Below are 72,089 nucleotides of genomic sequence, written 5' to 3'. Positions count from 1 at the left end.
ATAAGAATTGAATTGATGTACGCTCAATTTTGTGTCGCGAAAAACCTTGTCATTTTATCATTTGATTTTATTAAAGACATAAGTATCACCATTTGTACTTTTCTTTCACTCATCATAAAGATCGAATAATAACAATATGGAAGAATAAAAAAATATATTTTTTTAACTTTAAACAAGAAAAAAAATCTGAAAATAAACTCGGAAACAGACGTGTACGCTCAATTTTGTGAGTAACTGTATATGCAACAAACTCATTGAGAAGAAGACTTGTAACAAATTTAAGAGAAAAACAAAACAAAATTGAACTTAAGATTATATAATAACAAAGCAAAACAAAACTCTACAACTACTTGGGAATGCATTTCACACCAAACCGTTTCCTTAGTTCTGTATAGTCGTTTCCGCGCCCTCTTTTTCCAATTCCTTTCTATATAGCCAGTAAGCTGTAAATCTGTTGTAAAAAGTCTCAAAACTATCGTAACTCAACTGTAAATAGGAAGGCGCTTTTATTCAATCCCACCTCACCTCACGTTTCGCCGTGCGCACATTGTGGAATTATTCCTAAAAAATACAAAACAAACCTTGGACAAATCGCTAAAACGCTTTCAAAAAGCTGTCTATCTGTCTGTCTGTCTCTGTCTGAGTCCCTTCTATGTGCATAAGGATGATATAGGATATAGGAATTACTGAAAATTATTGCGCTACAGCTATTTGCGATCATTAACTAGTAGTAATTTATACACACAAAACGCAGACTCATAAACACTCTTGGCACTATGGGAAATAGTGCTCTAATTTATATATAAAAAAAATCAAACAAACAACAACCCACATTGATATTTAAACTGCTAGGGCTGATTAGTTAGAAGTGGCTGGGAAAACCGAGGCAAAAAAGCGCTGGTGACAAAAAAGTACTATATATTTCTACTCTGATTAGAACATAGAACCAAAACCAAACCAAATTTACTCAAAGCACAAACATGGATTCCTAAGCGCTCCGCGCTCGCACCGTTGGCTTGTCGCGAAAATTTGCTCACTCTACGGAACTATCCCACTATTGAACTCAAATTAAAACCCAGGAACCGGAAATGTCAATTCACATCCCCCAAATATCACACCTTTGACCACCGGCAGCCGCGCACATCGCACCTCATTTCACAAGTCGCATTTTGTGCCGCTGTGAATAAATTCGGGAGCTTTTAAGTCTCTGATGCGCTTTTGTTTTGCACTGCGACATGCATGATGATGATGATGCGGATGATGCTGTAGAAATAGATGATACTAATTGCTCGGTCAAAACTCATAATCATTAAGATCGAACGCATATTACTGACACGGACGGAAGGATATTGATGACAAAGGATATTCTTTTTTGTTTTAGTTCGGTAACGAAGGAAAATACTTATACCATAATGGAATGCAAAATGGGAAAACAATGTGACGGATGTAATAAAGCAGAATAATTAAAACAGATGGTGGAATCATTTCAGCTGGATGACATCCCAAAAGTAAAGGTCAAACTTTGTCTCGCACGCGTCCACTAGCATATAGAGGTGAATTTATTAGCAACTAGCGACTGAACCCACTGCATCAGCAAAACAAATAAACTGGATTTGCTGATAACTGAAAGAAGAACGTCAAAGTCCTGATTTTTCGAGCACGTTTCTCGATAAAATCGTATAGACCGAAGCCCCCTAGGACTGTCCGTCATATTAATTTTTCGATAATGCGTGCAACGTGAAGTACTACAGTCTACTATTAAATATAGATCTAAGTTAGTCATGAAGATTTGAATAAACACTATCGTTCTCTTCTTTGCAGTTGCTCTAACGGACTGGTCGTCATTTTACTTTGATCCATTCCTCCCAAGAGGTTATGGGCTCGGGCTCAGGCAAGTTACCGTAGCAACCGGTCAACAGAGTGAATTTCGCAGTGCCACGCCACGATGGAAAAATTTGGTATCTCGTGACTGAACGGAAGTAACTACAGCAGCTGCAAGTTCAATGTTGAGCATTTGCTGGTTTGAGAAGATTTCTGGGAGTACGTGACTGGCAAATGGCCAGTGCAAACATATACGAATGCAGCACTACTGTAGTAGCAGCGTGGAAAAATGTGATCAGAAAGCCAAAGCTACAATTTCTTGCAGAGTTAAAAGAAAAAATGGTGCTTCCGCTTTGAAAGAACAAAATCGTGGGTTGCTGGGTTTTCACTCCTCCCTAATCCGCGATGCAGAAGAATTGGCGTAAATCAGCTTGGTCATTGGTTTCGTGAATCCATTCGCAGGTTGGTTTGCTTCGTGTGCCGAATACTAACATGCTTCGTTCTTGGATTATTGCGTATTTTGCACCTTAGTAGACTCCTGAGCTGAAATTATTTTCTCAGTCACGATCCCTCACCTCACCCACAGGCGTGCATGCTTTGATCGTTTTTTCTTGATTTGTTTTGATTATTTTCCACTTACGCGCTTGTCAGATTGTATTCAATCGTTCTGTTCCACTGTTTTCCTATCGGCTTCATTGCGGAATAAATAGTCTGGGGAAAAGTTTATTGTACCAGAGTACATTCATCGACAGGTGGGTATTTTCAAATATCAGTTGTGGATTAATGAATCAAACGATTTCCTCAATTGCACAGATTGCAAGAGTATGGAGAAAAACCAAAAACGGCGTCACTTGGAAGCTACGGAAAATCCGGAAACAGAAAATCTGTCGCGTCTTTCCAACCCCGATGACGAGATGGAATATCCCGAAGATGGCCAAGGAGGAGAAGAACGCTTGATCTCTAGTGAACCCTACACGATTGCTTTTGTTGACAATATTTCTGAATTCACATCATCAATATTATTGTCAATAATTCCCCTTCGCGTCAATATATTGATGCGTGTGGGGTTTGCTTCTGATTGTGATGATGACCCGGTCGTGATTGTAGATTATGAGTTGAATTTAACCGGTGAAAATCGTGGCTACGCTCAATCTATTCTGCCTAGTGGCTTGTATGGTTGTTGGCTGCTGGTATCGGTTCGTGAGTTTAAGGGTCAGAGTTCAGGAAAAGATGCAGGTAAATGGGAAGTTTCAGGAGACTGTGAAAAACTGTTGGTTGTTGTCCCAACAGTTTCTCAAATGTGAGATCGTCTTCGTCTGCTATGGAAATCGTGTTGCCCAGCCGTCATGGTGCACACAAATGCAATCATGTTTCGGTTTGCTTCACATCAAAAATAACTTTATGGCCTCGTTGGCACATCGTATTTACTGACAGCAGGTTTGTTGCTATGTCCGGGATCTTCAGAACATCATGAACATCATTGAAATCGTCCCGCTTCTGCAGAACTACGGTATCTCTCGTCACGGCCTTAATATAATCATTGTTTGCCGTTCCAATGTCGTGTTCTATCGCCATCTCTTCAACAAACCTCTGGCTTTGTTGTGCCATGTGGCACGTCGCTCCCGAGTCAATAATACCACGCCTTGTCAATATACCCATCGCAAAAATGCTGCAGAGTCCTTTCGGCTTTTGCTACATCTTTTCGGGACATCTAGCCAAGCTTACCACATCTGGCAGCGAAATCGCCAAGCTTACCACATTTGAAGCACGCCTTCTCAGCCTTCTCTACTTTCGTCTTCTTATAGACTTCTCTGACGTTTGTGAAATGCACAAGTATTAGTTCAGAATTTGGGGTAAATTATAAGTAAAGGGTGATACGGTCAAAATTTGGTCAAGGGAAAACGCGTGTAAATCGGTGAAATCGTTTATTTAAAAAATCAAATTAAATTTCTTTTTCAAGTTCAATTAGTATAAAATTCAGGAAAAATATTCAGTTAGGCTTCCGCTTTTCCAAATCCGAATTGCCGGGCCTTACGCTTGACCCCTGCCATCAGATTTTGTACAGCCACCTTGTCCACCTTCTTCGCCGCAGAAAGCCAGTTTGCCTTGAACTGCTGCTCGCCCTTAGCAGTTTTTTTGGTCTTCTTTAGGTTCCGCTTGACAATAGCCCAGTATTTCTCAATTGGGCGGAGCTCTGGCGTGTTGGGAGGGTTCTTGTCCTTGGGAACCACCTGCACGTTGTTGGCGGCGTACCACTCCATGGCCTTTTTACCGTAATGGCAAGATGCCAAATCCGGCCAAAACAGTACGGAACAACCGTGTTTATTCAGGAAAGGCAGCAGACGTTTATTCAAACACTCTTTCACGTAAATTTCTTGGTTGACAGTCCCGGAAGCTATGAAAATGCTGCTTTTCAAGCCACAGGTACAGATGGCTTGCCAAACCAGATATTTCTTTGCGAACTTTGACAGTTTCATGTGCTTGAAAACATCTGCTACCTTTCCCCTTCCTTTTGCCGTATAAAACTCCTGTCCCGGAAGCTGCTTGTAGTCGGCTTTGACTTAGGTTTCGTCGTCCATTACCACGCAGTCAAACTTCGTCAGCATCGTCGTGTACAGCCTCCGGGATCGCGCTTTGGCCGTCGTATTTTGTTTATCATCGCGATTTGGAGTCACTACCTTCTTGTAAGTCGATAGTCCGGCTCGTTTTTTGGCTCGATGCACGGTTGTAGACGATACACCCAGCTTATTTGCGGCATCTCGGAGAGAGAGGTTAGGGTTTCGCTTGAAACTACCGGCAACTCTCTTTGTCGTCTCAGTGGCTTCCGGTTTTCGATTTCCCCCCGATCCAGACTTCCTGGCTGTCGACAAACGTTCCCCAAACACTTTAATTACATTTGTAACGGTTGATTTGGCAACTTTTAGCGATTTTGCCAACTTTGCGTGCGAGTAGCTCGGATTTTCGCGATGCGCGAGCAAAATTTTGATACGCTGCTCTTCTTGCTTGGACGGCATTTTGACAACTGAAGAGTGAATTCCAAAATCAAAATAGGAGCAACATTCTACACACACACACACCTTCAAAATGAGGGGTGTTCAGGTTTTTTAAATGCAAAATTGAAAGAAATACGTCAAGTTGATATTGACCAAATTTTGACCGTATCACCCTTTATTAGTGCAAGAATACATAAGAATTTACCCAAAGTTCTGCACTAATACTTGTGCAATACACAAACGTTAGAGAAGTCTACATAGAGATCTCCAAGCGCAATGTCACGAACAATAAAATCCAACACCATATAAAAAAAGAAGAAGAAGAAGAAGAACCAAAAAGGTATCGCGATATCACAACTGCTTAAAAAGATAGCGCGCGGTCTCACACACACTTTTGTGCATCTGGAGAGCGCTATTGGACCTTAGCTTTACATGGGCTCGTCCCACGCTAGTACCAACAATCAATACGAAACTAACGATTTTAAATTGGCTCACCACTTTAGTAGCCTATTGGTCCCAAGCAAACAATTAACGTACCCTATTCTAGTTGAAATTCTATTACTACACTATGTTTGTTTTGATTCGCTATGAAAGTTTGACAGATAACATCAGGGGTGTGTGGATTCATGCAGAACATGCAGGGGTGAGTGAAATAGCTTGGGACTGCTTGGGACCGTTGTTCTGGTACTGAGTGAGCCAAAAAATAAATAATCAACGTACATGATACCGCAGAAAAATATTAAACTAGCACCATACGAGTTTTACCAATGCCGGCAAGAGCCCGGAGACGACAGCAACGAAGCCGAAAGTCTGATGAAATTCATCAACCGGGCGCGTACGTTGGTGAAAGAGTGTAACTTTGGTGGTTTGGAAGATGAGATGCTCCGGGATAAAATTATTACCGGCATTCAAAATGTGCACCTGAAGAAAAAAATCATCGAAACGGAAGACTTAACTTCAGCGAAAGTTATCGAGCTATGTCGAACGGAGGAAGCCACTCGAGCCAAAATGGAGCGCAACCGGTGGCTTGAAACTCAGCAACGTCAACAAAATTGTTGGAGGAAATCGAAGCAACAAGCAGTGCGGCTTTTGCGGTCGAGCGTACCACAAGAATTTGTTGGTATGTCCAGCCAGGGGAGCAACATGCCATTTTTGTGGTCTGAAAAACCACTTCGGGGTGGCGTACAAAAAGAAGAAGCAGCAAAATAGACCATTGGGTTTGCCCAGTTCTTCGAGGAAACCAACTAACAAAGTCAACACCGTTGAGCCGGATAGAGAAAATGCAACTGGTGAGCAGCGTGATGATGACCAGGAATCTATAGAGTTCTCTACCACCGTTAGTATTAGCATAGAGGTAACTCTAAGACTAGAAGGTCCCGAAATAACGTGCTCAACTTTTTCGCTCAGCTCTGGTACTCTCTTCGGTCCCAATGTAATCGATTCACCCCTCGAAACATAGGAAAATCCACTAACTTCTCTTTTATCTGTCAAACTTTCATAGCGAATCAAAACAAACATTGTGTAGTAGTAGAATTTCGGCTAGAATGGGGTACGTTAATCATTTGCTTGGGACCAATAGGCTAGTCAAGTAGTGAGCAAATTTAAAATCGTTAGTTTCGTATTGATTGTTGGTATTAGTGAGCAGTTTCACTAATACATGCAAAATGCTGGTTGAACTGGTTGAAAATAGAAAACAAACCGCTGTCATGTCGAATACTTTGACAGCTGATTTCGTGGTGGAAAATAATAAACAAATCGATTTTACACGGCTTCACTAGCAAGGTTGTATTAGTGAGATCTTGCGGCGAGAAGTCAATTAACATGTGTCAATACCTGTACAGTCTACGTAAGGAGAAAGACGGTTTGCTGAAGGCGACGATAAAGTTATTGGATGTAAAAAAGCACCAACGTAGGGTATCGTGCATCCTAGATTCCGGAGCTTCCTGCAACGTAATCGGAAGAACCAATGCGAAAGCAATTCTCGGAACTACTCAGCTGTCGCTGGACAGCCACAGCGCAGTCTTGAAGGTGTTTGGAGGAGGCCAGTTCCGATCTTTGGGCCGCACTGAGATAGATTGTGTTCACAACGGAACCCGATACAAAGCCGTTTTCCATTTAGTGGATTTCGAACAAATTCCATTGTTGTCAGTCAACACTTGTCTTCGACTAAAATTGATTCAGTTATGTTTTTCCGTCACTGAGGACCAGAAATCGGTAGCAAAACAAATCCTGGGTCAGTATTCTGAAGTTTTCTCTGGACTTGGAAAATTGGAGGGATGCGTCCATCTGGATGTGGACAGGAGCGTTAAACCATTAGTACTGCATCCGCGTATAGTCGCTGTAACGCTGAGAGATGAGCTTCGTCAAGAGTTGACAAGTTTGGAACACCAAGGAGTGATCATTGAAGAAAAACGACACACCGACTGGATAGGTAACCTAGTACTCGTTAAAAGAAACAACAAACTGAGAGTTTTCATTGACTCGATAATGTTGAACAAGGCACTGGAAAGATCACACTACCAGATGCCTACACTAGATGAGCTACTGCCAGAGCTTGCCAACGCTAAGGTTTTTACGACTGTGGATGCCAAGTCTGGTTTTTGGCAGGTGGAGCTTGATGAAGAAAGCTCGAAGCTTACTACGTGTTGGACTCCCTTCGGTAGGTACCGATGGCTCCGAATGCCAATGGGCATTTCCCCGGCACCGGAGGTGTTCCAACTGAAAGCACGCGAAGCGATACAGGGATTGAAAAATGAACGAGCATTGATGGATGACTTCATGATTTTTGGATGTGGTAATACTGTTGCCGATGCATTGATCGACCATAATAAAAATCTGCGAGCATTTCTTGAAAGAATGAAAGAAAAAAACATGAAATTGAATCCGGACAAAATCAAGCTGTGTCAGGATAGCGTCAAGTACTTTGGGCACATACTTACAGTGAGAGGCGTGAAACCAGATCCAGAAAAAGTGAGCAGCATCTTGGATATGCCGAAACCAGAAGATGTTCCTGCCGTTCAAAGGTTTTTGGGTATGGTAACATACTTATCACACTATCTTCCAAGCCTGTCCACAGTAGCGGAACCGTTGCGCAGATTGACAAATCACGACCAGCCTTGGAATTGGTGCCATGAACAGGATAAAGCCTTTGATCAACTGAAATAGATGATAACCTCAACACCGGTACTGCGATACTTCGATGCATCCAAGAGCACGATTATCCAATGCGACAGTAGCAGCGTAGGACTAGGCGCTGTTCTTCTACAAGAAGGACAGCCAGTCGTCTACGCGTCAAAGACCCTCAGTGCTACTGAACGTCGCTATGCACAAATCGAAAAAGAAACGTTGGCCATTCTATTTGCCTGTCGGAAGTTTGAAATGTACATCCTTGGACGACCAGTAACTGTTCAAACGGATCATCAACCGTTGATCAAGATTTTCCAGAAGCCTTTGATTGAGGCGCCATTGAGAATTCAACGCATGTTGCTAGGATTACAACGCTATCAAATCACTCTGAACTTCACACCAGGTAAACAAGTAAAGGGTGATACGGTCAAAATTTGGTCAAGGGAAAACGCGTGTAAATCGGTGAAATCGTTTATTTAAAAAATCAAATTAAATTTCTTTTTCAAGTTCAATTAGTATAAAATTCAAGAAAAATATTCAGTTAGGCTTCCGCTTTTCCAAATCCGAATTGCCGGGCCTTACGCTTGACCCCTGCCATCAGATTTTGTACAGCCACCTTGTCCACCTTCTTCGCCGCAGAAAGCCAGTTTGCCTTGAACTGCTGCTCGCCCTTAGCAGTTTTTTTTTGTCTTCTTTAGGTTCCGCTTGACAATCGCCCAGTATTTCTCAATTGGGCGGAGCTTTGGCGTGTTGGGAGGGTTCTTGTCCTTGGGAACCACCTGCACGTTGTTGGCGGCGTACCACTCCATGGCCTTTTTACCGTAATGGCAAGATGCCAAATCCGGCCAAAACAGTACGGAACAACCGTGTTTCTTCAGGAAAGGCAGCAGACGTTTATTCAAACACTCTTTCACGTAAATTTCTTGGTTGACAGTCCCGGAAGCTATGAAAATGCTGCTTTTCAAGCCACAGGTACAGATGGCTTGCCAAACCAGATATTTCTTTGCGAACTTTGACAGTTTCATGTGCTTGAAAACATCTGCTACCTTTCCTCTTCCTTTTGCCGTATAAAACTCCTGTCCCGGAAGCTGCTTGTAGTCGGCTTTGACGTAGGTTTCGTCGTCCATTACCACGCAGTCAAACTTCGTCAGCATCGTCGTGTACAGCCTCCGGGATCGCGCTTTGGCCGTCGTATTTTGTTTATCATCGCGATTTGGAGTCACTACCTTCTTGTAAGTCGATAGTCCGGCTCGTTTTTTGGCTCGATGCACGGTTGTAGACGATACACCCAGCTTATTTGCGGCATCTCGGAGAGAGAGGTTAGGGTTTCGCTTGAAACTACCGGCAACTCTCTTTGTCGTCTCAGTGGCTTCCGGTTTTCGATTTCCCCCCGATCCAGACTTCCTGGCTGTCGACAAACGTTCCCCAAACACTTTAATTAGATTTGTAACGGTTGATTTGGCAACTTTTAGCGATTTTGCCAACTTTGCGTGCGAGTAGCTCGGATTTTCGCGATGCGCGAGCAAAATTTTGATACGCTGCTCTTCTTGCTTGGACGGTATTTTGACAACTGAAGAGTGAATTCCAAAATCAAAATAGGAGCAACATTTTACACACACACACCTTCAAAATGAGGGGTGTTCAGGTTTTTTAAATGCAAAATTGAAAGAAATACGTCAAGTTGATATTGACCAAATTTTGACCGTATCACCCTTTAGTAATCGCTGATCTGTTATCTAGAGCAGCAAAGATTGACAACGATTCTACTAGTCGTGAAATCTACGACATTTTCATGGCCGATATTGAAACTATTTGTGCATTGCTCGAGTTGACGAAATTTGAGCCAGATCGCGAGAGGACCCGGATATCCAATCTGTCATCCGTTGCATTATTGATGGCTGGCCAGGGAAATATGATGATATGTCTCCAGCCATCCAAATCTACTGGAAGTACAAGCACAAACTCAGCACTCACAATGGTCCCGTTCTACGAAATGATCGAATTCTAATCCCACGGTGTTTGAGAGGACAGATTCTGGAGAGACTTCATCAATCGCATTCCGGAATCGAAGCAACAACCAAGCTAGCCCGTGACACGGTGTTTTGGCCAGGACTCTCCGACCAGATAAAGCAGCGATGTTTGTGCAAAGTTCTCTTCAAATCAGTGAGTTTAACCAATGCAAAGTCATCAGATTCCGACGTACCCGTATCAGAAAGTTTCCATGGACATATGTGGATGCGAGATTGGAAATCGCAAAACAGTGTACCTTGTTAGAGTTGATCACTTTTCCGAATCTCTATAGAGATTTGTGACGTTTAACGCACGCACACTAGCGGGGGCAACGCCGTGTAAAGTTGTTTATTATTTTCCTCTGGCTAACCTAAAAAATGTATGAAAGTAGATCAGTCAAAAAGAGTTTAACATCGATTTGTTATGTATTTTCCTCGGATATTCACTAATACGCTCTCACATTTCGCACCAATACAACCGGACGTGAAAATCTCTATTAACCATGTGCTTCTTTGACATTCTCGACGTCCAACAATGCCATGGCAGATGTATTGGAAACGGACTTGTTCCGCTTGATGATGTTAGTAACCCGTGCGAGTTGGTGGATGGTAGAGTGGCCTTTCCTAAACCCGAATTGCTCTTTGAGAAAGATGTTATTATCATTTGAAAACGCCAGCAGACGGCTGAGTATCAACTTTTCGAATAGCTTCGAGATGGAGGACATAGCTTTTGGCACTGGTAGGATCTTTGCCAGGCTTGTGTATTGGAATCACTTTAGCTAACTTCCAGCATGCAGGGAAGTAGCCAAGCTCCAAACATTTGTTGAATATAACGGTAAGATGGTTGAAGAAGTCAATACTCAAGTTTTTCAACTCGAGGTTGACTACACCATCCATACCCGCAGCCTTCATGTTTTTAGTACTTCTAATAGCTGCTATCACCTCATCAGCCGATATTCTACTACGGGGGTGTCAGCGACTCTAGACATTGCCTCCAGTACGGCAGGACCATGGGGGATCACCATGGTTTGGCCAAGATTATGTGAAATCACAAAATGTTGGCCAAGAGCATTGGCCTTTTCAACTGGGGTTATGCGTAGGGATGGGTTCAAGTTCTGGTCAACAGAGAAAAGTGGAGGGATCGGTCTCGACTTATTTTTCAAAATTTTGGTCATCTTCCAAAATGGTCTTCCCTGGCACGGGATATCGCCTCTTCGATGGTTTGCAGACACTGATTGACTTCTTCGAACGACTCCGGTAGGACGTCGTAGTCGATTGCTGTGTCCACACAGCGCTGATACTGCTGCCAGTTTACACGATGGTAATTTCACCGGGAAACTTAAAACCTATTGGCCGAGGAACCTACTTCGGTCACCGCCGGATAGTGGTCCGAACTCAGTTTCTGATAGGCGATATGGAATGAGCTCCGGATCGACTCAACCGGGTGGGAGTGTCCGGATACAGGATGTCTTAATAGGCTTCCTGTAGATCGTTGTATAAGATTGTGCCGTTCTGGTTTCGCCGACTATTGCCCCAGGCTTGATGCTTGGTGTTCAGGTCGCCAGCGATGATGAAATTTTGCCGCCGTCGTGTTAGCTTGATGATGTCTCTTCGGAGGTCTGCGGCCGAGCCGTCCCTAATGTTGGTTTGCTTGGGGCAGTAGACCACGATGATGGTGATTGGACCAAGCGATGTGCTCACCTCAACTCCGATGGCTTCGGTAATTTTCAGCTGAAAGCTTGGTAGTAGCCGGCAGCTTGTGCGGTCAAGCCTTACGAGCCCAAATTCGGAAAGGAAGACGTTCAGCTTGGGCTTCAAGTGAGTCTTGGTAATGACGGCTGTGTCGATGTGCCGTTCGTTGAGAAAGTCAACAAACTCGTTGTTTTTGCTCTTCAAGGAGCAAGCATTCCAATTTACGATCTTGATGGCTTCACGGTCCATACTTAGTGACAAGGGTCAGGGCAGCATGTAGCACTTCAGATCGAGCCTTGCAGGTGCGCATGATGATGATGACCTCGGCCACGAGCGTCACAAGTTCCTCCGAGGTGAACGGAGAATCGTTGACAGGTTCACCTGAGACAGCACCAGCATGTGATAAGCCAGGGGCGGTGGATGAACCTGGAATTGGCTGGGCTGCAACAGCAGCGAGACGATGCTGAACTGTCCGACTGTTGGGAACCATTTGGATACTCGCAGGATTGGCTTGTTGGTTGTTGAGTGGAAGCGGGGCTAGGTTCGGAACATGTCGACGGGGCTGGAGAGCTGGGTACTGGACTTCCGTGAGTACAGGAGGCGACCGAGCTGATTGTGGCCTTCCGACGGATATTAATGAACTCCACTCGCTTGGGACATCCGCGATTGGAGGCTTGGTGGTTTCCACCGCAGTTGACACACGTTGGCTCGATGTCATCATCTTGCTCACAGGACGCAGTCGAGTGAGTTCCAGCACACTTGCCGCAGATAGTCTTCATATGGCAGTTTTTGGTGCCATGGCCGTAGGAGAGGCAGTTCATACAGTGCGTTACATCACGATGTTGGGATTTGTAATGCTCCCAACTGATGATGACCTGAAACAGGTCCCGGATTTTGGATCTCAGAGCCGCTAGACTGGTGGATCCCTTCGTGAAGTGCACCAGGAACAACTGGTCACGGAAGCTGGTATTGTTGTTGGAACGCCGGTTCATCTGGTACACGGCCTCATGTTTGAGCCCAAGCCGCTTCTGCTCGGATTTCACCGCAGCCGCCTCGAACGACGGTAATCCACGCAAAACCACCTTCAGTGGCTTGCTCGATGGTATATCATGCGTGAAGAAGTCCACGTTGTTGTCCTTTAGGAAACATCCTATTTGATTGTAATCCTCCAGGCTGGAGCACATGATTTTGGTACCGATGCTGCAAAGCTTGAAGCGAGGCAGCAGCTTGTGTTTTGCCAGTTCGGTACCCAGCTTGGCAACATCCTTCACCGGTGTAAAAAGCAGGGGAATCCTCTCTCTTCTTGCAATGGGAATGGCGTCACCATCGCCATTTTCTTCCGGGAGTACTGCATACTGGTTGGCTTGCAGTACCCGTTTTCCGGCGTCATCCTGCGACGCGCTGGGCTTGATTAGCACCTTCTTTGAAGGGGCCGCTGCTGTCTCATTGGCACGTTTACGCACCATTTGTTTCGTGTTTGCAAGTTCAAGTAAACTTGCCAGAACGCGAGAAGGTGGCAACACTTCCACGACAGCACACACTCAAAAAATTCTACCCGTCATCATCATGTGTCTCACACTTAATTTTGCGCTTATTGTGAATCACATATATTTCATGTGTGAATCTTATGCTATGAACCATGCCTAAACACTATGGATTTGAATTGTGACACACTTGGATTATGTGTGCCTCATATGGTGATATCATTAGCTTTGCACATCATAGTTCAATATTCTACAATATTCTACTTTATCGATTTCTACTTTGCCGACCCTAAAAATGAATCGACAAATATATAAACAAAACTGCCAGAGGCCAAGAGCTTACACATATCTTTTGAATGGGTCTGATTTGGGATTCGATCATGGACTGTTGGGGGTGTGCTGCTGCCGAAATCTTCGTTCGATCCCACTGTGCCACGGTTGTTCTAATATATATGAGGCGGGTTGATAGGATAAAGTCACAACTCTTGTTTTGGATGTTTACCTTTCTGAGCAAGCAACTAACATCGCATTGAAATGCAAAACACTTTAAATCCATCTGTTTTGAACAGTAGTGTGATTCAATGTGCAATACACATGAATAGTTAGTGAAAGATTTTCAACATTTCAAAGTTTGAAACACTATAAATTAACGTGTATAACATTTTGAACCAAGGTGAAATACACTTAAAGTAAATGTGATTGTGCATTCAAAAAATCAAGTGTTTAAACTCTTCGATTAAACGTGTGGAATTTTTTGAGTGCAAAACGAAACAAAATCGAAACGAGAACTCGAGCGAAAATACGGACTGAACAGCTCAACAGTCGAGCAAAGAATCCATGAGCAGAGGCACGGCAGCAGTGCTGTTTTATAACTTTTCAGGTTCAAGCAAAACGATGTGTAACCAAGTGGTACTCGATTATGACGACTGGGTTTGGGGAAACCGTTTATTTCATGAAAACAGTGATAAAATTATGTTTTCTACATTTTTCAAACGTTGAAAAAAAAACTGGAAAGTATTTTATTTTCGGCAGATTCGTAGAGTTATTTCCTATTAATTGATGAATTTGGATTTTAATTTCATTTAAAAATGACATAGTTACAAGCGTTCAAAACCTAACACTATTTCGCCACACTTTTTTTTCAATTTGCACCCCTTAGTCCACAAAGACGTAGTTCTACGTCAAATATCAAAATCTTCTCCTCGATTCCATCTAAAAAAGATGCAGAACAGATTTTGTTCAACTGTCGTGAGATGCACGTGCGATCAGTAGATCGATAGAAGATTGATGAAGATTTGCGATGCGAGTAGATGGTTTTAGATGCTTAGCTGTGTAGTGATTATTTTCGGTCACACACATTTCCGACAAATCCCCAATGTTGGCAACGTTGCTTCAAGACGATGAGAGAGAGAGCCGATTCTGTGTGGTAAACTCTCTTCTCAGAGGATTGCTGCATTCTGTGCTCCTCGAAACAAAAATCAGTTCCGATTAAGCAGCCGCCAGTTGAGCATCGCGGAATAGTCTTCCTTGTCGTACGGACGTCGCGAGACTTGTTTGACTTGTTTTTCTTCTTTCCTTTTTGGTGTTGTTGCAGTTACATTTATTTCTGTTGTTTCAATTCAAACAACAAACGCTTTGACCTCTCTCCATCGCCAGCGAACGAAACGGGTTAGCTCAGCGACAGACCGGGCGGGGTGCAATTTGTGGATGATTATCTTCACTCGTGAGAAAGGATTTTTTATTTTTAGTTATAGTCTAGTGGTAATCGATACACTATCGATCAAAGCCTGTGCCTTGCGCGGATCGGGTTGTGTTACGTGCCAACATAATTTGCAACTTTAAAGAAGTGAAGACTGTCGAAGCGAGGGATCAAAGTAGGCGCGCGGGTGGCAGTGTTGTTTCAGATTCAAACTGGAAAACTAGATTGATGATTGCGGTGGCGGCGAAAGTCGACGGAAGAAAGTGTCGCACTGCGCCAACTGTGTAGTTGACAGCAGTGAGCTTTATTTTTTTTTTCGTGAATGATTTGAATAATTGACGCGCGTGTACGGAGGAGGAGTATGTGTGAAATATTTAGTGAGAGCTGCGGATGTTTTCGATTTTTAGCAGCAGGAATTTTTCCGGTGGTTTCTTCGAGGTGGAAGCAATCTGTTTGAAATAAATTTTATGCGAGGTATTTTCCCCAAACGGCGACGAAGCAGTGTTTCCAAAGATAGTTTCTCTGGTGGGGACGAGGCATAGAGAGCAGAGACGGGCAGCAAAACTACTCACGACGACAAGAGGAAAGCAGGCATCCGGTCACGAAAGTTGAAGAACCTAACCAAAATAACCTCCGTACGAGCAAAGTGGAGGAAAACTACGCACGTATGCGTACGCCCACAAACCTAATATCAAAAGTTCGGCCGAGACCGAATAGAGAAGAAGAGAGCAGCTCAAAATTTGTTTACAAATACGTACGCCCATCATCAGGAACCGAACAAGTCTGGAAGAAAACGCAAGTGAAGAATAATAACCTTTTTCTTCGTTTGTTTGGAATAAAACATTGTAAGTTACGCGCGAAGCGAGAACGTTAAACTTCCGGATCCAAGTCGACGTGACACAAAGTGCGTGACAGCACCACACCGGGTTGCTTTGATTTGACCGTCAAATATGGCCGCCGTCAGCTCCGAAAAGTCAGTGGCATCGAGTATGGACAGTGTCTAGTGGCGGAAAATTTCTGCGGAGGAAAAAAAAAGTGAAAACCAGACGCAACGAATCTTGGCAGGGCATTTGGCGCTCGAGAACCAAACAAATCTAGGTGAGTTTACAACTTTGCTCTCGTATATTTGCCTTATGACGGTTATTCTAAATGTTGTACACACTACCTACATCAGACCGGCAATGGCTGGCAAAAGCGCAAAGCAAACACAGCGGAGTTAATTATTATTTCATCGCTTGCTCCATTTAGTGTATACAAACAGGCCCATTTATTTTCGGATGCTTTCCACGCTTTCATCGCTGCTCTTCTCGGTGTTCTTGGAGATTATTACAGCGGAATTACCGCGCGAAAACAGTATGCCGGTGATGAGAGATCATATCGCAGTGCCATCTTGTCGGTCGTTGCCTGACCGACAAGGGTACCCAACCCAAGTAACCATCAAGCCCGTTAATATGCCCTTTTTGCAATATAAGGCTGATATGCGGCTTTAAATTTAAGTTACTTGGGCGGGATGTATTGTACTTAATACAGGAATAATATAAGGATATAATGGCGAAATAGCGAGTCACATTAATGCTAATTATTAGTTATTAGTAAATAATTAGTATGGCAGCCTGTGGCTAGTAGGTATCCTAATGAAAGACGAGTAGATTGAGTCAGTCTTCGTGAGAGCGAGCTAGAGTGTGGAGAGGAATGGTATTTTGGAATACAAGAAATAAATAGGGAAATATCGGATTAGAGGACATAGGAGGGTTTCAAAGCTAGCACTGCAAATGTCAACCCAAGTTGGTGCCGGTATGCTGATTTCTTCAAGTCTGGCCTTCATGATGGCCCAAAACTTCTCGAACGGGTGAAGTTCCGGCGAGTTCGGTGGGTTGACGTCTTTTGATACAAAAACAACATTGCTAGATAGAGCTGGAATTAGGGCGTAACAGTTTTTATAAACAATGACTTCTCTCGATGATTTTTTCTAGAAAGTCATGGCTCTCTCTGGCAAATTGACATCACCATCGAGTAGGCAAAGACTTCCCCTAAGACAAGACCAACAATTGAAATGGCCTTAACTCCATTTTGTAAACAAACCTTGTAAGACCATTTTCTCGCGAACCGAAGTCCGCAAAGGAAAACCAAATAATGAACAGGAAGGGGAAATTCTCCTCTACCGGATTGTGGTTTAGGTTTGCGAATTAAGGTTTCGGTTCGCGAGAAAATGGCTTTACAAGGTTTGTTTACAAAATGGAGTTAAGGCCATTTCAATTGTTGGTCTTGAAGTGGAAGATATGAGAAGTCATTGCTTACAAAGGCTGTTACGTCCTAATTCCAGCTCTATCTAGATTGTTGTCTCTGTAACTTGTAACACCGGCCACGGTAGTGGCAGGATGCAAAATCCGGTCAAAACAGCGTCTTGCCTCCGTGAGACCGCAGGAAGGGTAGGAGGCACTCGTCCCGAGTGATGGTACCCGTCGTGATGTACGGCTGGTTCATCTTGCCGCACCCACACATGACCTGCCAAACCAAGAACTTTTTGACGAATTTGTCCACCTTCTTCTTCTTTACCTCCTCAGGAACGGCCAATCGTGATGCGGCAATGTAAAACTCCTGCCCCGGAAACTGCTTTGTGTCCGCCTTGATGTAAGTCTCGTCGTCCATCACGACGCAATTCGGTTTCGTCAGCCACTCCCGGTACAGCTTCCTGCCACGGGTTTTGGCCACCGTGTTTCGTTTGTCGTTCCGTTTCGGTGGTTTCCGGACCTTGTAGACGTGGATGCCGGCACGTTTCATCGTTTTTGGACAAACCATCGCCTACTTTGCCGCATCGTGGATCGAAAGATTCGGCTGACGCTTGAACAGACTTAATACAGGTTTTCTGCCGCAGCCTGCCCGCCGCTTGGTCGTCTGGGACTCCTTGAATGACTTCCACACCCGGGAAATCGTCGAATGATGGATTACCAGGTGCTTCCCGATCCATCTGTTGGACGCAGTCGGATTTTCCATGACAGCGCACAAGATTTTTTTTGGCGAATCTGCTCTTGCTCCGATGCTACCTCGATAACCCCTTGACAGATTGTGATAAAATTCTGCCAGCGTAAACAATACACTCTTAGCTAGTTTCAGTCAAAATGCCATCAATTTTTCTCACACGCTAAAAAGTTACAAGCCGATCAATTTTTCGAGTACAGTCTTTAGTACTGGAAACCACACATTATGTCTGAGATATAAAAAATAATAGCAATGTCCCAAACTCTGTCATTGTATATATTGTTGTGAATTTTAGAGCCTTGAAAACTTGCATATATATAATGATGGTTACCGCGACAAACCGACATGACACTTAATTCTGACTTATGCCCGAAAATCGAAAACGGTCGATTTAAATGTACAGTGATCCGAACTGTCAAAACCATAGAATTTTTGTTCTAGATAAAAATAACTTGTCCAGAATAGATAAGACACGAACCAATTCATAACTTTTGCATTAGTGTGCTTTGGTCCGACATTTTATTGTTTTTGGTATGGTCATTCATGTTGGTTTGTCGGTGGTTACTATAGTCGCTATATTCATAGTCTGGCGGATAGAATCTCGGGAACCAGTTGAGCTGTCAAATAGCGGAACCAATCGAGCAAATCACGACTAACAACAGAAAAGAGCACATCAGCTATTGCGAACAAAATGTCGGAAACCATTTTCTCGTGACTCAAGGCTCGCCTACGCAAACTAATACCATCTTTGGGTTTTGGAAAGTTTTCCCTATCCGATGATGCCGGTAATTTGCGTTCGATTGGCGTGGAAAGAATAATCAACGTTTGTTTATAAATGTTGATAGTACCTTTTCAATTGTTGGTCTAAAATATATTGAATTGATTCCACTTTTTGAAATTCTATCCGCCAGACTATGAATATAGCGCCTGTAGGTGGTTACCGCTAGTTAAGTATAACATCTTAACCAGATAAACAAACAAAAACGAACTGGTTGCAATTACAGATATAAATTCCCTCAACACTTCTCTGTTCCTTCACAGCGATATAAATGTGAAAAAGCGTAGGCGTTCACCTCAAATGTTCACAAGCATTCTCAGCTATCAAAAATTCGTGAATAATCAACAAAGCATTCTAATACACTAGCAACTCCGCAATCTGATGCTATCGTAATTTTCGGCAACGTCAGGAATACTCACGGCACGGGCCTCTAGCATTTAGCCATAAAACTTACTACTAAAGGTCCAAACGCAATGTGGGCGGAAGCGAAACGGAAAGTTTGACAGTTGTCACAAGATGCCTAACCGAAGTCGGTTTGGTTCTAACTTTTTTTTCAATTCGACAAGTAGGCTTACTCAGATCGGAATATTCCGCTGCCGTTCCGCTTCCGCTGTGATTGCGCTTTAGCCTTAATTGAACGCATTTTCCGTTCCATTTTTTGTTTGTTTATCAAATGTTAAATTCAGTCCTCTACATCCATATGGACAGAATATGGAAAATCTTTCCATTTTTTTGATATTAAACCCAAATAACCATAGTGATATAAAGCCTATATATTGAAATATATTGCAAAATGGGCCCTTATCGGGTTATTGACGGGTTTGGTGGTTACTTGGGAATGTACGTCCATAGAGGATATTTTCCTTATTTGAGATCTCACAAACCCTATGACGAGGCTCGGTAGCTCAGTGGTTACCGTTTCTGCTTACTGAGCAGAAGGTCGGGAGTTCAATCCCAGGCCCGTCCCCTTCCTTGCAATTTTTCACTTTGCCTTATTCTATATCCACTAGATTTTAATGAAAAACAAATTCTTCTTTAACACCGATCGCATCACTTACCACAATGTGGGTTCTGATCTAAAAATAGAAATTGGATGAGTGCGCGCGCGTGTGTGTGTGTGTGTGTGTGTTTGTGTATTATAATCGCTCTACCAAAACGATCCCTGCGTGTGCGGTGCAACCTTTCCCCACATCCAACATCCCAGTGATTTCTCGTGGAAGCGCAGAGGATTTCTCGGTTTCCTTCACAGCGAGTACCACGTCAACACATTCCTTCCCATTCCCTAGTTGACCTGCATTCGGACACAGCCGGCGCTGGTATTGCTAAATATTAGATCTCCAGTTCTTACACATTGAGGATGAATGTTAGTTCCAAACATCATCTGTTGGTTCTCTGTGTAATTGCAGCTGATCTGGTAATAACAGAGCAGCAACCGTGGGCGGTCAAACTGATTGATTGATTATTTGAGATCTCACAAACCTTGCTGTTAAATTTTTCTGAAATGTCTGGCCCATAGTCTTGAAGAGACCAGGATCTTGACATTTGTTCTCAATTGAAGTCCTAAGGAAAATACCAAGATAATTCTGAGTAGAATTTCTAGGATATTCAACAGGATTCAATGGAAATTTTATTGAAAAATAATAGGAATTACCAAGGGTAATTCCTAAGGAATTTTGAGAAAATTAAGAAAAGAATTCGGAGGAGAACTTCAAGGTAATTCAAATGAAACATTCATGGGAATTCCGAGGATAATTTCAAGAAATTAAAAAAAAAAACCAAAATCGAACGCGTTACGAAAAGTGGTCAGGTTTTGACCACTTATAACTCTGTCAATAGCAGATGGATTTTAATTCAAAACAAACCAATTGATAGGACATTTTTCTACAAATCTGTAGAGGTCCTATTGAAAATTATGACCGATTGCCGATTGAAAATTATCAGTGGTTTCCCAAGCATAAATTTCAAAATCTAATTCCATTCGGTCTTGCCGAACGGTGTTTACACAATCACCGCGTGTGGTGAGTGGTGGTGTCCGGTCGTCATCAGCAGCAGCCGCAGCAGCAGTGGTGTTGGCGCGTGGCGTTGTACAATTTTCTCCAGTACGTAACGAAGGGCTCCCCGCAAGCAGCTAGCTATCAAGGCTGCCCTCAAGAGCCCTCGATTCATTGACGAAGGAGGAAGAAGCTGCACCGCTACTGATCGGATTCAGTTGCTCGTCGTGAGCTGCTGTGGGTGATCTATGCCAAGCGCGTCACCCTCGTTCCAAACAACATACAGCTCGCCAGCCTCATCCGTGTTGAACACCCTCAGCATTACTCAACCATCACGACAAAAAGATTCTTTTCAGGACCACCATAAATTATTGTTGCTTAAGAGTTAATTTTAATTTTACGTTCGCTCGCCTTGCTGCCAGCCACATCACCCCCAAAGCTCTTACAAACGTTTGTGGTCAAATGCGTAACAGTATTGAAGTGGTACATATAAATTCTCGCAATGACCGAATACCACATGACCTTGTCAATTAACCAGAAAAACTTCGAATTAAGGTATAAGATTTTCTCCAGGACGCTAGAAAAAAGCAAAATAAAAATCTCGACTTCAAATGATTATCTATTGAATAAACCGAAAATTCCGTGGGTTTTGTGCACGAAAATGCGTAATTCTGTCATCAAAAAACGAGGCGTTTCCGTTATGGCAAAAAGTGGTTTCCCCCACACAGTTGCCGTTTATGGACATCCGATATTCCTTTTTCATAATTATAGAAACCTTTAAAATTTTGATATAACTTTGATAATTCGTTAAGAACATTTTACAGTTTTTTTTTCAAAATTATCTCAAGAACTTTTTTAGAATCATTCCCCTTCACTTAAAGATGCCTTTAAATAAGGCTTAGAAAAAATAATATTGCATACTTGAAATTCTTTGCAGACATGCAACATTTTATACGATAGATGAGGAGATGCAAGTATAGAGTTGACAGTTAAAGTGCGCCTTGCCGCTTCATCGAAGTCGCTGCTTTGAAATTTCCCAGTATTTTTCGATTGGTCGAAATTCCGGGCAATTCGGAGGATTCATTAGCTTGGGGAAAAAATCGATCTTGTTGGCAGCATACCACTCCAGAACCCCCTTGGTGTAGTGGCAGCTGGCCAAATCGGGCCAAAATGTGACTTTGTGACGTGCTTTTTCAGGCATTCTTCGATGTAAACTTGGGATGTCATCGTCGAGGATGTGACTAATGGTTCAGTTTTCAGGCCACAACTACAAATCGCTTGCCAACTCATAGCTTTCTTCGCAAACTTTTCGTCAAACACGAACTTGAATCTTTCCGGCACTTCCAGTCGCGATGTAAAACTTTTGACCGGGAAGCCGCTTAAAATCGAGTTTGACGTATGTTTCGTCATCGATCAAAGTGCAGCCAATGTGTTTCGTCTAAACACGGTCGTATAAGAGCCTTGCACGCTTTTTGGCCACGGAATTCTGCTTCATGTGCTGGTTCGGATGTATACTGGCTTTGTACGACTTGTATCCTTCCCTGGCAAGGATGTTGCGCACCGTTTGAAAGTTGGCGCTGCACCTTCTGGCCACATCTCGAAAGACCGGGGTCGGCATTAACGCACCTCAACACCACGATCACTAGTTCAAGTTTTTTCGTAGGTCCGCTAATTCCTTTCCACACTCAGGGTTTCCTTGTAGGGTTTGAGTACTCGTTGCGCGCCTCTTATTCTTGTTCCTGTTGGGTCGCTTTCTAGAACCATTTTCACTGGGTCGTCGTGCGGCATTCTTACGACGTGCCCAGCCCACCGTAATCGCCCAATTTTTGCAATGTGGACGATGGATGGTTCTCCCAGCAGCTGGTGCAATTCGTGGTTCATTCGCCTCCTCCACGTTCCGTCATCCATCTGCACTCCACCGTAGATGGTACGCAACACCTTCCGTTCGAAAACACCTCCACGTCATCCACGAGCATAGTCCAGGTCTCGTGGCCGTAGAGGACCACCGGTCTAATCAGCGTCTTGTAGACGGTCAACTTCGTGCGGCGGCGAGTTTTATTCGACCGGAGCGTCCTCCGGAGTCCAAAGTAGGCACGATTCCCTGCCATAATGCGTCTTTGAATTTCTCTGCTGGTATCATTTTCGGCGGTCACCAGTGAGCCCAAATACACGAACTCATCGACCACCTCGATTTCGTCACCGTCAATCGGAACTCGGGGTGGGAGGCTAACATTGTCTTCCCTAGAACCTCTTTCTTTCATGTATTTTGTCTTTGATACGTTGATGGAAAGTCCAATCCGTGGTTGGAGGCGAACCAGCCTAAGGCTGAAAGCCTCCTAAATAAAGCTAAATAATAATAATAAGTCCAATCCGCTTAGCTTCAGCCTTCAGTCTGATGTACGTTTCCGCCATCGTCTCAAAGTTCCGTGCCATAATGTCAATGTCATCGGCGAGGCCAAGGAGCTGGATGGACTTCCTGAATATCGCGCCACTCGTGTCTATCCCAGCTCTTCTGAATTTCGCCTGGTATTACCCCACGAACTCTCTTGCAAATGGTGACAGGCGGCGGTATAGAATTTGGGAGAGTACCTTGTAGGCGGCGCTTAGCAACTTGTCGCCCTTTTTGTAGATTGAGCATACGACACCTTCGATCCACTCCTCCGGTAATATCTCCTCCTCCCAAATCTTGGCAATTACCCAGTGCAGCGCTCTAGCCAGTGCTTCACCACCGTATTTTAATAGCTCACTTGGTAGTTGATCTATACCAGTTGCTTTGTTGTTCTTCAGCCGACCGATCTCCTCCTCAACTTCTTGAAGATCAGGGGCCGGTAGCCTGTCGTCTTCTGCGCGTGCTCCAAGGTCTGTTGCCGTGCCACCTTCGTTTTCTGCTGCTTCACCGTTGAGGTGCTCGTCTTAGTACCAACAATCAATACGAAACTATCGATTTTAAATTGGCTCACTACTTGACTAGCCTATTGGTCCCAAGCAAATCGATTAAGTACCCCATTCTAGTACTACACTATGTTTTTTTTTATTCGCTATGAAAGTTTGACAGATAACATTTAGGGGTTAGTGGATTTTCCTATGTTTCGAGGGGTGAATCGATTAGCTTAGGACCGAAGATTGTACCAAAGCTGAGCCAAAGAGCTCGTTTCTTCGGGACATTCTGGTCTTAGAGTTACCTCTATGTTAGTACTGCTTCCACCTCTCAATCACCTCACACTCGTTCGTGAGAAGGTTACCGTCCAAGTCCTTGCACATATCGGCTTGCGGCACGTAGCCTTTGCGCGAACCTAGTACCTAGTGCCGCTGCAGAAGTACTACCTATGGCGGAACGGATGTCCCTCCAGCCATCTTCAAGAGAAGCTACGCAAAGCAGCTCTTCAGTTATGTACCGTCGAGAGTTTTGAGCGCATGCATACTGCAACTAGGTAGTGGTCCGAATCTATGTTCGCACTGCGGTACGTGCGGACGTTGATAATGTCGGAGAAGACTTTCCCGTCGATTAGAAGGTTGGTCGATTTGGTTTTCAGGTGATCTCCAGGTGGCTTTGTGGATATCCTTGCGGGGGAAAAAGGTACTTCGAACTACCATACCCCGGGAGGCTGCAAAGTTCACGCATCGTTGGCCGTTGTCGTTCGATACGGCATGCAGGCTGTTTGGCCCGATTGCCGGTCTATACATTGCCTCCCGTCCTACCTGAGCGTTCATGTCGCCGATGACGATTTTGATGTCCCGTTGCGAACAGCCGTCGTACGATTGTACGACTTTTCCCCGAAAACCAGTCCCCCGAAAACCAGTCCCCCGAAAACACTTTCCCCGAAAGTTATTGCCCCGAATGTAACTTTTCCCCGAAATACAATTCCCCGAATGGCACAGTTCCCAGAAAATAATTTCCCCGAATGTACCATTTCCCCGAATCTGCGCATCTTCGCTGGTTAACTACTTGTATCGAACAATACCACAATAAACATATTAATGTGCGTCGAATAAAGACAATAGTTTGACTTTCGTTAAAACAAAATGTAAAGGTCAAGCTCCTGAAATCGGTGTAATCCTATTTCAGCAGCTTTTGACCTTTCCATGTAGTTTTAACGAAAGTCAAACTTTTGTCTTTATTCAACACATATTGATTTCTTCGTGCTCCATACAATTTTAGATTCACCCTATAAGGAGTCGCCATGTGACTAATATGTATGGCATGGGGACGCATGATATCTTTTCTTTGTTTGTATGGAGTTTTTTTTAACGGTCGTACCTATCAAACAAACACACACATTCTATGCAATTAGCTCCATGGATCATACCATATTATACGTCAAAGAATGAACTATGATTCAAAAAAGGAAAATTTCTTGCGACAAGCAAAATTTTCCCTTCTTTGTATCACAGCTCGTTCTTTAATGTTTTGAAGAATAAATATCTTACTAATTTATCAAAGCGATATCTCATTGTTATAAAATTGAAGAACGAACCGTGATACAAAGAAAGGAAAATGATATCTCTTTGATAAAACCAATTAGATACCCTAATAAAAAATTACCATAAACGAACAATAACCCAAATGTGTGAACTATTCCACAAATGGTTTGGATGATACCCAGAACACGTCGTTAAGCAAATTAACCATAACATTTTTATTAGGGTAGATATTATGCGATACGTTAAGAAACGAGCTGTGCTACAAAGAAGGAACATTTCTTGAAACAAACAACGATTTTTCTTCTTTGTATAAGGGGTGATGTACAAATTATGTCACGCCCTAAGGAGGGACGTGTAGAAATCTGTGATTGATTAATTTTGCCTCAATTTCGCGTGACATAATTAATGTATGGCCCCTAACGGCTCGTTTTTTTTTTAATTTGATTACGATTAGATATCAGTTTTATAAATTAGTAAGCTATTTATTCTTCAAAACGTTAAAGAACGAGCTGTGATACAAAGAAGAGAAAATTTTGTTTGTTGCAAGAATTTTTCCTTCTTTTTATCTTAGTTGATTATTTGACGTATAACTTGGTATGTTCCATGGAGCCAATTGTATACAATGTATGTGTGTGTGTGTTGGATAGGTACGAACGTTAAAAAACTCCATACTAATAAATAAAAGATACCATGCGTCCCCATGCAATACATGCTATAGTCACTTTGCGACTCCTTATAGGCCGAATCCAAAATTGTATGGAGCAAGAAGAAAACACCATACACCGATTTCAGAATATTCGGTAAAAAATTACAGGAAATCTGTGAAAAATCACCGAACTGTTTACCGAACGTTCAGCTGTTGAGATTTCGGTAAAATTTCACAGATTTCGGTGAAATAATCTTAGTGTGTGACCTTTACATGTAGTTTTAACGAAAGTCAAACTATTGTCTTAAGCGAACCCCACACGGTAAGAAATATTGTCAATACTTAACAATAATATTGATGATGTGAATACAGATATATTGTCAATACCGATGTATTGACGTCAATATAAAATGCATTGACAATACGATTATTGTCAATACAAACAGTCGTGTAGAGTCCACTTTAATTCGACACACATTGATATGTGTATTGTGGTATTGTTCGATACAAGTAGTTAACCAGCGAAAGATTTGATGAAACTGACACAATTTTCCCTTCTTTATATCAAAGCTCAGTCTTTATGCTCATTACAATCAGATATCAATTTGATAAACCGCCAAATGTCATAACAAGTCATAACCACAAACTTTATCTAGGGTGTTGAACGACTTTGTTCTGTTTATCAATATTCAGCAAAGATATTTTTCTCAATTTCATATAGATAAGTTGTAACAAACCCAAGGATCATATTTAAATAGATCGCACAGTGTAAATTGTATCTTTCGGGGAACTAGCTCTTTCGGGGAAATAGTTCTTTCGGGGAAATAGTGTTCGGGAAAACGTTCCTTTCGGGGAACTGGTTCATTCGGGGAATCGTATTTCGGGGATAAAACTTTCGAGGAAAGTGTTTTCGGGGAACTGGTTTTCGGGGAAAAGTCGTACAATCCGTCGTACACCAGCTCCAGCTGTCGCTTCTTTCTCGTCGTCGGGTCTCCCTTCGTGTCGGCAGTGCACGTTGATGATGCTGTAGTTGAAGAAACGGAACTTGTTTCACCTACCAACTAGTGGTTTTTGTATCCATGATGAATGGCTGTTCATGGCTATTCAGGCTCTGAACCATTTGGTGGATTATTTTAACTTTTAGTTAAAATTTGACAGATGGAAAGTTATCGATGAACCCTGCTATCCGAGCTTTGTTATTTCTGACAGACAATAAGTTAAATTTTGACAACCGTTGGTTAAAAACCGGTCGATCGACACCACGGGGATTTTCGAACATAGAAAATAACTTTCGAAATGTCACTTTTAACCACGAGTTAAATTTAACTCGGCAAATGGTTCACAGCCTCAATATGGAAATGTGAATAATCGATTTAGGCTCTGAACCATTTGGTGGATTATTTTAACTTTTGGTTAAAATTTGACAGATGGAAAGTTATCGATGAACCCTGCTATCCGAGCATGGTTATTTCTGACAAACAAGAAGTTAAATTTTGACAACCGTAGGTTGAAAACCGGTCGATCGACAGCACGGGGATTTTCGAGCATAGAAAATAACTTTCGAAATGTCACTTTTAACCATGAGTTAAATTTAACTCGGCAAATGGTTCACAGCCTTAATAATCGAATCTAAAGCATTTCTAGACCAACAATTGAAATAGGCGGAACAACCAAACGTAACCAATGACTTTAAACGCAAATTCTTCGAGAATCAAAGCACATCCAAGCAAACCTGAAAACGTATCTATTGTGCGCTGGCCTTTTAACTGTTGTCCTATAAGCCAATTTTCAAATAAATATCATCATTTATTTGGAGGAGAGTCATATTTATGCTCATCAGTTGATGACGGATACAATCATAAGGAAATCATCCCTATTCGACAGGGCTCGAACAATACAATAATCAGTCGAAGTATTGCGGATGTTTTCGTTCAGTGTAGAATGAACTCCCGACCATCTGCTCAGTGCGCAGAAACGGTATCCACTAAGCTACCAAGGTTCGTCATCAGAATTATTGTTCTGTTTCACTCGCTTTTCGATTAGCTTCCAAAAGATTTCAATCCGAAGGCAATGCAAATGTGACCAAATGTTAGCTTTTACACTATGATTTAGTACTGTTTCGCAATGTATCCCCTTTAATGAGCTAATTGAAATTAAGCAAATCCAACTCTCAATTGCCCTCCGTTGACGTCAATCCCAGCAATGGTATCCATTTCGTAGTTTAAACCACTTCAAATCCATCTAAAGTCCCGGCTTTCTCTCCACAAAGACCCTGCTTAAGTATTGCGAATGCACAATTCAAGCGAACGCAATCAATTCCGAGCTAATCTACTCGCTTGAATCGCAGCCGGCATAAGAGGTTCTCGAGAAAATTTCTTTTCGCCCATAGTTCGCTCGCTCATATCGTCGGGCTCATGCAATACTGTCACAACTCGATATAAAAATCCAATACTTTGTCAATCCACCGCTAGAGGAATGTACGACCTTCGAGAAAAAAGGTGTTATAAAGTGACATTATTCGGATTTTGTATACTTTTAACCGAAAAAAAAAACCGAGGAATGGGAAATTTTGAGTTGTGACAGTATTGCATGAACCCGACGATATATTCTGCTTTAGATGCTGCTGTACTATAATATGGCAACCGGCCAGAGAGTATAGTATATAGTAGCTTTACGCGTCGACTTGATTGAGTGACGGCTGATGGATTTAACAAGCTGTGTTCTGCGTTCTGAAACTCTCGAGATGCTCGATACTCGGTAAAAAGGGGATAATCATGATGGCGCTCTAATAGACACTGCAGAATGCATCAAGATTACATTCCTCAGCATGACTTACCGCGCTCGGCTCGAAATTCCTTCCTTATAGATATAGGTCTTGGATTGTAAAACTTCCCGCACTTTCTGTTGGTTTCTCTACGACAAAATGGTTATATTACAAAAAACGATAAAATGCTCCATAAACCTTGGAAAAATTCTTCTCCACAGCGTAACTACTCCGATTTACTGTCCTGTTCTTGATTTTTGATTTATTCAGAGGAGCGGAGCAACGGACAAGAGTCTAGGATAAGCTTCTAAAATAAGATTCTAAAGAAAAAGCTTTTGGCTCTTTTGGAAGCTAATTCTAGACGCTTGCAGCATTTCATCGTTTTAATATTTCGTTTCCATAGCTGCCGTTGATTATCAATGTAACCTTTCCAGCCAGCAAACGATCTCGATTCCATTCTGTTGTTGTTTATGTATAGGTTTCATTGAACCGCTGTTGAAGTTGACAATTCGATCCGTCCCCACAGAATAACAATTGGAAATTACCACCACCTGTTCTTCGACCCGACAACGCAGCAGGAAGAACCGCTCCAAAGTGACGACGATGAAGCAGTTGCATAAAGCATCCTGTTTTTGATTCCGTTTGTTCTGCTGCAGCTAATCGGATTTTCCTTTCGCGATGGCTTCGCGCCAAGAATCGTTGACAGTTAAAAACACTTTATCAACCGTGCGCCATCTCGTCTCGTCGATGGCGATGGCGAAGGCTCTTCTTTCGCAAGCCGGTGAAAAGCGATAAAAGTTTAGCACTCTAATACCTAACTGATCGGTAGTTTGCGATTTGAAGAAACTTGTGCCAAAAGCGCAGCGCTCTATGATTGTCACAAGAATGGGGTTGCTTTGATGTTTCGTCAGTGTTGCCAGTTTTCAACATGTAAGAATTCCGTTTGCACCGGTTTCGGTTGGCAATCCTGCCAACAAATTTCGTGACCGCGGAGGTTCTTGGCACCGACCACCGACCGCAGCACGGCTAATGACACTCATAATCGTAAAATATTGAAAATTAATAAACCAACCATCGCAGCACAGTCGTCCCTAGCCCTCTGCCAATGTGACACCGGAAGTGTGCGGCCCTCTAATATGGCATGCTTCGTGTATCGTTATTGTCACCAGCAGGCGGGTGGGAGGCGGCGTGGTGCACATCTGCATTATAAGGAAGTATTCCCCGCGTCTCTTTCCCTCTCCAAAGCAGTTGATTGTTGTTTTATGTAATCATATTTTCCACATCGATGTCGGATCGATGTGGATGAGGGTGGAATTAATATTCCGCATGGGCAAGACTAGTTGGCAACTTCCGGTTCGGTTGGTCGTGCGTACTGCCCTGCTCTTTTTGGAGTGCGATTCGTTACTAACCGGCCTACTTTTTTTTCTCTCTCTCTCTCTCTTGCAGACCATGCCACCTTGGATCGACCCGATGGAGCAGCACAGATCCACACGATACCGGCCCTGCGGCAGTAGCGGCTGGTCCTTCCGATCAGTCATGTACAGTAGTAGTATCGAGAGCGGTAGTGTTACAAGCAGTAGTTCCGTAAGCCCACTATTAGGATTAAGATCGTCGGGGTGTAGACTAAGATGGGTGATTGTGGTGGTGACCTTGTTGACAGTATTATCCACCGCCGAGGCGGTGTGCGATCCAGGTTGGTGGTGGAATCTGGAGCGAGAAGCTTGCGTTCCCTGTACGGTTTGTAGTGAGCAGAAGCTGGTCCTGCGGCCATGTCAGGAGTACATGGACACGGTCTGCGGGACGATAGGAGATTTGGACATGGATCTGGCGCAGCTGTCCCGCACCGAAGCGCGGCACGAACAGCGCCACTCGAAAGAGGTTAGTTTCTATGATCCAAAAACCAATCCAGTCGAGCCTCGATTCTAACCTCAAAACTCTTTCGCAGGAACGCCGGAAAGATGGTCACGACGGCCACCACCAGCAGCATGGTCAGCAGCACCATTCGGCACAGCATTCGCAGGTGTCCGGTCCCAGGAAGCACGAAAACACCGAAGAAATTCTGTGGGACTGGCAGGCGGCCTCGCTGCTGCTGGCCATCATCGGGTGTCTGATGTTCTTCTTCGCCGCTGCCCTCATTGCGCTCAACCAGACGCGCCAATGGAGGCGAATCGAGAAGCACTTTGACGCGGGTAAGTCACCAACAATTTTCAAAAATGATCCACAAATGTCAGCTTGCAAACACTTTGCATGTTTTGACGGTGAAAGCGCGACGGAACGAGAGGAAACGGTACATTTGCGTTCCGTCACAGCAGGCGACGATGGTAAACTATTTTTGCTGCGCAAAAGTCATCGATAATTAACTAAGCAGCCGCAGTGGCAAAGACGATTAACAGATGGAAGTGAATCGGGGAAAGGAAGTTCGTTGCTTCTGGTGGATTGAGTATAAACGGGGGGCTCAGCCGGACTCGAGCGATTGGCTTTTATCGTGTTTAATTGATCAGCCGTTTGACCGCGCCGCCGCCGACGACGACGGAAGTGCAAGGCGTATTCATCAATTGCGATTGAATGGAATTGGGAGTTGCGATAGTCGTGTGTATATCGGTTTTGGACGTTGTGACCATAACCATTAGGGTGGTTCAAAATATCGATTTTGCTCCAACAAGCTCAATCGATTCCAAATCAGGTCCTGATCATTCTCCCAAAATTTTGGACTCGTTTAGATGTGAACTCAAACTGCACTGGCCCTGTGTGATTTGTTTTGACGTAGGATTACGTCTTCCGGCAACATATTAGGGGTGCAATTTAAAAAAAACCAAAATGACCGCGTTATAAAAAGTGGTCAGGTTTTGAGGTTTTGGAGATGCAAAATGAACCAAGCTGCAATACTTGAATTCGTTTCATCATATCGTAAAATAATTGGTTCGATTTTGAGGTCCGTCTTCGTATCACCCAGCACTGCCCCTTAGAAGTTTATATGGGCCTTATTAAAAAGTTACATTTTGAATAGCTTAGAACATTTCGCCTTTCATTCCGAAACACAAAACCAATCAAATGACTCGTTTGGAGTTATTAATTTTGTTTCGCTAGATTGAATTCCTCGGCCACTGTGGCAATGGAAAGGCGGAGTCTGGGTGTAGTGGTTAGAATCCATACCTCTCACGCCAAAGTCACGAGTTCAAATCTCACCACAGACAAGTCACGAATGACCCAAGAGCGTTAAAGTGACTATAATAAAAAAGGCGGAGTCTGCTGTTTTGTTTGCCGAATCTCTGAAAATTTTGACGGCTATTCGGCAATGTTCAAGGTATTCAACAGTTTTCACAAACCAGCTATTCTTAGAACCTGGTTGTGATTCCTGAATCATCATAGCTGAGTCAAGTTAAGGGCTAAACACAATGATAGCGGCATAGCGGCAATCGTAAATTTGTCAATACACTGAAATCCGTTTGTCAATCCATAATTAGTGCGTTGTGGCAAAAGCGGCATTGTACTAAACCGCGTTTTGTTTCAATATTCTGGATAAAATGCGTTGCGGCAACCTGATAAGTGCTCAATGTTTTCAGTTGCATTTTTTCTGCAATTTTAGATTAACCAGAACTTTCAACCATCCAAGGTCATAGTATGTAGTCAGAACCACGTTGGCCGTATCCGGACATGTTCCGTGTATCCCCGGTGAAGTGCTTTTTTTAGATTCAGTTGTTAGATTCCAAGGGGAAGGTCACTCGGCACACCAATCTTGGGTCATCTTTTTCGTCAGTGTGCCGCAGGTGTACCGATTGTGCCGGTCATAGAGCAGGCTGCGATTGTTTGCAAAATATCCATCCCGGCAACCCGGTATTTCTGACATCTTGAATGTTTTGGTTTGAAATCGCAAGGATAAATCGGATAGAGGATGACGCGGGAAGTGGCGGGTGTTGGTGTTTTATGTTCATAGGTTGATAAAAGGGTTTTACCAGAAACCTAGCCTACCATGCTGTGAAAAACAACGGTCTATCAACGGCCTGGGGTACATTGTTGGAAACCGACTATTGAGGATGATGTAGTTCTGTAGACTTCTGTAGTTTGTTTTGTGTGAGTTGCATCATTATTTGAAATAAGGGTGCTAATGCGGTCTGAATAACTGGCTCTTTCTGTTGAGCCCACTTTAGAACATACGTTTCTTATTTAGATCTATAAGTGAACTGCTGGTCTGAGTTCCTTTGGTATATTCAATTAGAGGATGTTCTTAAATATAGATTCAAACAGCACGTAATATTGTGAATAACTTCAATGACAGTTATCCAGCAGTGCTCCCATTTTATTTACAAAAACATAATGCCTACAAGATTGTGCCGAAGGCATGCCGAAAGTGTGTCGAAGGTGTGCCGATTAATGTGCCCAAGTTGTGCCGAATCTAATTTCGACACAATGTGCTGAGTGACCTACCCCCTTGTTAGATTCTTTTTGAACCAACCTACATGCGACACATCAACTTACATGAGAATTCAAAAAATATGATCATTGGTGGCCATATTAAGTACTCAGTACCACGTTGGCCAGATCCGGATATGTTCCGCATACCGCCGGAGAAGTGAAACTTGACACATCAAACTACATGAGAATTCAAAAATAAGAACATTGGTGGCCATATAAAGTTCTTAGAACCACACTAGTCAGACATGTTCCGGGGGTTCCCGGGTAGGTTCATAAATTTCCCGAAATTTTCCTGAGGCCAATGGAACTTCTCTGGAGTTCTCGGAAATTTCTTCATAACTACTCTGAAGGTCTCCTCAGAACTACTCTGAAGTTCTCCTCAGAACTACTCTGAAGTTCTCCTCAGAACTAGTCTGAATATCTTCTCAGACTTACTCTGAAACTTTTCATAGAAACTCTAAAATTCTTCTCAGAACTACTCTGAAATTTTCCTCAGAATTACGTTTAAGTTCTTCTCAGAACTACTCCAAAGTTCTCATCAGAATTACTTTGAACTTCTCCTCAGAACTACTCTGAAGTTCTCCTCAGACTTACTCCAAAACTCTCAACAGAACTACTCTGAAACTCTCCACAGTACTACTCTGAAGTTCTCCTCAGAACTACTCTGAAGGTCCCCTCAGAACTAGTCTGAAGTTCACCTCAGACTTACTTTGAAGGTCTCCTCAGAACTGCTTTGAACTTCTCTTCAGAACTACTCTAAAGTTCTCCTTAGAACTGCTCTGAAGTTCTCCTCAGAACTACTCCAAAGTTCTCCTCAGAATTACTTTGATTTCTCCTCAGAGCTACTCTGAAGGTCTCTTCAGAACTACTCTGAAGTTCTCCTCAGAACTATTCTGAAACTCTTCACAGAACTACTCTGAAGGTCTCCTCAGAACTATTCTGAAGTTCTCCTCAGAGTTACCCTGAAATTTTCCTCAGAACTGCTTTGAACTTCTCCTCGAAACTACTCTGAAGTTCTCCTTAGAACTGCTCTGAAGTTCTCCTCAGAACTACTCCAAAGTTCTCCTTAGAATTACTTTGATTTCTCCTCAGAACTACTCTGAAGGTCTCTTCAGAACTATTCTGAAGTTCGCCTCAGAACTACTCTGAAACTCTCCTCAGAACTGCTTTGAAAGTCTCCACAGAAGTTTTCCTCAGAACTACTCTGAAACTTTGCACAGTACTACTCTGAAATTCTCCTCAGACTTACTCTGAAACTCTACACAGAAAAATACTCTGAAGTTCTCCTCAGAATTACTTTGAACATCTCCTCAGAACTACTCTGATGTTCTTTTCAGAACAACTCTGAAGTTCTCATCAGAACTACTCTGAAGCTCTCCACAGAACTACTCTGAAGTTATCCTCAGAACTATTCTGAAACTCTCCACATAAATACTCTGGAGTTCTCCTCAGAACTACTTTGAACTGCTTTTCAAAACTGCTCTAAAGTTCTCATTAGAATTACTTTGAACTTCTCCTCAGACTTACTCTGAAATTCTCTACAGAAATACTCTGAAATTCTCCTTAGAATTACTCTGAAATTTTCCTCAGAATTACTCTGAAGTTCTCTTCAGAACTACTCTGAAACTCTCCACAGAACTCTACTCTGAAGTTCTCATCAGAACTACTCTGAACCGCTTCACAGAACTACTCTGTAGTTCTCCTCAGAACTCCTCTGAAGGTCTCCTCAGAACTACTTTGAAGTTCTCTTCAGTCTTACTCTGAAACTCTTCACAGAACTACTCTCAATTCCTCTCAAAACTATTCTGCAGGTCTCCTCAGAACTACTCTGAAGTTCTCCTCAAGCTTACTCTGAAACTCTCCACAGGAATACTCTGAAATTTTCCTCAGATTAACGCTGAAACTTTCCACAGAACTACTCTGGAGTACTCCTCAGAACTTCTTTGAAACTCTCCAAAGAAATACTCTGAAGTTCTCCTCAAAATTACTTTGAGCGTTTCCTCAGCACTACTCTGAAGTTCTCCTCGGACTTACTCTGAAGTTCTCATCAGAAAAACTCTGAAGTTCTCCTCAGACTTACGCTGTAACTCTCCACAGAACTACTCTGAAGTACTCCTGAGAACTTCTTTGAAACTCTCCAAAGTACTACTCTGAAGTTCTCCTCAAAATTACTTTGAAAGTTTCCTCAGAACTACTCTGAAGTTCTCCTCAGAAATGCTCTGAAACTGTCCACAGAACTACTCTGAAGATCTCCTTAGAACTATTTTGAAGGTCTCCTCAGAACTGCTCTGAAGTTCTCATCAGAAATTCTCTGAAGTTCTTCTCAGACTTACTCTGAAACCGGCCACAGAACTACTCTGAAGTTCTCCTCAAAATTACTATGAACTTTTCCTCAGAACTACTCTGAAGTTCTCCTCAGAACTACTCGGAAACTCTCCACAGAACTACTCCGAAGTTCTCCTCAGAACTACTCGGAAACTCTCCACAGTACTACTGTGAAGTTCTCCTCAGACTTACTCTGAAACTCTCCCCAGAAATATTCTGAAGTTCTCCTCATACTTACTCTGAAACCCTCCACATAAATACAGATATTCTCCTCAGAACTACATTGAACTTCTCCTCAGAACTACTATGAAGTTCTCCTCAGAACTACTCTGAAATTTTCCTCAGAATTACGCTGAAGTTTTCCTCGGAACTACTCTGAAGTTCTCCTTAGAACTACTCTGAAGCTCTCCTGAGAACTATCCTGAAACTCTCCACAGAACTACTCTGAATTTCTCATCATAACTACTCTGAAACTTTTCATAGTACTACTCTGAAGTTCTCCTCAGACTTACTCTGAAACGCCACACAGAAATACTCTGAAATACTCCTCAGAGCTACTATGAACTTCTCCTCAGAACTACTCTGAAATTCTCCTCAGAATTACTTTGAACTTCTAATCAGAACTGCTCTAATGTTCTCCACAAAACTACTCTGAAGTTCTCCTCAGACTTACTCTGAAATTCGCCACAGAAATACTCTGAAGTTCTCCTCAGAACTACTTTGAACTTCTCCTCAGAACTTCTCCGAAGTTCTCATCAGAATTACTTTAAACTTCTCTTCAGATTTACTCTGAAACTATCCACAGAAATACTCTGAATTTCTTCTTAAAACTACTCTGAATGTCTCCTCAGAACTATTCTGAAGTTCTCCTAAAAACTACTCTAGATCTTCGAATAAGTTTTCAACGATTTCTGAAATTTACGAAATTGTCAAAATATTCTCTTGACGGTCTTTCAGTTTTCCTGTTATTCATAACTCTTCTTCGAAGCTCTAAATGTTTCCCCACGGTTAATGGTACTTCTTAAAAGTGCTCCCACATTTTTTGAATTTCATGAAAATTCAGAGACAATCACTGAACTCCGGAGAATTTCAAAGCCCCCTGGATATTTTTTTAAGGATTCAGAAGAAGACCTAGGGAATATGATGCCTTCAAGTAAATCAAGAATTATTCTAAAGATCTTGGACTGATCAAAAAAATCCATGACGTCTCGTAAGCATTATTTTAAGATTCAAGCTAGATCAGGGATTATTCAAAATATCTCCAGATGATCGAAAATTCTATTATTTCATTTTATTTCTTCGGCGCAATTAAAAAAAAAACAAAATCAATTGCGTTACGAAAAGTGGTCAGGTTTTGACCGCTTATAACTTTGTCAATAGCGAATGCATTTCAATTCTAAACAAGCCAATCGATTGGAAATTTTTCTACAAATCTGCTAAAATGAACACTTTATCAAATTTCAATAGGTTACTATTGAAAATTTCACAAATGTCCAACTGTTGCAATGGTGATCAAAATTATCACCGATTGCTTGCGAAAAAAGAGCTTTCTCTAACACAGATTTTAAAATTGAGTTGCATCCGGTCTCGCCAAACGGTGCTTATTCAATCACCATGTGTGGTAGTGTCTGGTCGGTCGTCATCAGCAGCAACAGTGCTTTCGGCGTGTGGCGTCGAATATTGTTCTACAGTACACAACGAAAGGTTGCCCGCAAGCAGGGAGCTGCAGCCCACATGAGCGTACATTCACCGAAGAAGGAGCAAGAAGCCGCACCGCTACTGATCGGATTAAGTAGCTCTTCGTGAGTCGCTGTGAGCCATCTATTTATGCCAAGCGTGTCACCCTCGTTCCAAACAACATACAGCTCGCCAGTCTCATCCGAACACCTTAATAGCTCAGCATTACATTCACTTCAGAAAGCACTGCATTACTTCAGAAAAAATCGAAAACACTTCTGAAAGTACTGAATCACTTAAGTTAATCTCAGAAATTCTTCGGATAGTATTAAATGACTTAAGAAAATTTCTGTTTCTCTAAGGAAAATACTTACTCTTTCCAGAAGTTTGTAACCGCTTCCGTAAGAACTGAATCATTTCGGAAAGAGCTGCATCACTTCACAAAACTTCGGAAAGTACCTCATGAACTGAATCACTTTGTTATAATTGAATCAATTCAGAAAAATTTGGAGGCCGTAAAAGTGGTCACGAAACTGAGCCTAGAGTACCGTTTTTTTAAACATTAGGAACTGTGATATAAGACAGAATTTGTGGTCGTGACAAAAACATGGACCTGGATGACCATAGGGCCGGCCTTCGGAAAATATGAAAAATCCGTAAATGTGGTCTAGTGGTTTCTTATATAACAGTATTTAAAAAAGAACTGCAGAGCTCTAGGATCAGTTTCACAGATTGACAAATTTACGGTTATTCCGGATCTTTTAGAGAACAGTCCCATGGCCATCCGGATTCATGTTTATGTCACGATCCTAAATTCTATCTTAAATCTTAGTTCCTAGAGTTTTCGAAAAAAAAACACGGTTTTTTCACAGTTTCATTCACTTTTACGGATGATCCGGATCTTATGGAGGACGGTCCAATGGCCATTTAGGTTCATGTTGATGTCTTGACCCTAAATTCTTTCATATATCACAGTTCGAAGTGTTTTCCACAAAACTACGGAGCTCTAGAATCAGTATCATAGATGAACCACTTTTACGGATCTTCCGGAGGACGTTCCCATGATCATTCGGGTTCATGTTTATGTTAAGACCCCAAATTCATTCTAATATCACAGTTCCACGTGTTTTCGGAAAAAAGTGGAACTCTTGGATCAATTTTATGGCTTGCTTGATTGCAACCAGGCTAAGGCCTTGTTGCCCTCTGCTGTCCGAAGAAGTCGTCTCCAGTCTGCTCGATCCATGCCCACACTTCGCCAGCCTCGTAGTCTGCGAAGGGTCCGCAGGTCAGGTCGCCTTCTACTTGGTCGATCCACCTTGCCCGCTGCGCGCCTCTTCTTCTTGTTTCTGTTCGGTCGCTTTCGAGAACCATTTTCACTGGGTCGTCGTGCGGCATTCTTACGATATGTCCAGCCCACCGTAGTCGCCCAATTTTTGGTGCAATTCGTGGTTCATTCGCCTCCTCCACGTTCTGTCATCCATCTGCACTCCACCGTAGATGGTACGCAACACCTTCCGTTCGAAAACACCAAGGGTGCGTTGGTTCTCCGCGAGTATAATCCAGGTCTTGTGGCCGTAGAGGACCACCGGTCTAATCAGCGTCTTGTAGACAGTCAACTTCGTGCGGCGGCGAATTTTATTCGACCGGAGCGTCCTTCGGAGTCCACAGTAGGCACGATTTCCTGCCATAATGCGTCTTTGAATTTCTCTGCTGGTATTATTTTCGGCGGTCACCAGTGGGCCCAAATATACGAACTCATCGACCATCTCGATTTCGTCACCGTCAATCTGAGCTCGGGTGGGAGGCTAACATTGTATTCCCTAGAACCTCTCTCCCTTTCATGTATGTAGCCTTTGATGCGTTGAAGGCAAGCCCAATCCGCCTTGCATCAGCCTTCAGTCTGATGTACGTTTCCGCCATCGTCTCAAAGTTCCGTGCCATGATGTCGATGTCATCGGTGAAGCCAAGAAGCTAGATGGACTTCCTGAAGATCGTGCCCCTCGTGTCTATCCCAGCTCTTCTGATCACACCTTTTAACGCGATGTTGAATAGCAGACACGAAAGTCCATCACCTTGCTGTAACCTCCTTCGAGATTCAAAAGGGCTCGAGAGTGTCCCTGATACTCGAACAACGCACATCACTCGATCCATTGTCGCCTTGACCAATCGCGTCAGTTTATCCGGAAATCCGTACCCGTGCATAATCTGCCATAGCTGATCTCGATCGGTTGTACAGAACCTGCCGAATCGTGAATATAAACCCATGAATCCCGCCTGGTATTGCCCCACGAACTCTCTTGCAAATGGTAACAGGCGGCGGCATAGAATTTGGGAGAGTACCTTGTAGGCGGCGCTCAGCAGTGTGATCGCGCGGTAGTTGCAGCAATCCAACTTGTCGCCCTTTTTGTAGATTGGGCATACGACACCTCTAATCCACTTCTCCGGTCACATCTTCTCCCCAAGTATTGGCAGTTACCCAGTGCAGCGCTCTAACCAGTGCACCACCGTATTTTAATAGCTCACTTGGTTGTTGATCTACACCAGTTGCTTTGTTGTTCTTCAGTCGACCGATCTCCTCCTCAACTTTTTGAAGATCATGGGCCGGCAGCCTGTCGTTTTCTGCGCGTACTCCAAGGTCTGTTGCCGTGTCATCTTCGTTTTCTGCTGCATCACTGTTGAGGTGCTCGTCATAGTACTGTTTCCACCTCTCAATTTTATGGAGTGACCATTTTACGGATGATGTTGATCTTCCGGACGACGGTCCGTACATGTTTATGTCACGACCCCTAGTTCATTCTTATATCACAGTTCCTAATGTTTTTTGAACAAAAAAAAAACTGCGGAGCTCTAGGATCCGTTTCATTGATTGACCTCTTTTATGGATGTTCTGGACTTACCAGGGGATGGCCACACGGCCGTTCGGGTCCTTTTTTTTGTCATGACTCCAAATTCTTTCTTATATCACAGTTCCACATGCTTTTGAAAAAACCGATAGAACTCTAGAATCAGTTTCGAGGATTGACCATTTTTAAAGATGTTCTAGATCTTGCGGAGGACGGTTCCATGACCTTCAAGGTACATGTTTATGTCACGACCGCAAATTAATTTATATATGACAGTTCAAAGTGTCTTCGAAAAAACCGTGGAGCTCTAGGATCAGTTCCAAACATTGACCACTTTTACGGACGGTCCGATGGCCATCTGTCACGATCCCAAATTCATTCTAATATCACAGTTCCTAATGTTTAAAAAAACGCGGAGCTCTAGGATCAGGATCGTGAATTTTTCACTGATGTTCCTGATCGTCCGGAGGACGGTCTCGTGGCCATCAAGGTCCATGTTTATGTCACGACCCCAAATTCATTCTATCATCTCAGTTCTCAGTGTTTTTCAGAAACAAAAAACGCGGAGCTCTCGGCTCAGGATCGTGGATTTACCACTTTTACGGATGTTCCGGATCTTCCGCTGGACGGTCCGATGGCCATCTGGGTCCATGACCCAAATTCATTCTTATATCACAGTTCCTAATGTTCAAAAAACGCGGAGCTCTAGGATCAGTTTCGCGGATTGTCCACTTTTACGGATCTTCCGGAGGACGGTCCCATGGCCATGCAGGTCCATGTTTATGTCACGACCCCAAATACTTTTTTATTTCACAGTTCCTAATGTTAAAAAAACGCGGAGCTCTACGATCAGGTTAATTGATTAACCACTTTTACGGATGTTCTGGATTTTTCGAGGACTCTTCCGTTGTCTCCAGCATCCATATATAGGAACCATGACTGTATTCTAGCTAATTCTGAACATTTGTGCCCATTAATATAAATTACAATATCTTGCGCCACTTGCAAAACCCTATAAAAACACCTTTAAAAAAAAGTGTAACAACTCTTTTAGCTTTTTAACAAAGTAGACGACTCTATTTTCAATCTTTTTACAATTAGAATCATCTACAGACCCTAGGAATTCTTAAGGTACCACATTTAATTAAGAAATGGCTAAGTTATGCCATTGCCAACTTGCCGTTACACGTTTTTCGGAGGATTCGTAGTCGGCGTAAAGTTTTTTTTACCCACCGTACTCGGAGTGTTAAAACTATAGTCAAAAGGTACAACACAATAAACACTTTATCTTCCGCTTTCCAATAAGCCTCCTCCATCAGAACGGGATCCACTTCCAGTAGTTTCATTGCATGGCAGATTCGCCAACGGGGGTTAGAGCGCTTCCATTGCAGTAATGGACGCAAAACGTGTTCAGCTCTCACACATTCATCACGAAATGGTTGCTTTCCAAAGTCGACGACGCATCGACCGAAAGAACTGCCGATGAAGAACAATGAGGAGAACCACCCAATGGTTGCTGCCGAGTAAACTGACAATCGCGTGACACACATCGAGAGTGGCCTGCTTCTGTCGACAGAAACTGGGTAGAAACTGGTGATCTCATACTTTACAATAGGCAATAACGGGGCCGGCCGCGTCCACATGTAGGTCTATTAGGGAATGGATTGGAATGTGTTGACGTGATTTGCGCTTTGTTGGAAACGGAGAAATCCTTCTCACATTTTCAACAGGATTGACTTAAGAGAGTATCCAGCATTTTACGAGCGCTTATGGCCGCCACAATCTGCCTGAGTTTTTGGTAGGGAACATATGATTTGACGTTTGGGTTGTGTCGTTTGACTGGCAAACGCTCAAATTTGATCGTTTACACGTCAAACGACACAAGCCAAACTTCAAATCTTATGTTCTCTACCAGAAACTCAGCCAGATTGTGGCGGCCATAAGTGATCGTAAAATACTGGATTGGTTCTTATCTAGTTGAAGATGCTGAAGGTTCTTATCGTTATGCCATATTAGCACTCAATTGTGACACACTGAAAAAGGTCTCGATTTTGGCAACATAGATGAACAAACTGTAGTCAGCTATAGAACCATAGTGATAATTAATGTCATGGCTTCTGCGATAGCGAATTTGTATGGGATTGTTATTTTATAACTCGATGGTTCCTTCAATATCGAGTTATAGATAGTGCACTGTAGATATGTTTCCAAAAACGAGATCTATCTGTACTGAATTACATTATAAAGGTTGAAATCACGTTGGAAAAGTTCAGAAAGTCCTGAATAACTTGAGATAAGCTTAAAATCACTATGAAGAGTACTGAACCATTTTGAAAAAGCTTAGCACGTAGAGAATCACTTTGAACAGTACTGAACTTTGGAAAAGTTTTGAAACACTTCGGAAAAATTGGAATCATTGGATCCGTGTATTCAGCTTATAAAATACTGAATCACTTGAGAAAAGCTAGAGTTCAATAGGGAAAATAATGGATCCCTCCAGGATAGACTCACTTCCGAATGATAGAAACTCACCTCAGGTTTGTTGAAGTTCAACATACTTCTTCAACAATTATGGGTTTGATTTGGTACCATACTGGTAGTTTTGGGAACCTTGTTTTGCCCGAGGTTTTGCCACGAATGTTTAGGAAAATTTCTAGAAATGGTTCAAGGTTTTTCATGAAATTTGAAAAAGTCAATTAAGTAAATAAATCAATGAGATAAATAAGAAAACGGAAAACTATTATTAAGCATCATTTCAAGAAGTAAGGATAGACGAACTTTGTAGATGTTCAAGGAACATTAGAGCGATTTTCCGCCCCTCGGGTTGTAGTTTTGTGGTAAATACCACCTACCAGGTCAAATATTTGGAACAAAGCCCACGAATGATGTTCACAGAGTCTATCCTTAAAAAATTACTATGTTTGACAAAGTTTAACAATCCACTTCATCGGACTTGCATAGATTGCTTGTTTTAAAATACTCTTCCGCCAGACCACTTCTCGGAGAGTAGCGAGAGAATTGCATTTGCAAACGAAGAAAAACAGTATGTTCTTCAAAGATAAACGAACTAAATGGATTCCGTCTGGATCCACAGCCAAGACAGACCGACAGACAAGCAGACACCCATTGCTTCCTGAACGGACTGGCATCTCTCGTCGGATAAACATTGCGCATCAGTAAATCGGTAAAAAATCGACAACCATTACCTTCTACCGGTTGGTAATCTGTGTGTTGAGCTCGGCCGTAGGTACCTACTTACGTTCGGGTGAGCTAACGATCCAAAAATATCCTACCGTGCTCAATGCGATTCGAGAAAAAGTGGAAATCAACTCATAAATTAGTTTGTCGGATTGTAGAAGCACTTAAAAAATTTCCTTCGTTTGAAGGAAAAAAAATGTATCAGCTTGTTTCCTTCGCTTCACCACCTTCCGGAAGCATGTCGCCATCATTTCTTTTCGGATAAAAGAAGTGAAATTGAATACAAATAAACAGGAGCATCATTTTTTCAAATATTGCACCACTTTAGACGAAGCAGGCCGTGGATCGGAAGTTCGATTTCCGCCGCCAGCTTGCTTCGATCGCGCTCTCTTGCACGTTCCCAAAAGAACGTGCGTAGCACGTGCCCTACTTTGAACTTCCTTTCCTCAACGACGACGTGACAAATCCACCAGGAAATCGATTCTAGCCTGTCAGAAATAAAATAAAAAAAGTGTCCCATTACAATCTTTTTTCCATCTCCGTTGCATTCTTTCAGACATGGAAGCCCTCTCGGCGCAGTTGATGAACCATCTGTCCAGCATGCAGCAGCTCGAGGACGGTTCGATCTTCCTGGACGATGTGATTGGGGTGGGTGGTGGTGCAGATCATCGACGGTTTCGCTCCGGAGGAGGAGCGGGAGGAGGAGGCGGTGGCAGTGGCAGTACCAGTGCCCTGCTCGGAGGACATCACCACCATCATCACCACCATCCGATCGAGGTGCGGTGCGTCTACTTGGATCAGTTGCTCGGTGAGTTTGCTTTGACATGCGACTTTAATGAGGTCTTGGCCAGGTGCACTATACACGTACGTAGTGCTTCGTTCTTGATGTCATTGGCTGCGGTTGGATTTACATTGGCTGCGGTTTTGTTAGAAGAAGATTAAAACAGAAGAACGCCAAGCGACTCGTCGCAGTGAATACGAAAATAGAGACGATCGATTTATGTCCATTTGATGGCACTGCCATGGGGAATTGTAATCGATTGTGGTTGGTGTGTGGCAGGGTTGTTCTCTCATTTTGAGATTTGTTCCAACCGCGAAGCATAATCACTTCTGGGCGTCGGATTTTGAGACTTTGGAAATGTCCCAGTGAGAGACATTATTTGCTCTGGTCGTAGACGCCGCAAAGCATGCAATTTGGTGGACACCGTCTGCATCCCTAATGAGCTGCATATGCTTTCAAATTTTCGAGAATTTCGGCTTATCTGACGAAAATTTTAAACTGAATTTTAAAATTCTCTGAATTTCATCACTCGACTTTTTCAAAGAACAAACCAGCTTTTGGAAAGCAAACGTTCGCAAATTTGGCCATCAATGACATTCCGATCGCTCGTTCCGCAGCGCACCTACCTACAGATCACGTACACCGTGTACGACGACGGAACCCTTTTCGAGCAGAGTACACAATTGGCCACCGTGCCTCCGATTGGAAACGTGCCCGGGGTTGTTGTGGATTCCAGTCACACATCACGCCTTTGACAAGGTTTCGTTTCTGTGTTGTATCGGATCGTTAAAAGTGCTTTCTGTGCCTTCGCGTAGTGCGCTCAGATTTCTCAATATTTGATAAGCAATATATTAAGGTAGGAAAATATCATTTCAGAGTTTATGGAATCAACTTTGATGACAAAGACAAAGTGTACCAGCAATGCGTAGGAATTTTTTTTTTTATATATTTCAGTGGAAATGTTTCCTTGCTATGTTTAAACATCCTTATTTGAATTTAATTTTCGCCAAAGGGTGGTGTTAGTTTGTGAAATTGGGATAGCTCCTACAGAAACACCTTTGGATCTATAATTGAATTTCAATTTTTTTAAAATTTTATTATGCTCTTATCGAACATGACTTGAGCTTGAAGAATGTTTTAAAACCTCTATAAAACTTGTTCTTTTGCATGAAAATGTGGCTGGGTTGGCCAATCTTATTAAATTTCATACCTCTGCTCATGTCGTAAAGGTCCCTGGCTACAGGCTCATGAAATCCTGTTTATTTATTTTTGAAGGCTCTCGACTTGTTGTAGAAGCCCTTTGTACTTCTAGAAAGTAGTCTACGGAACTTTGAAGGAGCCTCTGGACGTCAAAATCTTTGAGCTTTTCAGCTCGTTTAATGTGGTACTTCAGCGACTTAACTCGTTTCATGTGGTACTTCAGCGACTTAACTCCTGCTTCCCAGATCCCACCAAAGTGGGGACTTCTTGGCGGGATAAACTGCCAAGTGATTCCCCTTACCGAGCAGAATTCATCCAACTTCAGACGATGCTGTTGCTCCTCGAATAACCCTTTCAGCGCTGCGAGCTCGTGATCGATGCAAAGCAGCGATGAAATTGTCCGATGTCCGGTTTGACACTAACTCGAAATGAATCGGCTTCACAGCCATGCAGATGTTGGTACGGTCCAGCGTAATCGATACCAACCCGTGAGAGTACTGGAGCAGGGTTAACGCAAGCCTCCGAAAGGCTACCCACGAACTGACTCCCGAGATTAGGTCGATGCTTCGCACAAATTTGGCATTGGGAAATGATTCGATTGATGATTGATTTCGCCCGTAGGGGCCAATAACGTTCACGGACGATGGAAGGCAGTCCGCCTTGTCCCACATGCTGGTTTTCTTAGTGTAGTTTCCGGATCAATGCCTCCGTGGCATGGTGTTTTGTCGGCATCAGCACTCGGTGCTTACCGTCGTATGGTATCGCCGAGTATTTCAGCCGACCGCCCACTCTGATGAGTCCGTCTTGTCCGATGAACTGTGCTAAGTTGGATAGACTGTGCCGTGTGCTTGATTCAGCTTTCAGCCCTTTCAGTAGATCACCGAAAAACTTCCTTTTGAAGGACCAAGAACATTGCTTCGTTTGCGCTGATACTTGTGTTTACGATCCAGTCTGATTCCTATGCCCTCCATCACAATTGCTAGTACTGTCGCTGTTTTGAGTTCCAGTATTTCAAGAACCTCGTCAGCTATGCCTGCTTGCAATTCCAGTTGCTCTAGATGTGGTGAACCTTTCCACCAGATATCGTAGATCAACAATTCTACCGGTGATGCACCTCTTGAAATCACGTCAACAGGATTGCTCTCCGATCGGATGTAGTTCCACTGATAACCTTGAGTCAACTCCACGACTGTTCGCATCGAATTCGCATCGAAGTAACCACTGTCGTTGTCAAGTCAGCCAGTAGTTTTGATCCGTATAATTCCAACCGGGGAATCGTCATCGGTTTTAGTGGAGCCACTCGTGATTTGCTTGCAACTAGGTTCACACTAATCGTGCCATCAGCTGTGACACACCTGGTTGCTCCATAGACCCGCATCGAAGCGTCCGAAAATCCATGCAGCTCGATTCGTACTGCGTTTTCGGGGATCGCACAGTGCTGTTTGTACATTTCGTTGACGACAGGCAATTGTTGCCTGAACGTAGTCCACTCCTTTCAGCAATTCTTCCGGTAGCTCTTCATCCCAGTTCAAGCCAAGACGCCATATATTCTGCTGTTCTTACCAGTCCCAGGAACCCCAGGGGATCGAAAAGGCGACCGATGTCGGACAGTACCATTCCCTTCGTCGACGAAGTATGTTCACTGACCGGCTGGACGAATAATGCAAAATAATCCTCAAGCGGGTTCCAAATGAAGCTCAGTGTCCTTATCGTGTTGTTGATTCCAGTATCCTCAAAACTAACGAACTTCTCTTGCAGCTCCTCTGGTATTGCCTTCAGTACTTCGGGATCGTTTTTAACAAAACTTATGATCGCCAAATCCTCCACGTTTCAACAGCGACGTTAGCTCGCGATAGATCTTCAACACATCCTCCGCAGACTTTCCACCAGTTAGGAAATCGTCGATGTAACTGTCGTACCGGATCACTTGTTCAGCTAACGGGAAATCCTTACCTTCATCCGTTGCCAACTGAATTAGCGCTTTTGTAGCATGATGCGGTGAGCTAGCCACCCCGTACGTCACTGTATTCAATTGGTACAACTTGCGTACGCCGTTTATATCCACCCACACTATTTTCTGGAACTTGCGGTCGTTCTTGCTCAGCCAAACCTGGCGATACATTTTAGGCACGTCTGCCGTTAGTACCACCGGATGCACGAATAACCGAAGAATGATTGTCTGCAGATCGCTTTGGACTGTCGGTCCCACAAAAACCGTGTCGTTCAGGGAAACTCCTGCTGTCGTGCTGGCTTTGTTGTGGAACTCGTGGCGTTGAACACGGCGTGGTGTGGTATATAGTATCCATATCGGGTGTCCTCGGTGATCTCCTCCATATGGCCGAGCGACAGGTATTCTGCCATAAATCCGAAGTACTGTTCGCGTTTGGCCAGGTCCTTGGCCAAAGAAATCAATAGCTTGTCCAGACGTTTGCTTGCCATCTCGAACGACTCACCCAGCTGCTTCTTGCGGTCATTGAACGGCAGTCGAACCGTATAGCGTCCGTCTTCCTCTCGTACGTGTGTCTTCCCAAAGTGTTCCTCTACCAGCGCTTCAATAACGATCATGTTTGACTCCGTACCACCGTTCTCGGTCTCTCAGAATCGCATAAGCGTCTTGTTCAACATCTCGTCTTGGTGGTTCAGTTGACACACACGCAAGCATTCCTTGGACTTCCTGGTCTGTACCGATCCTCCAACGACCCATTCTAATTCCATCTCTATCAGTGTCGCTTCGTTCTTACTCAGCTTTAGACGACCTTGCTTGATCAGATCGAAAAAGATCTCGTTGCCGATGATTAGGTTCACCACAATTTGAACATTTACATTTCTTAGGATCTTCCTTCACCACAATTCATGCATTTGGCTGGCATGTAGCAATTTTTAGTTCCGGCACTGGGTGAGGTTTTGGAAATTTCCTCCAGTCTTCCTGAAGTGTTCCCACTTCACTCGGACATGGAGCATAAGGCTAGCTTTTTCTGAGACCTAAAGGTTGTTTAGTTCACTAGACTTGAAGTGAACTAAATAAAAATCATTAGAAATCCCGTTGCTCGAATCGCCAGGACGGGATTTCATTTTCACTTTGATTACTTGGAGTGGCACAACTCCAAGTAATTTTGCCAGTTCATCTTTGATCTGATCCAGGGATTCACCACTGGGCAGTCCTTTCATGACAACCTTGAACACACGTGTCGTAGGTAAAAAATTTGTGCTTCTTCTCAGCAAGATACTTGAGAAGACATTTAAATCCGTCCAAGGTTTCAGCCAATACACGGCATTCACCCCGACGTCCAGTGAAAACTTAATTTTCACGAAGTTCAAACGTTCCTTGCGAAGAGCATGGAAATCGGAAGTGGTTATCACAATAGGGGGAACCTTTTCCTTCTTGGCATTACGCCGAGAAAGTTTACAAGAATTTTTCTTGGATGATGGATCATTCTCATCATCCGTGAGTATATCAAATTGATTACTCAAATTAATTTCATCAGAAGGGGTATCAAGAGTTTGCCCCATTCTTTTGCGTTTAGGCGCCATGGCGGCTGTGAATTTTTTTTATCCAAACCGACTTCCAAGCAGATTACTATAAGAATCTGAAGGATCGAAGAGGATTTTTCCAAATCGATATCCAAGAAGGATTACCTCGGGTAGGGACCAAACAAGGATCGAAGAGGAATAAGAGTTGAACAAGGTAGAAAATTTTTACAGGTTGAGCACTGAAAAATGCTGTTTAAATTTGTTGTAGCTTTAGGTAGTAGTAACACTTCCTTCAGTAAAAAGCAAATAGATCCGCACGGCAAGAGAGCACGATGCGGACTGAGCGTGACTGCTTTCTAACACCCCAATGGGTATGGGTTCAATCCCAGCCGAGGTCGGTGGGATCTTTCTGAGGCCTTTAAAAATCTCTGGTCACGTCTTCCTTCGGAAGGGAAGTAAAGTCGTTGGTGCCGGCCCATGTGTGTTGAATGGGTACGGTCATAGAGGTAACTCTAAGACCAAAAGGTCTCGAAGAAACGTGCTCAACTTTTTGGCTCCCCAAGCTAATCGACTCACCCCTCGAAACATAGGAAAATCCAATAACCGCTCATTTTATCCGTCAAACTTTCATAGCGAATCAAAACAAACATAGTGTAGTACTAGGATTTTGACTAGAATGGGGTACGTAATCGATTTGCTTGGGACCACTAGGCTAGTCAAGTAGTGAGCCAATTTAAGATCGTTAGTTTCGTATTGATTGTTGGTACGGTATCCTACGCAGGTGTGTAAGCTGTCTTCCTGCACATTCGATTGCCGTCAATGGATGGCAATCGATGTCCGTCGGTGATTGGCACTAGATTGCGGAACAGAGACTGACGTTAAATAAAGGAATAAAGAAGAAGAAGAAGAACAAGGAGAAGTTTACCCAAATTCTCCAATAGTGCGACCAAATGACGTGATGACATTCGCAAACTCCGTGGAAATCCACTGGAACTTTTGTAGGTAGTATCGGAAATCATCACAGAAATCGTCCGTCGACATTGTCTGGAACTCGGTCTGGACAAAAGGTCGCAGGGAAAACAAGGTCCAAGGGACAAAAGGTCCAATGGAAAAAAGTTCGAAAGGACACAATGTCGACGGACACAAGGTCGAAAGACAAAAGTTCGAAGGAAGAAAGATCGAATGGACGAAAGGTCGAAAAACACAAAAGTTGAAGGGAGAAAAAGGTCGAAGAACACAAGCTCGAAAGATAAGAGTTCGAAAGACAAAATATGGAATGGACGAATGGTCGAAGGAACAAAATGTCGAATGGTCAAAGGATAAAATAATATTCAATTGAATTTGCCTTCGAAGGTCTCTGGATGGTTGTAGTACAAAAGGTCGAAAGACAAAAGTTTGACGGACACAAGATCGAATGTCCAAATTGTCGAAAAAGGCAAACGATCCAAATGGACAAAAGGTTGAAGAAATCAAAAATGTCGACGAACAGAAGTTAGAAGATCTAATGGACAAAAGGTCGACTGAACAAAAGGTAATTATTTTAAATTTGCCTTCGAAGGTCTCTGGACGGTGCTAGGACAAAAGGGCAAAGGACACAAAGTTGAAAGACCAATGTTTGAAAAATAAAGATCGAATGTACAAAGGGTAAAAAAGCAAAAGGTCAAAATGAACAAAAGTTTGGAGGGACAAATGGTCGAAGGGGAAAAAAAAGGTCGACGGGATAAAAGGTTGACGGACACAAGGTCGAAAGATAAAAGTTCGAAGGACAAAAAGTCGAAAGGACAAAAGGTCGAAAAAAGTAATAGGTTGAAGGATAATCAAAATCAAATTATAATTCTATTGAACTTGCCTCCGATGGTCTCTGGACGATTGTAGGACAAAAGATCGAAGGACACAAGGTCGAAAGGCAAAAGTTTGAGGGACAAAAGATTGAATGTCCTAAAGGCCGAAAAAGACAAAAAGACAAAATGGAAACGTCGGAGAGACAAAATGGCGATGGGTAAAGAAGGTCGAAGGACACAAGGTTGAAAGATAAAAGTTCGAAGGACAAAAGATCGAATGGATAAAAGCTCTAGAGTATTTTTTTCTACTTTTTATTGTGGTGCCTCTAAAAAAATCAGTTTTTTAAAAACTAATTTCTTAGTTTTACATTTCTTTAAAAAGTAGTGAAAGGAAGGCTTTTAGAACTAGTTAAAGCCTGCATGTTTGCAGAAGATAGAAAGTTGCTATATTCAGGCATTTTTTCGCAGTTGTAACCTCAAATGTTGCGTTATGAAAAAATGCGATGCACTGGAACCTCCATTTACGAACCAAACTGGGGGTTCGTAAATCGAATCAGTGCGTAAAAAATCACACTGTAAACAAAAGTTTTTTGAAAGTATTGGCAAAAACCTCATAATATGATTTTTTTTGGAATCGAGGGGACGTGTAGGAACCAGAATTCGATGTCTGACGCCATTTTGAAATCCAAGATGGCGGCTTACGATTACAAAAAAAAGGGAAATTCTGTCAATATGAGTATTTTGGGAATCGAGGTGACGTGTAGAAAGCGAAAATCCATGTCTGGCGCCATTTTAAAATCGAGGATGGTGGCTTCCGGTTAGAGAAAAACTGTGAAAAACTGTTAAATACCCAATAATAAGTATTTTCAATTTTGTCTCTAACAGGGGCCGCCTCCCATCTTTTCGGGCCGTTCAATATGGCGTCACAAAACCGTCCGATGGGCTGTATATAATATTGACATTTTCGAATCGAGATTTGACTAGGTACCCCTCAGTACCCAACGCTGAAATTTTCAGAAGTACTATTTTATAAGGTAATCTTCAAAATACAACCAGTTTTAGACCCCGCCAGGGCCCGCCCACCCTCTTTTCGAGCCGTTGAATATGACGTCACAAAAACGCTTTATGGGCTGTATATCACATAGATGTCAATGAAAAGCATTGGTGTATTCAGCAAAGTTGTATATTTTAATGATGCCAACAATTTTTTAGAACATGATAAATTGATCAAATTTAGAAAAAGCACTAATTAACTCAAAAAACCAATATTAAGGTAGTCTTAAAAGAAAATCTATTATAGCTCTACAGAGTTATGATGTAGAAATTTGGTGTCTTTAGCAAATGTTCATAAAATCAACTGTTCTGCAACTTTGTCCAAGACATGGAACCATTATCTCGTAACTGGAAAAAGTTAGAATTTGGATGTGTAATACTAGCTTAAAGATTATTCAGGTGTGTATATCAAAAGATGCGAGATATAATTTTGAGCAACTTCTCCCAAGACAGCCAGTCTCTAAAACGTCGAAAAAGGGTGGAAAATATTTTTGACCGTCTTTATTCATATTCGTGCCACTGTGCGGCGGTGCCGACTGGGATTGAACCCAGGCCTGCTGGGGTGAGAGGTAATCACGCTTACCACCAAAGATTCTCTAGGTGTCTCAGAAATTATTGCAAAGCCTTCAGGTGCTCATAAGTCTCCAATAATTTCTCATGATAATTTTTAAATGCTTCAGGGGCTGTCCATAAACTACGTAGACAGTTTAGGGGGGGAGGGGGTTGGCAATTATCCACGGCCCATACAATTTTTTTTTTGTATGGACAATTGTCTACGCAGGGGGGGGGGGTCAATAATCCCAAAAAACTGTCTACGTAGTTTATGAGCATACAGGATGATCGAGTATTATTCTGGAAATCTTCAACTGTCCACCAATTCAAATAACGTCTCTCAGAGATTTGTTCGCGATATCAGCTGTCGCAGACATTATAGCAAAGACCTTCAGGTGCACATAGGTCTCTAAACACATCACTGGATATTTTGTGCAAGATTTCCCGGTTCAGTGGCCACCCTGCATGTTTCGACAGCAGAAGCGTCCGGGGCCTTTTTTCATGGTTTGAACTCAATACCTGACACTGTATTTGTTCCAGGAAATATTCTTGAATCGTAATTACTTTCTCCGAAGCAAACTAATTTGGCCACACACACATGGGTAGGGATGAATACCAAACACCGTTTAAAACTGTGCGTTGCGCTGATCGTGTTGCAGTTTCATTTTTGATAGTTTCAAATTTTAGAACTGCCGAGTAGTTTGAAACAATTTTGAATCTCAGCATTGCGAACGGCCAAAAGGCCGGCGCACAATGGATAAGTTTTAATGTTTTTTGACAGCTAGCCCATCTGTCAAAAAAACCCGGAAACTTATACATTGTGCGCCAGCCTTAAGAAAAAAGATTTATTCGAGGCGCTCGACAGGACCGTGACACTGGTTAAAGGCCGGTGCACAATGGATACGTTTTCAGGTTTTTTGACAGTTAGTCCATGCATTATCTGTCAAAAAACCCGAAAACGTATGCATTGTGCGCCGGCCTTAAGGCCCAATTGTGCAAATAGATAGAGATTTCGGATGTTTCCAACGAAAGACACGATGAATTTCGATAGCGGAGTTCTCTGACGGAGTCAACGAAGAAGGCTCAATTTCGTTTTTTCGATGCTTTTCGATGCTACCAACGAAAGTTTCGGTGGATTTTTCTCATGTCAGCAGTTTTAGCGTGACTTTCATGGGGGTGACCACCACATTAATATTTTATTATGAAACGCACCACGTCATTTACAACTGCTCGAATGGAATGGTTAATTCTTGACGGAGGAGGTTCAAGTCCATTCAGCTGGAGGTTTTCGATGCTGCCAACGAAAGTTTCAGTAAATTTGTCTGTCGACGGAGGAGGTTCAAGTCGATTTCGGTGGAGATTTTTGATGCTGCCATCCGAGTTGGAACCTGCTCGACACTAGCGTGCACAGGAATCTTGTTAAGGAGGGGCAATTCTTTTTTTCTATGGTGTATTTAATCTGGGGATGGGGAGTACTCCAAAGTGCGTGGTGGATGGTGCTGTCCTCTCACCACTGTTTCCCTACTGTTCAATTTAGCTAATTTTATTTATTTTTTGCTCCGGTGGTGGTTCATCTTTTGCAATGCAAACTGCTTTCAGACAGCCAATTGAATTGGCAATTTAGTCACATCTACAATGTGGATGATGATCGGTTCGTCAAATGGTTGCAATAGTAGGGCATTAACCGAAATGATACATTTGCTGCAATGAAATATCCCAAGAAATAATTTGTAATCCCAACAGCTCTACTTTCAATTACCATAGAGCTGATTGGGAGCAATATCGAACATTTATGGAGTATAACTTCGATCCAAACATTCCTTTGCAAACCAAAGATGAAATTAATTATGCTCTTGATTATCTGACTACTTCTATAGTTGAAGCAAGAGCTGCCTCAGTACCAAAATGCGAGGTTAAATTCGATTCAATTATAATAGACGATGATCTTCAGCTCTTGATCCGTCTTAAAAATGTCCGTAGGAGACAATTTCAAAGAACACGCGATCCTGCCATGAAAGTTATCTGGCGGGATTTGCAAAAACAAATTAAAAAGCGATTCTCTGCCCTGTGGAACAAAACTTTTGAAAATAATGTTTCTAAATTAGACCCGAGTTCCAAACTCTTTTGGAAACTCACAAAAAATTTGAAAAAACCTCAAAAGCCTATTCCAGCGCTTACAGAAGGTGGTAAAATTTTGATCACAAATTTGGAAAAAAACTCAGAAACTTGCTAAGCAATTCGAGAGTTCCCATAATTTCAGTTTGGGTCTTACTAGTTGAGTCACTATTGAGAATCAGGTTGCTCGGGATTATCTGAATATTTTCTCTCGGGAAAATATTTTTGATGATTCATGGGAGACTGATTTGAACGAAGTAAGCTAGAATGATGAGAAATTATCTAGATGAGCTAGAAATTATCCTCGGCATTCGCTTGAAATTTTGCTTAGAAGCCCTCTGGAATTTCACTCAAAATTTGATTTTCTCGGTATAATTTTCAAATTTATCTAGGAACTATCTGCAGGATACACTAGAAATTATCATCAGAATTTTATTTGAATTCTCTTTAAAAATATTTTGGAACTGTCCTAAAAAGGTTCTTATCGGAATATTTTTGAACTTTTTTTTCTCAGAACACTTGGAACTGGAATTCCCCTAAAGTTTCAGAAGAATTATCTCTATATTCTCCAGAAATTCTTCCCAGAATGAGCTTGAAATTATCATCGGCATTCCTTTTAAATTTTCCTCAACATCCCTTTGGAATTTCATTCAAAATTTAATTCTCTCGGTATTATTTTCGAAATTATCTTGGAACTATCTGCAGGATTCACTAAAAATTATTCGCAGAATTTTCCTGAAATCATCCCAGAAATCTTTTCTTTTGGAACTGTTCTCAGAATTCAATATCCTTGAGGTTCTTCTCGGAAGTCAAGTTTAAGTTGTCCGTCCATTCACCAAAACGTTGTAGTTTTGATACAACCCGAAATTTTCCATAAAGCTTGCCCCTCCATTCACCAGAACTGTGCAATTTTTACATCAGGAATTTTCAATTCAGCTTGCCCCTATATGTAGCAGACTGTTGTAAATCTCACACCAGAAATTTTTAATACAAACTTGCCCCCAGGTAATTTTACACCAGAAAATTTCAATTGACCAGAACGCTGCCCATTTTCCACCGTTAATGTTCAATAAAAATTGCTTCTCCAATCTTCTGATTGGTGCAGATTTCCTTTTTCCATCAGACATTTTCAATAAAGATTGCTTCTCCTATCATCAGAAAGTTGATGATTGCCCCTATTTTTATATTTCTCATCATAAATTTTCAGTAAAGCAGCTTCCCTCCAATCATCAGAATGATGCAAATTTTACGCCAGAAATTATTATTAAAATTTGTTTCTCTATTCAGCAGAGGGATGCAAATTTAAGACCAAAAAATTTCCGAAAAGCTTGTCTGTTCACCAGAACGGTGCAGATTTTCCACCAGCTTAATTTTAAATTTCAATTTAGCTTAATTTTAAATAAAGCTTGTGCCTTCATTTTCCAGACCTGTGCGAATTTTCCACCAGAAATTTTCTGTTCATTTCTTTTATCAGAGCGATGCAAATTTTGCACCAGAAATTTTCAATAATGCATGCTCCTCCATTCAGCAAAACGGTGCACCAAAAATAGTCAGTGAAGTTTGTTTCACCATGCACTTTTGTGGTGCAACTTTCAGGCTTTGCCTCTTCATGCACCAGAATGGTGCAAATTTTCCACCATAAATTTTCAGTGAAGCTTGCATTCATCAGAACGATGCAAATTATGCACCAGAAAAATGAATAAACCTTGCTTTTACATTCACTGCAGTGTAGCGAACTTTCCACCAGAAATTTTCAGTTATATGTGCACCTCCAAATTTTTAGCGTGATTCAATTTTTCCACCAGAGTTATTTATTTTGACCCTCATAGAGGTAACTCTAAGACTAGAAGTTCCCGAAGAAACGTGCTCAACTTTTTGGCTCAGCTCTGGTACTCTCTTCGGTCCCAAGCTAATCGATGCACCCCTCGAAACATAGGAAAATCCACCAACTCCTCATTTTAACTGTCAAACTTTCATAGCGAATCAAAACAAACAGAGTGTAGTACTAGAATTTCGACTAGAATGGGGTACGTTAATCGATTTGCTTGGGGCCAATAGGCTAGTCAAGTAGTGAACCAATTTTAAATCGTTAGTTTCCACCGGTTGGTTTTAGGGCCAAAGGTCGAAGGACACAAGGTCGAAAGACAAACGTTTGAAGGACAAAAGATCGAATGTACAAAAGGTAAAACAATGCAAAAGGTCAAAATGGACAAAAGGGTGAAATTTTTTCTTCATTTTAACCTTTTGCCTTGTTTTTACCTTTTGTACATTCGATTTAGTGTCCTTCAAACTTTTGTCCCATCTACAAAAAGTCGAAGGGACATAAGGTCAAAGGGGAAAAAAGGTCGAAGGGGCAAAGGTCAACGGACACAAGGTCGAAAGACAAAATTTCGTAAGACAAAAGATTGAATGGACAAATGGTCGAATGGATAAAAGGTCGAATGAAATTATTTTGAATTTGCTTTCGTAGGTCTCTGGACGGTTGTAGGACAAAAGCTCGACAGACACAAGTTCGAAAGACAAAAGTTCGAATGGACACATAGTCGAATGGATAAATGGATTAATTAAATTCCTTTGAATTTTCCTTCGAAGGTCTCTGGGCGGTTGTAGGACAAAATGTTCAAGGACACAAATGGTTGAAAGACACAAATTTGAAAGGCAACATATCGAATGGACAAGTCGAAAAATGCAATAGGACACATGGTCGAAAGACAAAAGATCGAATGTACAAAAGGTAAAAAAGGCAAAAGGTAAAATAAACAAATGGTCGGATGTGTCCGAGGCGATGCAAAAAAGGTTGAAGTGACAAAAGGTCGACGGACGCAAGGTCGAACGACAAAATATCGAATGGACAAAAGATCAAATGTATAAAACATCTTTGGAAGTTGCCTTCGAAGGTCTCTGGACGGTTGTAGAACTAAAGCTCGACTGACAGAAGGTCGAAAGACAAAAGTTCTAAAGAAAAAAGTTAGAATGGACAAAAGGTCAAATAAATTTCTTTTGAATTTGCCTTCGAAGGTCTCTGGGCGGTTGTAGGACAAAAGGTCCAATATTATCGAATGGACAAAAGTTCGAAAAAGACAAAAGGTCAACTTGGACAAATAGGTCGCAGGGAAAACAAGGTCGAAAGGACAAAAGGTCGAAAGGAAAAAAAGGTCGAACGGACACAAGGTCGAAAGACAAAAGTTAGAAGGAAGAAAGATCGAGTGGACAAAAGGTCGAAAAACGCAAAAGTTGAAGGGAGAAAAAGGTCGAAGAACCCTAGGTCGAAAGAGAAAATATGCAAGGACGAATGGTCGAAGGAGCAAAATGTCGAATGGACAAAGGGTAAATTAATATTCAATTGAATTTGCCTTCCAAGGTCTCTGAGTGGTTGTAGGACAACTTTGTTCAAATCAAAACAAAAATACTAGCCCATCTGGTGGCTGATGGCACAAGCATCTAAGAAAATTCTATTACAGCGAATCACATTATTTTAATTGCTTTCTTCGTCAGTTGTCGTCTGTCACTTCGTTTGTGATATATGGCGAATGACATCCCTCTGATACCCACTGTTCTTTCGATGTGCATTGAGGCCGCCAACAACTGTGTCAAATTTGAACGAACTTGGTTACAATCTGGAACTGCGGTTGAGCTTTAAAATTTGTACGGGAAAATGTATGGGAAATGGAACAAAACTATTAATTTGCTTGTCAGAAATTAGATAAATTGCACACTCAAAAAAATCTGTAAAATACAGAATAATCTGTATACACTGGTAACCCTGCTGTGATTCTTGTCCTTGAAGTTTCAGTACGTGGTAGAACGTAGTCTTTTAGTTTCCAGTAAAATACGGCGGATTATAAATACAATCTCCTGCGTGCCGTGCACAGCTTTAATCACCGACCCATCTCGCAAGTCCAGGTGTCATAACAATCCTTCTTACCATCGTTAATGGAATTCTCCGTAATGGACTGGACTCGAGTGGAATATAATTAGCTCAGTCTCAGTCAGTTCTCGTACCTCGTTTATGAGCAAGCGAGAAGAGTAAAGTAAACGCATTAAGCTTCCCCCAAATGCACAAATGATCACCCCCAATTCCCGAACGAATATCTGACGGGAACCATCTGGTTCGCGGTGCCCGGCGAGTTTGAGTTTCAGGAAAATTTATTACTCACCATCTCTCACCAGTACCTTTCCGTTTATTGTATGCAGAAGAATTCACCAACCATTACGTCAATCTGCGCGTTCCTTCCCTCCTAATCCAGCCGGACAATAAATAATCAAAGCCGAAAATGGGATCACTGCAGCCGTTTGTCTTTCTTGTCTGTTTTATTGCTTTTGCGACACCTCGCGTGCGTGTTTTGTAAAGTTGTGACATCCCTGCAATAATCGCTTCTTCCCAACCACCTTCGCTTCTTTTCAGATAACAAAAATTGCATCCAAAGCCAGGGACCGGGCAATTTGTACATCGAAGAGACGAACAACGCGGACCGGGGACCGGCAGCAGCGCCCTGTTCCCATGGAACCGGATCGCCGCAGAACCGAGGTCGAATGTATTAGCATGATCAATTGACTATTGTTTTTTGTTTTGCTCGAATTTTGGAAAGCACACCAACAGATGAAAACAAATAAGTATTCTATCAACTACCTGTCGAAGTGTAAAGGCGCCAACTGTTTTTCTTACTCGTTTTTTTAGTAGGTTTTAGTTCAGGTTAAAACAGAGAGTTTAAAAGAGGAATAGTAACTATCGGTTGTACAGTTGTGTAGCAATTAGAAAGTGCCTTGTTTCAGAGGGAACACTAACCAATTCTAGCGATTAGAGATGCGACTGCACTAAAAACAAAAACTCCACGGAGGAACCGGGCCGAAAGCTTTGAGTGTAAATATATTTTTTGTAGGTTTTTTGGCAGCACTGCTATAATATTAATTAAAAAAAAAAAACTGCAACGACGTGGATTCTAGGAATGCACAATGGAACTTAAAATAGAAACACGCGCACGCCTGCTTTGCCCAGTCAAAGTGAAGTAATCGAAGCAATAAATTCTCTCTATTTCGAATCAAAGCATGCTTTGGTGTAACTGTTAGTTGTATAGCTTTCTCTTCTGATGCCGAAATCCCTTAATGATGCCACGGGAGCTACTGTTCAACAACAATGCGATGGTTCGGAATTTGGAGTGGTCGTCCGATCGACCACCGGTCAGTGCGTGTGTGGGCGTATTATGCATTGTTCGCACTACTGTTTTCGAATGAGGTAAAGTGACATCAGCTGAGCTGGAGTTTGTCATAAATGAGTTGTAGGTATACAGTGATGCAGTTGGAAATAATGTTGAGGCCTATTCTGCGTCGTGAGTCACCTCAACTCACCCGCGGCGCAGAAAAGGCCTCTGATTTTTAGGCAATACCCAACTCCATGAGTAACCAGCTCCGCAAACCGATTAATATTATTATTATTATTTTTATTAAATATCAGGAATATCGATCTACATTCGCTCCTCCTATAAAAAATGTGCTCCAAAATACACAAATGAATTGTTGGGCGCCTATTCTGAGTACTACGCGGTTATGAGCAAAATTGCGTTGAATACATCAAGGGGTAGGTCACTCTACACACTTAATTTGTGCCAGTTTTTTTCACAGTGTGCCACGATGTACCGGCAGTGCCATCTGTGCCACATTGTTTTGACAGTTTTTGTTTGTGAATAATGCATATTCTGGCAACCGGGTATAGACGACAGCTCAAATGTTTTGTTTTGTGCAATTCAATTTGCAGACTGAGATCAGAGGAATAATCAATCAAGACAATGTAATTTTCGCTGCCGATGGAATTGCCGCAGTAGCAGCTTAATGGTGCAGTGTTGTTGTTGTTGAACGATTAAAAGATACAAAATCCAGCGCTCGAAACGGACTCCCCTCTTCAGCTTAAAAAACATGATAGCACAGTATGTCGCCAGCGATCGTTCTTCCGGATGATCCGTCTGGTGTGGCCAGACATGATGCAAACATTAGCCCTGTGATGGTTGCGTCGATGCAAAGTGTAATTCCTGATCGGCAGTGTTGGAAAGTTCATTTAAAAAAAAGTTTATGCGCAGTTCTTCAGATAAGCATTTCGCTGAAGAACTAGCTATCGAAAATCGCGAATGAAATGAGTTCGGGAGATGTGCGAAACAGTTGTTCAGCAAACGATTCCGAAAGAGAATTCCGATTTCGCTCTCTCAACCTATTTCACAAAAAATCGAGAAACGAACTAGCTGATGTACTTGTCTCCTTTGTCATGTTTCGTAGCGGAGTAGAATGAAATTATCTCGCTTAATATCTGCCACTCTGCTGATGTTTTCTTTTGCTAGATTATTAGGCCTATTCTGCGCGGCGTGTGAGGTGACGTGACAGTGAAGTGACAATTGTCACCTCGGGTGAGGTGAGTCTCCATGCAAATCAAATGGAGAGTCACCTCACCCGAGGTGACAATTGTCACTTCTCTAGTGACAGCGAGTCATCTCACCTCACACGCCACGCAGAATAGGCCTATATGTGTTATGCTTTATGCATGATTTTATTTAGGTTACATACATGTAGGAGTTACCTGTGCGTTATAAGTGGTGGAAGTATACATTTAGGATGCATTTAATACACATTTATAAGGTTTTAATTTCTGTATCTCTTGTTTATATCGGGAACGAAAAGTTGTGCAAGGGAGCTAGAGCAAAAATATCAATTAACATACGCTCTCTCTTGCAGATGAGTAAAAGTGGTAGTGATAATAGTTCCTCTCAATCTCAAACAAGAAAGTTTTTTTTTTATCCATTTCGTTTATTTGGAAGGCTCAATCGCGTTAGCTTTACGGAGCCGATAATTCATTGTTCACTGTTTGTAACAAAATTCACTTAATTCTATGTCTAGTAGGAGTTGGGCCGATTACTCGCGGCTTACTCGAGGTTAGAGGGGTACATTGTTGAAGGATAGGATCAGGGGAGGAGCTTGGGGTAGGGTTTCGTTGTCTCATCAGAGCGTTGTCGCCAGTATGAATGGTAGTGCTGTTCTAGCTTCGTCTGGAGTTCGACCGGCTATGGTGACCAGTGGGCGACGATGAGAAAAACAAGAAAGTTCGCTCGGGAAATAACGCTTTGCGAAATTCCCATCGATAATTTCCCTAGTGAAAACTAGAAATACTCAGAGGGAGAGATAAGCGGAAGGAATGTTTTGAGCCAAATGAACTGTCAAAATCTGAGCCAATCGAACATTCCCATTAGAATTTTTCCGATAATTTCTTATTCTTACTAGATTAATTTAGAGAGTATTGCAATCGAACAGAAATTCAATCACCTTTATGTTTCGTGTGCTTCTCAAATTTGTTTGATTATCTTTTGTCTGGGGACTTCAGGCTTTCCAGGCTTTATCCTGGGATTCAGGGTCGTTTAACCTGCTCCAGAGAGGAATTGGGCGGAAATACTTCCCAAAAACTATTCAAGGTAAAGAACCAGAGCGATAGAAGAAATAGGGAATGCGTGGTTTAAATAATGGACTGAAAACTGAGTTAGTTTAATTTAATTTAGTGTATTCATTATGTTTTTTTTTAAGTTCATGATTTTTTTTAATTTTAATTTGGGACGGAAGGAATCTAGTTTTAGGGAGGAGATCGTCACCTGGCACAGTACCCACTTGTGGGTGATGTATTGGACGGCTGGCAGACATCGGTGGTGTTCGGATCAATTATAGAATTTGACTAAATTTTTGCAGAAACTTTTCAAGCAGCTCAACTGTAATATATATTTTAATAAAGAACTATTTCACCTTGAATTAATTACTAAGTTACTTACAAGAAATAGTCCCCTCTAATCCCTCGTGCTACGACACTGGTTATGCTGCTGTTTTCAGTTCCAACACTAGTCCTAAATAGGTAAGTTTAGTTTCTAATTGTTTTGCTTCTAATCTTATTATTTATAGGTACTCACAATCAATCAATTAATTCAACTTGTTTACGGAACTATTCTGATAGTATCTTCAGCTTCTGGCGGTAAATCGAATCATCCGATTTAGAAAGTCAACCCTAATATTGAAATATTTTATGTCACATCTAGTAAGTATAGTGCATTTCATTTTGTTTACTCACGGAATATTTAGCACTAAACTAAGAAACTACCACCTCCACAGAAAACTGATTTAAACTTTAATTTATTTGTGATTTTACAACTTTGTTAAACAAAACTGAACTCCTTAACTATCTCTTGGGTTTGTTTTTGTTTATATCCTCCCTTCTACTTCTCCACGAATCGATGTAAACAATCAACGACGGTCCTACCGCTGTAGACCGGTGACGCATACATCTCGCTTCTCACATCTCACTTCACGGCAGGCCGGTCGCGAGTACAGCTGAAGCCCAGTGGTGTCAACAGGTGGATTCGTCCGACGAGTCCTCCTTGGCGCGCTGGGTTTGTTAGCGGCTCACTTCACTTCGCCGATGGCTTCGATTAGCCTATGGAAGGCTTCAGGCTCCTTGCGGTACACCGGACACAGTCACCGATGGCTAGCACTTCACCGATGGCTGGATTCGCCTCTTCTAGCGGCGCACCAGACTCACAAAACTGTCCGTTCACTGGCGGATAAAAAATTATATGTATTTTCAAAAACTTGAACTTTTACTCGTGAAATTCGTTCACCTAATAGAGGTTGATTTCCCGGTGACAAGCAGTTTTATCGGCTTTGCTGCCGATCGTCTCAACCACACGCGCAATGACGTTTCTTGTCGTGGTCAACTGTGAATGCTGGTGGTAACGCATGATGGAAGTGAAAGGTTTATGTGGGGTGGGAATAGGGGAATAGGGATGTTCATAAAGGGAGGTGGATGTAAAGTTATTCAATGATTCAATTAATAAAACTAAACTACTCAGTACAAACTAAAATAAAGAATATTTACAAAATGTATACAAAAACAAAATGTAACCATTTAGCAGGTTATAAAAATTCAACTAGTTTTTTTTAATTAAAAACAATATTCTAACTCTATTGTTTGATTGATCTTAGTTGGTTAACTAATAGCACCAAGAAATGTGCAAAATATTGCCATGCACTCAATTATTATTTTGCACGTAAATCGAATGAAAAGTAAAAGTCATGGGAAATGCTCGAGGGGGACGACTCTATCTACGATGCAGGAAATATTGTGTTTTGCTGTGGCTAGCTGCGCGTACGCTGAGTAGATATAAAGAAGATTTATCACGATTTTGAAGATTTCCTGCAAAAAGATGATGCGCGATGCAAGTAGATGCGAGAAATGAAAGAAGATTTTTCGAAGATTTATTCGCTAGTGTGAGATTTTTTGACCATCTAGTATTGAGATTTAGATGTGTCGCCCCCCTTGCTAGCTTCTAGTAAGGGTTGCAAGATTATTTAGGTACAAATCCCTGCTGCCGAATCGTATTTTGTTTTCTCCGCCCATCTCTCCTCTGAGTATTTCTAGTGAAAACATCTCGCTTTCAATAATGAACTTTTGGCAATATTTCCAACACCGCTAATCGGACAGCTAATTGTGGCAGCGTAAATATTAACACGTCGTTAAGCTCTTTTATGGTTATTTTTTATTAGGGTTCCGGAACGAAAAACAGGTAATAATCAAGAAAAAAATCCATTCACCTGGGTTAAGAAATACATACACTGCAACTTGGGGACATTTTGGTATTTATTGCACTTCGTTTTTATCACAATTTGATAATAGAAGTGGCGAAAAATCTAGGAGAATTTATTTGATCTCTTGTGATTTGACACTTCTGTGCATAGAGTGCAGCGTTGCCAGTTTGTATGCCAATCTGTATTCGGCGCACTGTGTGGAGTGATCACCTCTTGGAATACATACAATATGAGAAATGTTCTGTTTTCTTCTAGATTCTATCTGCACCTCTAAATGAGGAAGGAAATATTATAATTTCAAAAACAAGCGTTTGTAAAACTATCAACTCTATTCCCGTTTTCGTACGAATCGTTCGTTCGTACGAACCCGTCTGGTTTTCGTACGAACCCGTTCGAACGTAAGCTTTTTCGAAAATAAACAGTGTTAGTGGTACCAGATGCACTAACAATTCGAAGCATAGACCGCGCACGAAATTGACATTATTCGGTCAAGTGGACTGTCAAACGATGTCAACAAAACAATAACATTGTTGAAATTTTTTGGTTGAAAATTTGAAAATCTCACTTATTTGAAAAGATAACTTCCTGATGTCTTCTGAGAAGTTGTTAAGCAGAAAGTTGGCCACCTTTTGGGACGATTCAGTTTCCGGTAGGATACAAGTCTGATCCTGTGGATGATCCGGAATATCCGTAAAAGTGGTCAATTCATGAAACTGATCCTAGAGCTCCGCGGTTTTTTCAAAACCACTCATAAACGTCTTATCAGAATTATTTCGAAGTTGTGACTGGAATATGGGCTCTGGGGACCACGGGATTGTTCACCAGAAGATCCGGAATGTCCATAAATGTTGTCAATTCATGAAACTGATCCTAGAGCTCCGCGGTTTTTTTTAACCACTCATAAACGGCTTATCAGAATTAATTCGAAGTTGTGACTGGAATATGGGCTCTGGGGACCACGGGATGGTTCATCGGAAGATCCGGAACATCCGTAAAAGTGGTCAATTCATGAATATGATCCTAGAGCTCCGCGGATTTTTTGAAACCACCCATAGACGTCTTATCAGAATGAGTTCGGAGTCATGACCGAAAAATTGACCCTGGGGACTACGGAATGATCCAGTATAATATCCGGAACATCCGTAAAAGTGGTCAATTCATGAAACTGATCCTAGAGCTCCACGGATTTTTTGAAACCACTCATAGACGTCTTATCACAATAAATTCGGAGTTGTGTTCGGAAAATGTACTCTGGGGACCATGGAATGGTTCACCAAAAGATCCGGAACATAACAGACGTTACCCAATGCCAACCCTGCGGTCGTATCTAGTATACAACCCTTCTAACTTTTTTAAAAAGTTGTAGAACAATCAATTTGAACCAACTTTGCTCATGGCATCACATTTTTATCTCTTATGTTTCATGACTTATGGTTATTTTAAACAAATAGGTTGGAGTGGCCCCTAGAAATCTTTCTTTAAATAATTTTATTGATGATCAACGTATAAACAATATTTAAAGAAAGCCGATTTTCTAGGGACCACCTCTCGTAAAAACATTATTCCAAATACTTTTAGAACTTTTTATGACGCATATTTTTGCAGAAATCACTAATTTGAATCTCCTTATTTAAAAGTTATGGCTAGTTTTTGATCAAAAAAAAAAAAGATTTTTTTTTAAATTAAATTTAATACTTTTAACAAAAAACGCTCCCACAGTTTTCCTACAAATACTGAAAAAACACGATCTTTTAAATGAAATCGAAAGTTTGAAAATCGGTTTGCTCCATTTAGAGACATTGTCATTTTAATAGAACCATTTTTTCGAAGAAAATCTCCATTTATTTTCTAATAATAAAAAAAGATAGCAGCCTGATTGCTTCAGCAAAAAATTGGTCATCATAAGTTCTAAATGTAACCAAAACAAGGTTTTTGCGAGAAATGAACTTATGAAAAGATATTCGAAGAAATCTGTTTTTTATGGGCCATTCTAACCTGCTTGTTTAAAAAATTATAACTCATGAACCTTAAGAGATAACATTTTAGTGTCTTCAGCAAAATTGCTTCGAATTGATTGTTCTACAACTTTTAGAAAATTGCATTGGTCTATCGAAAATAATTAAAAAAACGTATGTATTTTCAAATCTCCAATTTTGTGGACCACCCTAATTTCACTAACATAAAAAGATCGGCCAAACAATATGAAGAAACTTTTCCGAAGACACTATATACCTAAAGCTGACGGTTTGGGCGCAAACATTTTTGTCTTCCTAAATACGGCTTTGGGACCATTGTGCAGTGGATGGTCCTCCGAACGATCCGAAACATCCGTAAAAAGGCTCAATCCATGGAACTAATCCAAGAACTCCGTTTTTTTCGTATACACTCATAGACGTCTTATAATTATGAATTCGGAGTTATGATCGGAAAACAGACCCTGGAGACCATGAACGCTCCTCTGGAAAATAATAGACAACTCATCAGAATGAACTCGGAGTTGTGACTGGAAAATGGACCCCAGGGTCCATTGGATGGTCCTTCGGAATATCTGTAACATCCATTAAAGTGGATAGGTCAAGAAAACTGATCTAAGCACTCTATGGTTTTTTAGAACTGCTCATAGACACATTTTTTTTATTTATTATCATGGATGATTTCTAGGTGGTATTTAAATAATTAATAACTTTTAGACACTTTTATCGGATTTTTTGAATATTATTCCTTGGATTTCATGGACCTATTTCCTTTGACTTCTTGGAGATGTTTCATTGGAGTTACAAGTTAACGAGGTTTAAGAGTTAACGACAAAGTTTATATTTTTAATTCATCACATCAAAATTTATTCAATAAGCCATTTGAAAACATCGTCTTATTGAGTTATTATTAATATTAATTTATGAGTGGTTTTGAAAAAAAAAACAACCGAAGAGCTCTAGGATCAGTTTCATGAATTAAACACTTGCAATGATCTTCCGGATCTTTTAATGGAACATCTCGTGGTCCCCAGTATAAACAGTCTGATCAAAACTCCGTTTTTATTGTGATAAGATGTCTATGAGTGCTTTCTAAAAAATCGTGGAGCTCAAGGATCAATTTCATGAATTGAGCACTTTTAGGGATGTTCCGGATCTTCCGGTGGACCATCCTGTAGTCTCCATATTCTTTATTCTGAACACAACTCCGAATACATTCCGACAAGACGTTTATGAGTGGTTCCGAAAAATCCGTAGAGCTCTGGGATCAGTTTAATGAATTGACCACTTTTACGGATGTTCCGGATCTTCCGGTGGACCATCATGTAGTCCCTCCGAACTCATTCTGATAAGACGTCTATAAGTGGTTTGAAAAATCCACGGAGCTCTAGGATCAGTTTCATGAATTGACCACTTTTCTGATGTTCCGGATCTTCCGGTGAACCATCTCGTGGTCCGCAGGGTCCATATTCCAGTCACAACTCCGAATTCATTCTGATAAGACGTTTATGAGTGGTTTCTAAAAAACGCGGAGCTCTAGGATCAGTTTCATGAATTGACCACTTTTACGGATATTCCGGATCATCCACAGGATCAGACTTGTATCCTACCGGAAACTGAATCGTCCCAAAAGGTGGCCAACTTTCTGCTTAACAACTTCTCAGAAGACATCAGGAAGTTATCAGAAGTTATCAAATCAGTGAGATTTTCAAATTTTCAACCAAAAAATTTCAACAATGTTATTGTTTTGTTGACATCGTTTGACAGTCCACTTGACCGAATAATGTCAATTTCGTGCGCGGTCTATGCTTCGAATTGTTAGTGCATCTGGTACCACTAACATTGTTTATTTTCGAAAAAGCTTTCGTTCGAACGGGTTCGTACGAAAACCAGAATGCCGTTTTCGAACTCGTTCGAATCGAGTCGTTCGTACGAACGAACGATTCGTACTAAAACGGGAATAGAGGTGTCTATCTGCACCTCTAAATGAGGAAGGAAATATTATAATTTAAAAAACAAGCGTTTGTAAAACTATGCTTTCAAATGTTCTAGCAAAATTGGATGCGGCCATTAGGTAAACATCGTTTGACATAAAAAATCCCTTTCCCCCTTACTTTGAAGTAAACCTTAGCAACGATTGAAAAAATGTCAACACAAAACAGTAATGCCAACCGGTGGAAACTTACGATTTTAAATTGGCTCACTACTTGACTCGAGGGGGGCGACTCTATCTACGATGCAGAAAAGATTGTGTTTTGCTGTGGCTAGCTGCGCGCACGCTGAGTAGATAGAAAGAAGATTGATGACGATTCTGAAGAATTCCTGCAAAAAGATGATGTGCGATGCAAGTAGATGCGACAAATGAAAGAAGATTTTTCGAAGATTGATTCGCTAGTGTGAGATTTGTTGAGCATCTAAACTTGAGATTTGACTAGCCTATTGGTCCCAAGCAAACGATTAACGTAGCCCATTCTAGTCGAAATTCTAGTACTACACTCTGTTTATTTTGATTCGCTATGAAAGTTTGACAGATAAAACGAGGGGTTAGTGGATTTTCCTATGTTTCGAGGGGTGAATCGATTAGCTTGGGACCGAAGATAGTACCAGAGCTGAGGCAAAAAGTTGAGCTCGTTTCTTCGGGACCTTCTGGTCTTAGAGTTACCTCTATGATACTGGTATGTGCTGGTATGTAGGCAGATGGCAATGTAGCGTTTCGGGATTCCTTGAAATCCGACGGGCCTGGGCACTTTCGTGCGTGTGAATGCGAGTTCTTTTCTTTTGCGCAATGTAATCAATATCCGCTGTGGAGGAGGAATGGATGGATGATCCTTGGGAATGAGTGTTCGTATTGTGGCCACTATCGTGTGCTGTCTGTTGCTTGTACGTAGTGAAAATATAAACGTCTCCACCAGGATTATGTTGGACTAAATAAATTACAATTGCAAAAAATTGGAAAAGTCTGTCTGGATCCGTCAGAATGCTCCGATGAATTTATTTTGATAGGTTGAGAGTGTCACCACCGACAAACCGACATGACACTTTTAGACCAACAATTGAAATAGTTGGAACAACCAAACGTAAACAATAGCTTTAAACGCAAATTTCTCGAGAATCAAAACACACCCACAGAATCTAACACTAGCATCTGAAAGAGAAAACTTCCTTTATCGAATGGCATTGTTAGTTTGTGTGGGTGTGTTTTGATTCTCGAGAAATTAGTATTTAAAGCCATTGTTTACATTTGGTTGTTCCGCCTATTTCAATTGGGTTCTTTAATTTTGAAAAATGTATCGTTTTTTATACATCATCTGAAAGAGCTTCGTTTTCTGAGCACAGCGATATTTTTTTCGAACTCAAACACTTTCATCACGATTTTTAAATTAAGATTTAAAGCAAAATAACAACTTCACTGTTTGACGCTAAACTAACAAACTGACAGCTCGATCCCATACAAAGTGACACCGAGGGGCGCAAATAAGGTGACTTTTGCAATTGTAATCGTACTTTTTTTTAAATAGTTCCAGTGTACCAAAATTGATGAAATTTTGGGTTTGGGTGCCATTTTTAATGCAGATGACGAATATGCATTAACCTCAATACCTTTAAAGAACCCAATTGTTGGTCGAGACTCTAATTCTGACTTATCCCCGAAAATCGTAAACGGCCGATTTAAATGTGCAGTGATACGAACTGTCAAAACCATAGGATTTTTTGATCTAGATAAAAATAATTTGTCCAGAATAGATCAGACACGAACCAATTCATAACTTTTGCATGCGGGCTCATGGCTTAGCTTAATATTTCCGGTTTGTCCGTGGTGTCACAGCAACAGTAAGGTGCGTGGAATTCTAGAGCTTTACCATAGAGGTAACTCTAAGACTAGTAGGTCCCGAAGAAATGTGCTCAACTTTTTGGCTCAGCTCCTGTACTATCTGCGGTCCCAAGCTAATCGATTCACCCCTCGAAACATAGGAAAATCCACTAACCCCTCATTTTATCTGTCAAACTTTCATAGCGAATCAAAACAAACATTGCGTAGTACTAGACTTTTGACTAGAATGGGGTACGTTAATCGTTTGCTTGGGACCAATAGGCTAGTCAAGTAGTGAGCCAATTTAAAATCGTTAGTTTCGTATTGATTGTTGGCAATACCGGGTTCCGTCCACCTTGCCTCTGTTAACAGTGTTAACGTGCTTCTGGTAATAGTTAATGGTAGTGTTCCGTTTATACTATGTTGCCTTTTAGAGCTGAATTTTGTACATTTTTATGAATTGAACTAGCTGTTTTAGATAGCCTTGCACATTTTCTTCGAATATCTTCGGTAGTGAATCAGATGTACTTTGTTGCATTAAGCAAACAACAGCGAAGGAGTCGCTGGTAGATCCGTCATTTTCAGCGTTTTGTGATGGTCGAGGATATGGTTGCCAGTAAGCATATTTTTCGATTGAAGTTTTGACAGCGAAGAAACACCTTCCTGACACCCAAAAACACACATGAACCACAATAAGCACAGATACAAGGTAACAGAGTGGCTTACCCCCTGGAGTAAGCCTACTTCCGGAGAACTTCGAGATTAGGGCGTAATTGCTTTTGTAAGCAAACACGTCAATCACCGATTTCTCGCTAATTAAAGCTCAATCTCGAAAACTAGCAACACAAACAGTTAGAGGAATGACTTTTCTATCATTTGGTATAGTTTGTTTGCGAGATTGAGCTTTTATTCGCGAGCAATCGGCGATTGACGTGTTTGTTTACAAAAGCAATTACGCCGAAATCTCAAAGTTCTCCGGACTTGTCGAATTGAAAACTAGCTAGAACCAACTCGACTTCGGTTAAGTGCATCCCACACGACTAGAGTCGGTGTATAATGAGTCACGCCAAGAGTGAAGCCAAGTCTACCTATTGAACTGTCAAACCGGCTACCTATCGTGCAAAGTAAACAAGCATTACGATGCTATGAAAGGTCCACGAAAGGTAATGCAATTAAATATTAAATATAACCGAAGAAATGATCATATACACGCAGTGAGCATTACATTTGTCATGCGATACGTTTTGTAATGATCAGTAATGACAATTTCTACTATTTTTCCTAAAGATAACTCGACAAAATCACTGATATAATGATTTACTACAGCCGTTAATTTTTTTCCTCGCTAGAAGTCATTTGAAGTTGATGCAGAAGTCCTCTGTTGCCAAGTTAAAAGAAAGGGAATCTTTCGAAAACCGTGATGCGAGTTCAACTGTTTTTCTCTTGGCGTGACTCATTATACACCGACTCTACACACGACAATTTTTATTGACAATCATCGTATTGTCAATACATTCTATATTGACGTGAATACATCGATATTTTCAATATTTCTAGATAGAGCGCTTTTGTAAACAATGACTTCTCTCGATGATTTCTACAAAATCAAGGCTCGCCCACGCAAATCAACATCATCATCGAATAGATGAAGACTTCCTCTACCCGATAGTTGTATTGGATTGCGTAGGCGTGCCTTTAATTCCTAGAAATCTTTAAGAGAAGTCATTGTTTACAAAAGCTGTTACGCCCTAATTCCAGCTCTATCTAGATTTCTTACCGTGTGGGGTTCACTTTAGGCATCTTGATGTCATTTGTGACATCTGTCAAACTTGCCGTTTCCGTTTCACTTCCGCCCGCATTGAGTTTGGGCCTATACTCATACGTCTGTCTTCGCGATCACCTCCAACACGTCTACCATTGCAATTTATTTATCTCAAATTCGCACTTGTTTTCTTTTCACGAATTTGCGCTGCCATATTTTTCACATTTTAACTTATTATGCACGGGAAAATGGTGGTAATTTAGAAGATGTCATTTTTACTGAAGCATTTAGGTATTTGGTATTTCTTATTTATTTACTTAGAAACCGATAAAGCATTTACCGAACATTTTTGTTCCAATGATATGTCTAAATTTACAAAGTAAATCGGTAAAATAAATGCAAATGATCAGTTGTATTTAGGTATAGATTGCTGAAAACTTGTAGTTCATTTACCGTTTAATAATGATGTTAATAAGTTAAAGTTTAATAATTTATAAATAAATGAGGAGAACCAGTAGATACTCACAATCGCGTCCCAAGTTCATTAGCTCACGTAAAAATGAAGTCTTAATGAATGTTAAACATAGCGAACAGGCATAATCCAAGCATTATAAGCATTGTAATAGAACGCGGTTCATAATATCTCAAATTTGAAACATCTGTCATCTTTAAACAACCGATGCGGACCGAGCACACTTCAGTGCTGTTGTTGTAAGGAAAATGGGGGTGAAATACCCATAGCGGGCAAAATCCACCCCCTTATATCTCAGTCTGCTAGTTACTGTGAAGGCGAAAAATTGCTGGTATACGATGCTTTTTAAACGTACTATGTGTATGGAAGCTAACATCTGTTTAATGATCGTCATTTGAAATTTATAAAATTGATAAACAATTTTGGCAGAAAACAACGCAAGAAAAGTTATTCCGTGAAACAGCTGGTATCTCTGAACTCTACCAAAATTAACCATTTGATTGATGCAAGTTGTAAGGTACATTCTTCATCTTTCGGCTCTATAGCTCAACTGGTATGTTTGTTGGAAAAATTGTTTTTACTTTCAACAATACCTACTATTTGTTACTCTAAGTGGGGCACAATGCGCCGATGAATTGTAGTGTGGGAAGCATAA

General features: G+C 41.7%; 1 protein-coding gene across 1 annotated transcript; it reads left to right on the top strand.

Moving 5' to 3' along the window:
- Window positions 1-14,617: 14,617 nt before the first annotated feature.
- Window positions 14,618-58,873, top strand: wgn (wengen). The gene is made up of 5 exons (XM_065227344.1): window positions 14,618-15,922; window positions 29,851-30,282; window positions 30,350-30,593; window positions 43,417-43,668; window positions 58,219-58,873. The coding sequence occupies exons 2-5, from the start codon at window positions 29,854-29,856 to the stop codon at window positions 58,353-58,355; spliced, it is 1,062 nt and encodes a 353-aa protein (XP_065083416.1). The 5' UTR covers window positions 14,618-15,922; window positions 29,851-29,853; the 3' UTR covers window positions 58,356-58,873.
- The last annotated feature ends 13,216 nt before the right edge of the window (window positions 58,874-72,089 follow it).

The sequence above is a fragment of the Ochlerotatus camptorhynchus genome, unplaced genomic scaffold (genome assembly GCF_037179485.1).
Source record: "Ochlerotatus camptorhynchus isolate MF236.1 unplaced genomic scaffold, CSIRO-AGI_Acam_v1.1 ptg000268l, whole genome shotgun sequence".
Classification (NCBI taxonomy): domain Eukaryota; kingdom Metazoa; phylum Arthropoda; class Insecta; order Diptera; family Culicidae; genus Ochlerotatus; species Ochlerotatus camptorhynchus.
This window is presented reverse-complemented; position numbering and strand designations above follow the sequence as displayed.

Bases quoted from the DNA above. Each gene is read 5' to 3' on its own strand.
- wgn (XM_065227344.1), top strand. From the start codon at position 29,854: ATGCCACCTTGGATCGACCCGATGGAGCAGCACAGATCCACACGATAC. The intron at 30,283-30,349 runs GTTAGTTTCTAT...ACTCTTTCGCAG, and splicing joins AACAGCGCCACTCGAAAGAG to GAACGCCGGAAAGATGGTCA. The intron at 30,594-43,416 runs GTAAGTCACCAA...GCATTCTTTCAG, and splicing joins CGAGAAGCACTTTGACGCGG to ACATGGAAGCCCTCTCGGCG.